This window comes from Aegilops tauschii, chromosome 6, assembly GCF_002575655.3.
Source record: "Aegilops tauschii subsp. strangulata cultivar AL8/78 chromosome 6, Aet v6.0, whole genome shotgun sequence".
In the NCBI taxonomy this organism is placed as follows: domain Eukaryota; kingdom Viridiplantae; phylum Streptophyta; class Magnoliopsida; order Poales; family Poaceae; genus Aegilops; species Aegilops tauschii.
Window position 1 is genome coordinate 70303466 of NC_053040.3, and position 72089 is coordinate 70375554.

Here is a 72089-nt window from a genome sequence, read left to right on the forward strand (position 1 = left end):
AAACCTTCAAATGAAATTCTGTTTCTGATGCTGAAACACAATCTGGTGATGAACATGAACCTAGTGATAATATTAATGATGATGTTCATGTTGATGCTCAACCTAGCAATGACAATGATGTAGAGATTGAACCTGCTGTTGATCTTGATAACCCACAAAATCCACGTTATGATAAGAGAGACTTTGTTGCTAGGAAGCATGGTAAAGAAAGAGAACCATGGGTTCAGAAACCCATGCCTTTTCCTCCTAAACCATCCAAGAAAAAGGATGATGAGGATTTTGAGCGCTTTGCTGAAATGATTAGACCTATCTTTTTGCGTATGCGTTTGACTGATATGCTTAAAATGAATCCTTATGCTAAATATATGAAAGAAATTGTCACAAATAAGAGAAAGATACCGGAAGCTGAAATTCCCACCATGCTTGCTAATTATACTTTTAAGGGTGGAATACCTAACAAACTAGGAGACCCAGGAGTACCAACTATACCATGCTCCATTAAAAGAAACTATGTTAGAACTGCTTTATGTGATCTTGGAGCCGGTGTTAGTGTTATGCCTCTCTCTTTATATCGTAGACTTGATTTGAATACGTTGACACCTACTGAAATATCTTTGCAAATGGCCGATAAATCAACTGCTATACCTGTCGGTACTTGTGAGGATGTGCCTGTTGTGGTTGCAAACGTTACTATTTTAACGGACTTTGTTATTCTTGATATTCCCGAGGACGATAGTATGTTGATTATCCTTGGTAGACCCTTTTTGAATACTGCAGGGGCTGTTATTGATTGCAACAAAGGCAATGTCACTTTTCATATTAATGGTAATGAGCATACGGTACACTTTCCAAGGAAACAACCTCAAGTCCACAGTATCAATTCTTTTGGAAAAATTCCATCTATTACTATTGGAGGTTTTGAATTTCCTCTTCCTACTGTCAAGAAGAGATATGATATTCTTATTGTTGGGGATGTGCATATCCCCGTTGAGGTAACCTAGTGGACGGTGATGGGTTGGATGAGATTTACCATGTAATCGAGTTAGTTTTGTTAGGGTTTGATCCCTATTATCCACTATGTTCTGAGATTGATGTTGCTATGACTTTGCTATGCTTAATGCTTGTCACTAGGGCCCGAGTGCCATGATTTCAGATCTGAACCTATTATGTTTCCATGAATATATGTGAGTTTTTGATCCTATCTTGCAAGTCTATAGTCACCTATTATGTGTTATGATACGTTAACCCCGAAGTGACAATAATCGGGACCATTACCGGTGATGACCATAGTTTGAGGAGTTCATGTATTCACTAAGTGCTAATGCTTTGGTCCGGTACTCTATTAAAAGGAGGCCTTAATATCCCTTAGTTTCCAATAGGACCCCGCTGCCACGGGAGGGTAGGACAAAAGATGTCATGCAAGTTCTTTTCCATAAGCACGTATGACTATATTCGGAATACATGCCTACATTACATTGATGAAAATGAGCTAGTTCTGTGTCACCCTATGTTATAACTATTGCATGAGCAATCGCATCCGGCATTATTCTCCATCACCCATCCAATGCCTACGAGCTTTTCACATATTGCTCTTTGCTTAGTTACTTTTCCGTTGCCACTGTTACAATCACTACAAAACTGCTACTGTTACTTTTATCACTGTTACCGTTTCTTCCATACTACTTTGCTACTAAATACCTTGCTGCAGATATTAAGTTATCCAGGTGTGGTTGAATTGACAACTCAACTGCTAATACTTGAGAATATTCGTTGGCTCCCCTTGTGTCGAATCAATAAATTTGGGTTGAATACTCTACCCTCGAAAACTGTTGCGATCCCCTATGCTTGTGGGTTATCAGATATCGTTTCGTCCCCAAAGGTGGGACGTTCCCTATCGAAACCATCATGCTTGTTGTGAGAAGCTCTGGTTTGTGAGAAGCTCTGGTTTGTGAGAAGCTTATACCCGAACCTGCCCCAAATGGGACAATTTTTTTACCACAGCATGTTGATGCCGCTCCATGATAGCATGCCAAGTTTCATGAATTTCTGACGAGTTTTGGATTTACTAGAATTTAAAAACTAGACATCTCAACATTTTGCCGGCAATCAACAGTGCCCCGATGTTTTAATTTCATTCCAATCTCTTGCATGGGACCTAGAAATTCACCCTAGGACACACATGTGATTTTTCAACCAACTTTGGTGCATTGGAGCATGTGCTTGTAGTTCAAATTTGAAATATGCACATAAAATGCCTACAAAACCCAGTTAATGTATAAAAAAGGCCAAACGAACCCTAAAAACTATCCAAGATTAAACACAACACTCGTGTTGTTCTATGTTGACACTAGAATTTTTTTGAAAGCAATAAGAGGCAACGAATATCGTCCCGTCCCCAAAGGTGGTACGTTCCCTATCGAAACCATCATGCTTGTTGTGAGAAGCTCTGGTTTGTGAGAAGCATATACCCAAACCTGCCCCAAATGGGACAATTTTTTTACCACGGCATGTTGATGCCGCTCCATGATAGCATGCCAAGTTTCATGAATTTCAAACGAGTTTTGGATTTACTAGAATTTAAAAATCAGGCATCTCAACGTTTTGTCGGCAATCAACAGTGCCCTGGTGTTTGAATTTCATTCCAATCTCTTGCATGTACCTAGAAATTCACCCTAGGACACACATGTGATTTTTCAACCAACTTTGGTGCATTGGAGCATGTGCTTGTAGTTCAAATTTGAAATATGCACATAAAATGTGTACAAAACCCAGTTAATGTATAAAAAAGGCCAAACGAACCCCGAAAAATTCCAAGATTAAACACAACACTCCTGTTGTTCTATGTTGACACTAGAAATTTTTTGAAAGCAATAAGAGGCAACAGATATCGTCCCGTCCCCAAAGGTTGTACGTTCCCTATCGAAACCATCATGCTTGTTGTGAGAAGCTCTGGTTTGTGAGAAGCTTATATCCAAACCTGTCCCAAATGGGACAAATTTTTTTACCACGACATGTTTATGCCGCTCCATGATAGCATGCCAAGTTCCATGAATTTCAGACGAGTTTTCGATTTACTAGAATTTAAAAACCAGGCATCTCAACGTTTTGCCGGCAATCAATAGTGCACTGGTGTTTGAATTTCATTCTCATCTCTTGCATGGGACCTAGAAATTCACCCAAGGACATAGATTTGATTTTTCAACCAACTTTAGTGCATTGGAGCATGTGCTTGTAGTTCAAATTTTAATTATGCACAGAAAATGCCTAGAAAATCCAATTAATGCATAAAAATGTCCAAACGAACCCCGAAAAATCACAAAAATTGACACAACACTCCTGTTGTTCTATGTTGACACTAGAAAATTTTGAAAGCAATAAGAGGCAATGGATATCATTTCGTCCCCAAAGGTGGGACGTTCCCTATCGAAACCATCATGCATGTTGTGAGAAGCTCTAGTTTGTGAGAAGCTTATACCCGAACCTGCCCCAAATGGGACAAATTTTTTACCACGACATGTTGATGTCGCTCCATGATAGCATGCCAAGTTTCATGAATTTCAGACGAGTTTTGGATTTACTAGAATTTCAAAACCTGGCATCTCAACGTTTTGCCGGCAGTCAACAGTGCCCTGGTGTTTGAATTTCATTCCAATCTCTTGCATGGGACCTAGAAATTCACCCAAGGACACACATGTGATTTTTCAACCAACTTTAGTGCATTGGAGCATGTGCTTGTAGTTCAAATTTGAATTATGCACATAAAATTCCTACAAAACGCAGTTAATGTATAAAAAAGGCCAAACGAACCCCGAAAAAATTCCAAGATTAAACACAACACTCCTGTTGCTCTATGTTGACACTAGAAATTTTTTGAAAGCAATAAGAGGCAACGGATATCGTCCCATCCCCAAAGGTGGTACCTTCCCTATCGAAACCATCATGCTTGTTGTGAGAAGCTCTGGTTTGTGAGAACCTTATACCCAAAGCTGCCCCAAATGGGACAAAATTTTCACCACGACATGTTGATGCCGCTTCATGATAGCATGCCAAGTTTCATGAATTTTAGACGAGTTTTGGATTTACTAGAATTTAAAACCAGGTATCTCAACATTTTGCCGGCAATCAACAGTGCCCTGGTGTTTGAAATTCATTCTCATCTCTTGCATGGGACCTAGAAATTCACCGAAGGACACACATGTGATTTTTCAACCAACTTTGGTGCATTGGAGCATGTGCTTATAGTTCAAATTTGAATTATGCACATAAATGCTTAGGAAACCCAGTTAATATATATAAAAGGCCATACGAACCCCGAAAAATTCATTCCCATTTCTTGCATGGGACCTAAGCATGCATTGAAGGACACATATTTGATTTTTCAACCAATTTGTATGCACCGGAGCATGTGCATGTAGTTTAATTTTGAATTGTGCACGTGAAATGGCTAGAAAACTAGTTTATTGTATAAAATGTCCAAAGGAACCCTGAATAATTCCAATTCTTTTATGACACACATATAGTTGCATGTTCACTGCAGATAAAAGGTCTAGCAATTCAAACAGCGTCCATTGCTGCTGTGACCCCATTTTGTAATTCAAATCAAGTAGACCCCACACAGTTTATTATCACCAACCGTGTGAGACGTAGTATAAAATATATTGGAGCACCGTCGGTGTATAGTACGCCTATGGCTTATGCGAGAAGGTGCGTCGGCTACAGTCCACAGCCGGCGTGTCAAGCACACTAGCTCACTCCCTAAAAACTCCCGCCTCTGCATCCCTCGCAATCTCGAAAATATCTACCGCATGGAATATTTTAATGTTTGATAGAACACGATTAGTATGTGCGGACCGTGTGCGATGTCTGTTACTCCCGCTCTGCTTCAGTCCCTTGATTCAAATTTTCAGTAGCCCCGACATTGTACTCCCGCCTCTGCATCCCTCACAATCTCAAAAATATCTGCTCGCCCTTGATCCAAATTTTCAGTAGCCCCGCCTTGTTACTCCCGCCTAGTAAAATTTTCAGTTGACGCAGTATTTCCTCAAACACAACCTTGCCCCTCCCCTCCACACACACCCCAAAACCTCCGCTCACACAGACACACACAACCCTCGAAACCATTGGTAGGTCGCCGCCATCGCCGGCGCCTCCATCCTCAACCTCTGCCCGTGTGCCGGGGAGGTCGAAGAGCCAATGGCCAAAAAGAGGTTTACCGCGGCCTTTTCGCCCGACGCCGGCGAGGTGGCCGCCGAGGTGTCCCCGTCGTCCTCCACGGGCCCGATCTGCCATCGCCGGTCCCCCCGATCCGCCCGCCGCCGCGCCCCTATGCTGGTTCAAGGACTTCCCCATCCTCCCTCGGACCCGGCAGCCGACGAAGTCCTACCTCGGGGTCCGGCAGCGGCGGTGGGGGACGTGGGCCGCCAAGATTACAAATCGGGAGACCCACACCCGCCGGTGGCTCGGTAGCTTTCAGACGGCCGAGCTCGCGGCCATGGAGTACGATCGCTGGCAGGTCCGCTACCACGGCGCAGCGGCTAGGCTCAATTTCCCCTTCGGTACACGCCTGGTCCACCTCGTTCCGCCGGAGCCAGGGGTGGTGAGCTCGGCTATGGCGCGGGAGGACCGCGAGGTGTGGGAGCGCCTCGAGGCCGAGGCCGCCGACGAGGCCTACATGCAAGAGCTCCGACGGCAGCACCCGGAGCTCGTGGAGGCGGAGCGGACGATCTTTGCCGGCACGGAGGGCGGCGAGGTTATCGCACTCTCCTCCGATGACGAGGTCGAAGGCGGCGAGGATGGCGGTGCGGAGGGCGGCGAGGCTATCGCGCTCTCCTCTGATGACGAGGTCGAAGTCGGCGGCGACGGCGGCGCGGAGGGCGTCGAGGTGGGCCCCGAGGACGAGGAGATCGACGTCGACGAGTGGAGGAGTGCCTTCCCCAACGACCCGACGATGGTACTGGTCTGGACCCGGGTCGTGGCACACCGTACATGACGAGGAAGGATTGGCTCGACCTCTACTTCGACCGAAAGTAGTTTAGCTTAGTTTAAATTTATGTTTTATGTTCGGTTATGCAAAACTATCTATGTTTATGTTTGAATGCATGCATGCTACTTTCGGTTGAACCTGCTTTGAACTTGATCAAATTGAAGTTTACAACCTTAAGTTTAGGGGATCGACTAGAAAAGGCCAAAAATTGCTGGAGTATATATATCCACTAAGGGTTTTAGTCCTTTAACTTCTTAAGGATCGCCTAGAGATGTCCTTATGACTTGTTTATTTAAGTTCTTCACAATGTGATGCTCTTTACGTGCAACTATTTGCCGTGCAGTTCAATTTCATCAATAACAGTTTCAACAATACCACTATGCATTACGATATTTGGTTGCTGTTAAGGATATTGCAATTAACATGCCTTTTCGTTTTTCAATTGTTGTTTAGCAACATGCATTATACTGAATGACTAAATATGCAATCCCAGGCTACATAGCAACAAGGAAGAGTGTTACCTTAATGTTATGATGATGTCTAGATATACATGTAATAAAATCTTATATAATGGGATGGATGGAGTGTTGTACTACATCATTTTTCAATTGTTGTTTAGCTTCTAATATCAACTTGGTGCTTTTAGGTACATATAACATTGCCAAGATCCACACTTCGACCCTTTCTGCGTATGGGGCAATGAGATATTCATGAACCAGCATCAAGTGAGGAAACTGATAAAGATTGTTATTAAAATGGGTCAAAAGATGTCAATCGAACTATTTGTTTACACTTTATGCAAGACAACACTGAATTGCGGGATGGTAAGTAAGAACCCTGTCGTGGAATTGTCACGGCAGATGTCCTCAAGCTAGGACTTAGTCGTGGAGCCATCGCAGCTAGGAAGCTTGAAGGGGTTATGCGGGACAAGGAACACGAGGGTTTATACTGGTTCGGCCCCTTACGGTGAAGGTAAAAGCCTACGTCCAGTTTGAGATGATATTGATTATGGTTACGATCGCCAGGGAGCTAAACAGCTATGCCCGGCTCTCTATGAGGTTGTTGTCGCCCTCGAACCGCTGCCGGGTCGTCCCTTTATATAGGGAGGCTGACGCCCAGCAGCTCTTAGAGTCCCGGCCGGTTCATAAGAACGTCCGGCTCGGACTCTAAACCATACTTGCCTTATACTACAAGTCTACTATAACAATGATTGTAACTACGGGCTTTAAGCCATATCCGGGTCTCAGCCCATCTCTGGCCATCATCTTGAAACTTAGCTCCGGGCTTCTAGCAATGACCCTTAGAGTAACCCGGCCCTCCTGGCGGGTGACTCCAAGGTCTATATCCTCAACATTAGGCCCCAGATTGACTTGAGCCGGCTCGTGTCAATCTTCAACTCTGCCGACAGAAAAAATCTCCGGCTTACCATTCATGTGAAGGCCATAACCCGGAGTGACGTCATCCTCTGGACTCCGGATAATCCGCCATGACGTCATCCTCCATTAAGTCCGTTTTTTACTCCGCCAGATCCGCAACGGATCTTTGCTTTTACTGTCATTCCGAAAATCGAGGCGCCGTGAGGGGGAGATAACCACGCCGTGGTCTCCTTGAATCTCGCGCCCACTTATGACTCTGCCTTATAAATAGGCCGGCCCAACGCTTTCTTCTCACGCTCTCCTTCTTCCTCCTCGCGCCGTCGCTCCTCTGCCCGAGCTCCGCCACTGCCGCCGCCGTCGCGCCCCTGGTCTTCATCAACCCGGCCACTGCATCACCCTGATTCGGACTAGATTCACAGCAGCGACCTCCGCTTTTCCCAACTCCGGTGAGTCTCCTTTGCCCTGTCAGATAGATCTACTGTAGGGTTCATCTTGTGTTCTTCGCGTTCATCACCATTGCCGCAAACCTCAGTAGTTCTTGTAGTCACCGCACTCGGTTGATCTTTAACCTCACATAGAGTTAGTGCGGTAGATGTTTGAGATCCATTTCACCTGCAAAAACCTTCTTTTCACTGCATAAGAACCATGTTCTACCTCAAGAACTTCTCCTGCCTCTGTTTTTAGGTCTAGAAAATTTTTGTTTCACCCGACCATTTTGATCCAAAAAAATTACTGCAATATGTGAAATCTGTTTTACCACACTTAGTAAAAACTGCAGCCCTTGAATCTTGGCGGCTTATATTTCCGACTTAAAGAAAACACGCGCCGTAGAACTTTCCGGTTTATAGAGAACCATGCTCTGTAGAATCCTCCGGCTTAACTGCGGTAAGCCGTAGACGACCAACTTATTCTGAATGCCCCTACGGCTTAGATAACCCACCGTGTCAGCTTATATATCATTAGTCCCCTTCATAAGCCGCCATTGTAGTTTGAATGATAATCTCCGGCTTACAATTAACCCGGACACTTTTCTCTTTAACATAGACCACCAACCTTCACCATGCCTCCCAAGGCTCCCATCACTTGCAACTGGATGAGATCCAACGGCACTGACGAGACCCTGGCCAACTTCGTTAAGTCCGGGTATCTGCCCAAGAAGGAAGTGATGTCCTACCGTGCCCCTGATCCGTCCGAAGAAAGACCACAGCCGAGGGACGGGGAGGTAGTGATCTTTGCAGACCATATGAGCCGGGGCTTCGCACCGCCCGGCTCAAAATTCTTCCGGGACGTGCTCAACTTCTTTGACCTTCGGCCTCAGGATATAGGACCCAACTCCATATCCAACATCTGCAACTTCCAAGTCTTTTGCGAAGTGTATCTTGGAGAAGAGCTGAGTCTGCTGCTCTTCAGAGAGCTGTTTTATTTAAACCGCCAAAATGAGTGTGCCAACGGGCCAAGTCTGGAATTAGGCGGCATCTCCATCCAGCGGCGCAGGGACTGTCTGTTCCCTTACGCAGAGCCGCTGAGCCACCCTAAGGACTGGAATATGACTTGGTTCTACTGCCAAGATACGTCCCCGGCTGATGAGAATCCACTGCCCGGCTTTCGCCCAACACGCCTAGAGCCGACTCATCCGCTATCCGACAAACTGACTGCCGCGGAACGCCAGCCTCTGCTTCCAACGATCAAGAAGATCAAGGCCCTGCTAGGCAACGGTCTGAACGGAATTGACCTGGTCCGGGTCTGGATCTCATGGCGGGTGATCCCATTGAGCCGCCGCCCCGGCTTAATGTGTGAGTACACCGGGCGAAAGGATGACCCGCAGAGGCACAGTCGCAATGATCTTCCAGAAGACGTTGCTGAAGAAGAGACCAAGGCTCTGTTAAATGAGAGCCTGGCAGACTGTGGAAGGACCGGGCTAGCCCCGTTCTGCAAGACCAATCCAGCCCCAGCGGTAAGCCGCTGACTTTAACCTTTCAACTTCTTTTACATGTCACCTTGCTCTGAACCATTTTAAGAGTTCATTACTGTATTTCTCAGGCTGATGATAAATTCTGGCGGGTCAAGTATGACCATGAGGCGGCCAAGAAGGCCAGGAAGGCGAAGAAAGCCGCCAAGAAAGCCGCCCCTCGCAAAAAGGGAAGCAGACCCACTGCTTCGGAGCTACTGCAACTAAGCGACAGCTCCGAGTCAGAGGTAACCCTTAAACCTTTAAACTCTTGCCATATTTGTTGTTTGCTGCTGTCCGCCTTATCAACATTTTGCTTATTGACAGGATGACACCGGCGCCAGTAACCCGGTGGTTGAAGAGGTAACATCACTTTCCTCCGACTCGGAGCCTTTGCCACAGCTGAAAGTCCGAAGAGTAACCCGGAAAGTAAGCTTTTCTCATCCATTAGCTCACCAAGACCCTCAATTTCTTTTGAAGCAGCAGGTTCACGAAAGCCGGCGTCACACCCGGGCCCGCAAGGACACCGACCTCTCCGCCGGGTTACCCGACGCAACAAGGAAGCGTCGCACTGAGGTTTTTTCTCACCTGTACCCTTTTCATCCGTTGGCGGGTGTCATCCGTCAGCCACTCAACTCTTCTGACTCCAATTATCAGGAGACCTCCCCCTCTTCGGGTGACTCCATGCAGTCAAGTATGCCGGCCTTCAAGACTGCACCCGGGTAATAACAATCTCCTTACATTATCTGTCTGTATTTACTCTTTGTATGCCTAACATTTCTGCCTTTTCAGTGCCCAGGCAAAGCTCACCAAAAGAGCAAAGAAGACCAGGTCAGCCGGAGTGCCGGACTTGCCTGAGCCGGAGGCGACGCCTCAAGAGCCGCCAGCTGCCTCCACCCCCGAAGTCACCATTCCCATGGACACGGCGCCTGAAGCCCCTGCCCCGACCACCAAGACAACGACCGAAGCGTCGGTTAACCCGGAGGACTCCGGCTCAGCCCCACCAGTTAACGACCCGGACGTGGTAATTACCGGGACGGAGTATGTTGAGCCGGGGAGACCGACCATGCTGGCCAAATGCTCCGCGAAGGGGGAGTTGCTGCAGCCCCACCGGGTGAATCTGGACCTCTCCAGCCACACCGACTTGAGCATTGGAGAGCTCGTCTCTGGCTACATCAGCCAAGTTCACAAGAGCCGGGACGCCGAGATCGCCATGGTCAACCAGATCCAACAAAAATCTGAGGTATCCTTCTGCTGTCTTCTTACTTTCTGCATAGTGACCCTTGTCATGCTAGCCCCCAAGTCGACAACTTATACTTGAATATGTTGTAGACTTAGGTCCCGGCTTACGCAACTAAGCCGGCAGTACGTAGACAGATACGTTCAATATGCATTAGCCCCCAAGTGCCAAGTGTCTTTGCTTGGAAAGCGCTTGGGACTTATAGAATGACTGTTAATAACCCGGAAATATATGCAGGCTGTTGACAAGAAATTAGAGTCGGACCTTGCAGATCTCAAGAGCCGGCTAAAGACACAAGAGATGGAGTCCCGGAAGGCAAACGCCAAGTTTGTCTCCAGCATCGCCGCTCAAGAGAAGCTGAAGACCGAATTTGATGCTGAGCGGAAGGCCTGGGCTGAGGAGAAAGCCGCACTGGTGACCCGGGCAGAACAGGCGGAAAAGGCCCTCACTGAGAAGACCGCTGAACTTTCTGGCCTAAAGCGCCAGGTTTCCCAAATGGTGGTTGCTATCTTCGGTAAGTCGCCTCGCCGGCTTTCATCAAGTCTGTATATGTTATGATGCATCCTTGTCACCTGCTTATCTGATCTTTATTAAACAGGTCCCAAGAGTGCCAACCTCAATCAGAGCGTGGTCACCAAGTTAAAGGCCGTGTACACCCTGGTGGAACAACTCTACACCGGGTCACAACGCGCCTTAGCTGTGGTGGCCCTATCCAACGAGGTGCCAACCCATCTGGCCGAAGTCCTGCGCCGGCTCGCTGTTCTGCCGCAGCGGATCCAGGAGCTACGCCGAGCCTCCGCAAGAGCCGGAGCAATCGCCGCGCTGAGCCGGGCCAAAGCATTCCTGCCGGAGCTAGACCCGGCAGACATCGCCCTGGGTTACCCAAGCCTGAAGGAAGACGGCTCAGCCTTCGACCAGAAGGACTTCGCGGCATGTGTGAAGGCTGTACGCCCGGTGGCCACCATCATCGGGAATGACACCGATTTAACCAAGTATCAGCCGGGGTACAACACGGAGAATCAGAGGATTCCAACCCCTCGCTATGAAGCTCTCAATCTGATTCCTCCGGCTCGTCAGCACACCTTCGCCCCGGAGATTGACCCGGCCGGGTTAATTGACGAAGAAGCCCAGTTCGAAGCTCTCAGCGGCATCAACTGGAAGTCGTCAACCTTCGAGGTCTTGGGATCAGCCAGAGCAGAAGACAGGAACGAGCCGGGGACTTCAACTCAACAGGCATCATAAAGCGGCTGGCGGTTCACTGAACAACGCTCCATCCTTGAGACTTGATGAATTTTGTAATAGAATAGGTGCAACAATTGATCTCTGCCGTGCCATCGTGCATGTAATGAATGCTGAAATCCCTTGAAGTTATCCTTTTGGTGTTCCTCCGGGTCATAATTATCCCTTTGTCCTTCTCAACCTTAAAAGGTGCCTTTAAGTATCTGCATAGAAAGGCAAATCACAAGTCTCAAGGCGGCTTACCACCCTGAGAAGCAGGTGTTTGAGATGGATAACCCGGAATATAAATCAAAAAGGACTGGTCCTTAGTTACACTCTGAACATAGCCGTGATAACACACTTAACGGCCTGTAAGCATACTTCCGGATTAAATAACCCGGGTAGCACGATTGGCATCTTAACTCTAATTGACTTGCCTTGATAACATCCATGATGTTCAATTTAACAAGATAAACCCAAAAGTAAGCCAGCAGGTGAAACCCGGCCATGCACACTTTGTCATAATCAGAGTAAACTTGTGATAAATCAGAACTTAGGGGCTTCCAGTTCGAATACGACCAGAGACCCGGCCCAAAAGGGGTTAAGCCAAGATTCCGATACGATCATATAGCCCCCAGTGGGTGTGGCGATGCCAATCAAAAGGGTACCGACAGCTATGTTCTCTTTGGTTCGAATACGACCCATGTTTGAACAGGAAGCCCCAAGTGATTCTTAAAATTGTTTAACGACGCTGATTCGAATACGATCTACGTCGGTTCTCAAAGGGGTCAAACTGTGATTCAAATATGATCAAAGTTAACTTCCCAACGAGCTCGGCACTGTGCCAATCAAGTGGGTATCGACAGCTATGTTCTCTTTGGTTCGAATACGACCCATGTTTGAACAGGAAGCCCCCAAGTGACCTTACTGCTTACGGCTAAACTCAAATACGATCATAAGCCGGATCCTCCTTTAAATCAGCATGTAAAGAATAACACACGCATAATTGGGGGAGAAAAAAGGACAGAGGCCCTGCTTTATTGCTTATCATAATATATACATGTCTGAGATAAATATGTACACCACGAGAGCCGGCAGCTCAAGTGTAGTAAGGCCGAAGCTGAGCTATATTCCACGGCCGACGGGTCTCCTCCTCAGATTTACGCGAATCTTTATGTTCCCGAATATCAATGAGGTAATATGACCCGTTATGCAAGTTCTTACTGACCACAAAGGGCCCTTCCCAAGGTGGGGATAACTTGTGTGCATCTGTTTGATCCTGGATGAGCCGGAGCACAAGGTCGCCTTCCTGGAAGACCCGGGATTTGACCCGGCGGCTATGATAACGGCGCAGGTCTTGTTGGTAAATCGCTGAACGGGCTGCTGCCACCTCACGCTGTTCGTCCAACAAGTCCAAAGCATCTTGGCGCGCCTGTTCATTATCCGTCTCAACATAAGCCGCCACACGAGGTGAATCGTGACGGATGTCGCTGGGGAGGACTGCTTCTGCTCCATAAACCATGAAGAAAGGCGTGAAGCCTGTAGATCTATTAGGAGTAGTGTTGATGCTCCATAAGACGGAGGGCAACTCCTCCACCCAACAACCCGGCGTCCGTTGCAAAGGGACCAAAAGCCGGGGCTTGATGCCCTTCAGAATCTCCTGGTTAGCTCTCTCAGCTTGACCATTGGATTGGGGATGAGCCACTGAGGAAACATCAAGTCGGATATGCTCTCGTTGACAAAATTCTTCCATAGCGCCCTTGGATAAATTGGTGCCATTGTCAGTTATGATGCTGTGCGGAAAGCCGAAGCGGAAAATCACCTTTTTCACAAATTGAACCGCCGTGGCTGCATCGCACTTGCTAACTGGCTCAGCCTCCACCCACTTCGTGAATTTGTCAATGGCCACCAAGAGGTGGGTCTTCTTATCCTTGGACTGTTTAAAAGGCCCAACCATATCAAGCCCCCAGACCGCAAAGGGCCAAGTGATCGGTATCATCCTCAACTCCTGAGCCGGCACATGAGCCCGTCGTGAGAACCTTTGGCAACCATCACACTTACTGACCAAGTCCTCTGCATCAGCGTGAGCCGTCAGCCAATAAAAACCATGACGGAAAGCCTTGGCCACAAGAGATTTTGAACCGGCATGATGGCCACAATCCCCTTCATGGATCTCGCGCAAGATCTCTTGACCTTCCTCAGGGGAGATACAACGCTGAAACGCCCCTGAAACACTGCGATGATGCAACTCGCCATCAATAACAATCATTGACTTAGCCCGCCGGGTTACTTGCCTGGCCAGAGTTTCATCCCCAGGCAACTCTCCCCGGGTTATATAAGCCAGATATGGCATTGTCCAGTCTGGTATGACATGAAGAGCCGCCACCAGTCGTGCCTCCGGGTCAGGGATAGCCAAGTCCTCTTCTGTAGGCAACTTAACCGAGGGGTTGTACAGGACATCCAGAAAAGTGTTAGGCGGCACTGGCTTTCGCTGAGAGCCTAGCCGGCTTAAAGCATCAGCCGCCTCGTTCTTCCTGTGGTCAATGTGCTCCACTTGGTATCCCTGAAAGTGCCCAGCAATGGCATCAACCTCGCGACGATAAGCCGCCATGAGAGGATCCTTAGAATCCCAGGTGCCTGATACTTGTGAGCCACCAAATCTGAGTCCCCAAAGCACCTTACCCGGCTTAAGCTCATCTCCTTAGCCACCCGAAGACCGTGGAGCAAAGCTTCGTATTCAGCCGCATTGTTAGTGCAAGGAAACATCAACCGTAGCACATAATGGAATTTGTCACCTTTAGGGGAAGCCAATACAACACCAGCCCCCGAGCCCTCCAACTGTCTGGACCCATCGAAGTGGATAGTCCAATAAGTGTTATCCGGCTTTTGCTCAGGCACTTGAGACTCCGTCCAATCATTGATGAAATCCACCAAAGCCTGAGATTTAACAGCAGTGCGTGGCACATATTTGAGGCCATGAGGTCCAAGTTCTATAGCCCACTTAGCAATTCTCCCTGTAGCCTCTCTGTTCTGGATAATATCACCAAGGGGGCAGAACTGACCACAGTGATGGGATGACCCTGAAAATAATGTTTGAGCTTCCGGCTCGCCATGAACACACCGTATACGAGCTTCTGCCAATGCGGGTACCGCTGCTTGGACTCAATGAGCACCTCGCTGACATAATAAACCGGCCGCTGAACCGGATGCTCCTTACCCGCCTCCTTGCGCTCCACTACAATAGCCACGCTGACGGCGCGTGCGTTTGCCGCTACATATAGTAGCAAGGGCTCCTTATCAACTGGAGCAGCAAGGACGGGGGGCTCTGCCAGTTGCTTTTTCAAATCCTCAAAAGCGGTATTAGCTGCATCATTCCAGATAAAGTTATCAGTTTTCTTCATCAACTGATATAGGGGCATAGCTTTCTCACCCAAACGGCTTATAAACCGGCTTAAAGCAGCGATGCGACCCGCCAAACGCTGAACGTCATTTATACATGCCGGCTTAGCTAGGGAGGTGATAGCCTTGATCTTCTCCGGGTTAGCCTCAATACCTCTGTCAAAAACCAAGAAGCCCAATAGTTTGCCTGCAGGAACACCAAAAACACACTTGGCCGGGTTAAGCATCATCTTGTAGACCCAGAGATTATCGAAGGTTTCCCTTAAGTCATCTATCAGGGTTTCCTCCTTGATGGATTTAACCACAATATCATCCACGTAAGCGTGAACATTGCGCCGGATCTGTTTATGAAGACAATTCTGTACACAACGCTGGTAAGTCGCCTGTGCACACTTGAGTCCAAAGGGCATAGACACATAGCAGAAGACTCCAAAGGGAGTGATGAACGCCGTCTTCTCTTGGTCCTTAACTGCCATCTTAATCTGATGATACCCGGAATAGGCATCCAAGAAACTTAAGCGTGCACAACCTGTCGTAGCATCAATGATTTGATCAATGGGGGAGAGCAAAAGGATCAGCCGGACACGCCTTGTTCAAGTCCGTGTAGTCCACACACATCCGCCAGGTGCCGTTCTTCTTGAGTACGAGCACCGGGTTAGCCAACCACTTCGGGTGAAAAACCTCAACAATGAACCCGGCCGCCAAGAGCCGGGCCACTTCTTCACCAATAGCTTTCCGCCTCTCTTCGTTAAACCGTCGAAGGAACTGTCTGACCGGCTTAAATTTTGGATCAACATTGAGAGTGTGCTCAGCGAGTTCTCTAGGTACACCTGGCATGTCAGAAGGTTTCCATGCGAAGATGTCCCTATTCTCACGGATGAACTCGATGAGCGCGCTTTCCTATTTCGGGTCCAGATTTGCACTGATGCTAAACTGCTGAGACGAGTCACCTGGAACAAAATCAACAAGTTCAGTCTCATCAGCTGATTTAAATTTCATCGCTGGTTCATTCTCCGTGGTTGGCTTTTTCAGAGAGGTCATATCTGTTGGGTCAACATTATCTTTATAAAATTTCAACTCCTCTGTGGCGCAAACAGACTCTGCATAAGCTGCATCACCTTCCTCACACTCCAGAGCCACTTTCCGGCTGCCGTGAACCGTGATGGTCCCATTGTGACCCGGCATCTTGAGCTGTAAGTACACATAACACGGCCGTGTCATGAACTTGGCGTAAGCCGGCCGTCCAAATATAGCATGGTATGGACTTCTTATCTTGACCACCTCAAAGGTCAACTTCTCCACCCTGTAGTTGTTCTCATCACCAAAAGCCACTTCCAGTTCGATCTTGCCGACTGGATAAGCCGACTTACCGGGTACCACACCATGGAAGATAGTGTTTGACTGGCTGAGGTTCTTATCGACTAGCCCCATACGACGGAAAGTCTCATAATAGAGGATATTGATGCTGCTGCCTCCATCCATGAGTACCTTTGTGAACTTATAGCCTCCCACCTGAGGAGCCACCACTAAGGCCAAGTGGCTCGGGTTATCCACCCGGGGAGGGTGATCCTCCCTACTCCACACTATAGGCTGCTCAGACCACCGCAAGTAGCGTGGAACCGCCGGCTCAACAGCATTAACAGCCCTCTTGTGAAGCTTCTCGTCTCGTTTGCACAAACTAGTGGTGAACACGTGATACTGTCCACCGCTAAGCTGCTTCGGGTTGGTCTGATAACCCCCCTGCTGCTGTTGATGACCCTGACCGGACTGTTGATTAAAGCCCCCTTGACCGTTCTGAGGACCGGAATTTGAGCCGCCGCCCGGGCCATGAAAGTCGCCGGCGCCTGAGCCGCCACCCGGACCATTGTAGTTTTTAAAGGCCTTCATGATAGCACAATCCTTCCACAGATGAGTCGCTGGCTTCTCTCTAGAGCCGTGTCTCGGACAAGGTTCATTCAACAGCTGCTCCAGAGAAGGTCCTGACCCGCCGCCTCGGGGAGGGGGCCTCCCCTTGCGTCGCTGGTTATTACCTTGAGAGTTGGTGTTGGCTACAAACTCTAGGCTGCCATCGGCCTTACGCTTGCCTCCCCCTTGGTTCCCCGGGTTAAACTGAGGACCCTTGCCGTTGCCATTCTTCTTTCCCTTCCCTGCCCTTTCATCGTCTGAAGGGGGATCCTTGGTACCATCGGAATCGGCGTACTTGACAAGAGCCGCCATTAGGGTACCCATATCGGTGCAGTCGCGCTTGAGCCGCCCAAGCTTCATCTTAAGGGGCACAAAGCGACAGTTCTGTTCCAACATTAAGACTGCAGAGCCGGCATCCATCTTATCTGATGAATGTATGATCTCCTTGACCCGGCGAACCCAGTGGGTCGTGGACTCACCCTCCTGCTGCTTACAGTTAGTCAAATCCACAATTGACATAGATTGCCTGCAGGTATCTTTGAAGTTTTGAATGAACCAGGCTTTCAGCTCAGCCCAAGACCCAATGGAGTTCGGCGGTAACCCTTTCAACCACGTGTGGGCAGTTCCATCTAACATCATGGTGAAATATTTGGCCATGGCCGCCTCACTGACCTCCAGCAATTCCATAGCCATCTCATAACTCTCAATCCAGGCTGCAGGCTGTAAGTCCGCTGTATAGTTAGGCACCTTCCTAGGGCCCTTGAAGTCCTTAGGTAGACGTTCATTACGGATGGCTGGTACCAAACAAGGGACTCCCCCGGTCCTGGTAGAAATTCCCACATCAACGTACGTCGTCGGATAAGCCGGGGAGGTCTGATAAGCCGTCAATTGAGGCGCCTGCTCCGCCTCTTGCCGTGCTTGGTCTGTTGCGTAGAAGGCTCCCTTATGAGCCGGGCCGTGGCCAGGGGCGGGTCATGGCGTCGCACATTACTTGAACCGGTTGTTGAGACCATGTGCCGGCTGTAACTCGGGCTCTGGCCTGGATGAGGGGTCGAGTGGATCCTGTCGCGGCTATAGGAGTACGCCTCTTGCTGCGCTAGTGCCTTCTGCAGGAGTTCCCTGACCCGGCGGGTTTTGATGGCCGCCGGAGAATCGCCGTCAACGGGGAGAGCTGCCAGCCGTGCTGCCGCAGCTACCATGTTCTCCAGCGGGTTATCATAATGACCCGGGGGTATTGGCACATACTGAGGCGGGGCAGGGGGCACCTGGGGAGGCCCCATCACTCGTGGCTGAATAAGGGGTCCAGACCCGGGCGCAATGACCCCTGGCGGGTTACTAGACCCTGCACCCGGCGTGTTGAAGAGATTGCGTGGATCGTAAACCGGCGGGAGTCGAGACTGGACCTTCTGATGCCTCCTTCTCATGACCTCGTTGGCCGCGTTCTGGTCCATCGTGAGTTGGAAGGACTGCGCCTGAATCAGCTGAGTCCGGGCGTCGAGAGCCGCCCGCTCCGCAGCCAGCCGGATTCCTTCTGCTGCCAGATCCTCTTTAGCTTTTATCAGATCCAATTTTAACTGTGCCACCTCCGCATCATGCTGAGCTTGATTCGCCGGGTCAACCGTGGCGGTTAACAGGGCCGTCATCTTGTCCGTGAGATCCATCAGCACCTGGGCCGGAGAAGGCACCGGGTTTCCCGATCCAGCAGCGGGGTTCTGAACAGGCTGTGCACCAGCCATGAAAACTCCAACCTGACTTGGCGGCTCAAAGAGGTCCGGAATACTGTCGCCGTCGGAACAACCCGTGAGCCTGCCGTCTTGAAGTTGGTACAGCGAGTTTGATTCATCGGTGGCCGACTCGCCGTCGGAGCCGGCGGCCGCCTCATCACCGGACCCAGATGGATTAGAGGGCCCTCCATGGATGCATCCCACAAAAACGCGCCTTAAGGCAGGCCGGGCCCGGGCGGGTCGTGCGCGCTGAGCCGTTTCGATGAGATCGGCGCGGAGATCCGGCTCGGGGCCCGGCTCACCAATCTTGCCGATGAAGACATGAATTCCGCCGAAGGGGACCCGGTACCCGTACTCAATTGAGCCGGCGTCGGGGCCCCAGTCCGCATCGTCGATGTAGAGCTTGCCGCAACGACTCTTGGTCATCCGGCCCACAGCGTATCCCTTGAGCCCTTCGAAGCTGCCCTTCAAGAACTCAAATCCACTGTGCGCCAGCCCCACGGTGGGCGCCAACTGTCGTGGAATTGTCACGGCAGATGTCCTCAAGCTAGGACTTAGTCGTGGAGCCATCGCAGCTAGGAAGCTTGAAGGGGTTATGCGGGACAAGGAACACGAGGGTTTATACTGGTTCGGCCCCTTACGGTGAAGGTAAAAGCCTACGTCCAGTTTGAGATGATATTGATTAGGGTTACGATCGCCAGGGAGCTAAACAGCTATGCCCGGCTCTCTATGAGGTTGTTGTCGCCCCCGAACCGCTGTCGGGTCGTCCCTTTATATAGGGAGGCTGACGCCCAGCAGCTCTTAGAGTCCCGGCCGGTTCATAAGAACGTCCGGCTCGGACTCTAAACCATACTTGCCTTATACTACAAGTCTACTATAACAATGATTGTAACTACGGGCTTTAAGCCATATCCGGGTCTCAGCCCATCTCTGGCCCATCATCTTGAAACTTAGCTCCGGGCTTCTAGCAATGACCCTTAGAGTAACCCGGCCCTCCTGGCGGGTGACTCCAAGGTCTATATCCTCAACAAACCCTGTAGCCTTCTTTTTACTGCCCGTAATGAGTTGTGTTAGATGACAATATCTGAATCTTTTTTCTTTTGCAGTGGATCCTGAAGCAGTTTACTCAAGATTACCTCTCAAACTACATGATTGGCGACCGGCCATTACAACGGGTTGGACTAGAGTCCTGCATGCCTTCTGCATCCAGGAGAGCACAATAGGGCCATTCCGCTTCACCTTGTTCAGCAACTGGAATGTCTGTCGCCTCTTTCTTTACCATCTATAATAGTACAAGTATAGAACCCGGGTACATCATTCTTTATTTGGTGCTTATGTAATTCTTAAACATATGTACCTATGAATCGAATAATGCATTGGTTGTTTGAACCTGATGGATATGAATAAAGCTATAGCCTACTTTCAAGTTTAAATTAGGTACAATTTTAAATAGCAGCAATTAAATTAGGGCGAAATTACGTTGTGCAGGTCATTACGGCACACACGGTTGGTAAAACACAAACGTTTGCGATATACACCATAATCCGAGACGGTTCACAGTGAGGAAACGTGTGCAAGCATGCACACAGTTGCCGTTTGCAAAGCGTGTGTGATGTCAGACACTATCACATACGGTGCGGGAAAACTAAATGTGTGTGATTGTCTACCCATCGTACACAGTTTATAATCATGAACTGTTTGTGATGTGCCAGGCATCGTAAAACTCCCGTGCCTAGAATCTTCCTGGAAAACTCCCGTGCCTGGAATCTGCCTGGTTTTAGGCAGAACCACAAAACTCCGACTGCGATGGCAATGCGAGCTCAAACGAGTAGCAAGGATGAAGCGTTTGGGATATTCGAGATATCAGAAATGGTTATATAGGGACAAATGTATGCATCAAGGCTCCCTATCCCCAACGGTTTCTGGGTCGTGTGGGAAGGACCCCCCTATCGCCCACACTCACTTGGCGACAGTTCCAAATGCCGTCGCGGAAAGGGGTTAAAACAGTTTTTTAGGACCGACGGGCACCAGTGAATTATTCTAGAGGGATACAATCTTGGTGGTGAACAAGAGTACCCCCTACAACCCCTCTAGTCAAGGCAAGCTTTGTAAACCTATGCTTACTATGCCATGAAAAGGAGCTTGGTAATATGCATGGTTTGAAGGACCAAAATGCTTATTACTTGTCTTGACCGATTCATAAGTGCGACTGAACCAAATGATAACCAGTGCAACCATGTGGTCTTCATGGGAGATCCTGATTAAGTCTTAGATCATGCTTTTTATTTACGTTACCCACACAACAAGTGCAATGATGTGTTGTTCGAAGGGGTCGACATCTTTGGCTTCTGAAGATACCTGGCCCTTTGAGTTGAACGCTCGATAGAGTCCCTGCAGTGGGGATATTTGACATCACGAGTAAAGGTGATGAGGTCCAACCCCTCACTCTCAAAGTAGGGTTAGACCTTGATAGTAAAGTGAAGTGTGTGTCTTAGGAAGAGTCTTGGCAATGTATTACCACAAAGGATACTTGCTCACATTGGTAGAGTGCACAAACCTCTACAGATCTAAAACTATTTGAATAGTCGTGCCTGCGACCATGGACAGAGTCGGGATAGGTCACACTTAGGATCTAAGACAAACTTGGAGGAACTCACAAAATAATAGTTCAAATAAGCTATACTGCAAATTGGTGGAACCACTAACTTGTTATTTTACGTTGATCCTGGCTTGGCGGTTAAGTTATGTTGATCATGATTCACTGGTCATATTTGCTGTAACTATGCCCTAAATTCGAGGCGTTGTAATGGCACCCATTTTGGTTGGCTACTTTCTTTAAATATGATGTTCCTAGCTTGCTGGTTAATTTGTTTATCGAATTATCGTATCATGCACCAAATTTGAGATGTTGTAACGATGCATGTTTCGATTGGCTACTTCATTTACCTAAGTTGATCCCAGTTCACCGGTTAAATACTTCATTGAGCTATGACCCAAATCCGAGACATTGTAATGACACCCATTTTCGTTGATGACACTCTTTTCTTTTCTTTGCAAACACTACCCACATTTTGTTGGATATATTGCTAACTCTCCGTTATTTCCTGGAATTCATTATGCATGTGCTTGCTTATATTTTTTTCTTTCTGTCTGCGAGTACCTCAACGTACTCATCTGACTCCTCACAAAAAAATGTACTCATCTGACTTCTCACACGGCCATATCTTGCAGATGATCCCTAAGCTAGTGGAGATGCTATTGAGTTTGTCTACTAGGTTGTGTCCCAGGAGTACCCTTGCGTGCTTGGAGTTCCTCTATTGTTATGCTTTCGCTTTCACTTAGTTCTATTATTTTGATCAAGGTCTGTTACATATAAATAATATACATAGGTGCTACACTATATGTGCAATTCACAACTGCATACCTCACTACGTTGTAATAATCATTTTGGGCTGGCGCACCTAAAAACAAATTAAGTGAATTGGTGTGTTATAAGGAGGCATCAGGTGGAGTGAAATATGTAGTGGAGGATGGGATCATGAGGTGGTGGCGCGGTGAAAAGGGGAGGAAAAGATAGGTAGAAGATAAGAGAACGGCCCTACATGTCGGGTAGGGAGGAGTTGTAGCTCTGGTAGCCCATGATAAACTATTGATCTCCAGACATGTATGACCTGAGCGAAGAGGATGGGAAGCGCACACAGAATTCTAAGGATACCCCTCCTCGAGATGCCAAACCACGGCTGCTCTCTCGCTCACACACCACACTAGAAAGATGACCCGAATGTCTCTCTGACTTTGTAGGTCTAGGAAAAAACAAAGAGGGACCACATACATCAAGAGATGGTAGAGAAAAACGCAAGTAAAACGAAGAAACAATGGGCAGCACCGAACAAGCACGATCGAAAGGAGGACCGGATCGATGGAAATGCAAATGCAAAGGGCCCAAGAAATCGCTCATAAGCGGTACCTGTTATGAAGATCGAGATACATGTACATTTCATTTAGAATTTTTTGTGTGTAAAATTAACTTATTTTCAAGAAAAAGAAGGCTACATGTAGCCCGTGTATTAGAGCCCTAAACTTAAATTCCTTATAATATAAACCCTCAAACGACCCTTATACCTTTACTTTTCAGTTTTGCTTTGCTAAAAGGAGCGGTTCCTAGCCGAACCCCTAAACTTAAACCCTCAAAAGAACTAGACCCCACATGGAAGCCTTTCTCCCTATTCTTCTTTCTTCTTCCTTTCAAGCAGCCAACTACGATTTTTCGGCACTAGATGATTTCAATGAGCTAGCTAGTGCCTACGATAGATGCTCCGCAAAAGTAATTTGATAGTCTCACTGCGCGCGACTTAAGTGTACGACGAAGTAGTTAAAATTTGTCCTCCATGGGCCATGGCTCGGGCGCTTCATCGTATAAATCAGTTCATCCTCTCCCCTTCTCCTAGTGGAGCGATGGCATTGTCCGCAACACAAGGATTCATCGAAAATTGCAATGGCGACCGACGAGCACTCTTCATGTATGTTTCGTCCTTTACATTGATTTTTTCCTCTCCGTAGGTGTCCTACGCGTGTGTGGCAGCTTTGCTAGTGGCCGGACAATTGGAGGAGCGCCGCTGGGCTAGGGATGACTAGGGGGAGCATCGTCGTGGCCGGAGACAGCGAAAAAGACAAAAAAACAAAGAAAAAAAGGTCGTTGATTCTCACGGAATTTGGAGTCGGATGACGACGGGGTTGCGGGGTGTCGACCGGCATGCGGGGTGGTTGCCCGAGGCAAGGAACACAATGTAGTGTGGCGCCGACGGGCAAACGGGGTAGAGGGTCAACGCAAGGGAAAGGTCAAAATTATCATGAGAAGTGGCCTCGAAGGAGTAAATATAAGCGGCATCCACTACGATGAGTATTTTTTTTTCTAGAAACCGACTAGATTCAGTTTAACCCCTCAAAATAAATCTTTTAACCAATTTCTAGGGATCGGCCAGAAATGCACATTGAATCGTTTTTCAGCGTCCAAGCCCAAAAAAACCTCAACAAAGCCCACGGAACGCGGCCGAACAGGACAGCCAGTCCGCCGCCCATGTTGCGCACGGCGATCCCCGCGGCGGCGCGGCGGCGCATCTCCTTTGCCCCGGCAAGATTCGCGCACGAGCTTGCGCAGGCGCAGGCGCAGGTCCAGTCGGCCGTCCCTGGACGGGACGGCCTTGAGCCGTCGTGGGTCCCGCTGTACAGGAGGATCTCGAAGCTGTCCCATGGCAGGCAGCCGGGAATGGCGGCGGCGGAGATGACCAAATATCTCCGCGAGAGGCGCCCGCTCTCGGAGTACCAGATCGTCGCCTACATCCGGAAGCTCCGCAAGTTCAAGCGTCACGCGTGCGCGCTCGAGGTGAACCACCCACCCACACCCACACACACCCACCACCCGCGCGAAATGGTGGCCTGATTTGGATCAGGGTGTGTTTGCGCCTTCATTTTGTTGTTCAATCTTGGTACATTTGACAGAAGTATTTGTGCTGAAAGTAGCGGGCTTGAAGTTTGGTTCGGGATAAGCGAGGAAATGGAATGGATTTACTAGGGTTGCTCTATTCTGCATTCTCTTTGTGGATAATTTTGATTTAAGGTCACACTATTGGAAATGCACGGTGCAAAACTGAATGTTTCTTTTAAGACTGAAGAATAGGACAGGGTCAACTGATTGTGTTGGCAATCACCACAATGGTAATTTGATGTCTGATGCTAACTGAAACTGGGTGCCATACTGCACATTGCTGCAGTTTCAGAGGTCCACATTATAGGTAGGAAGGGAGTTGTGTATCTTAAACTAACAGTAATTGCAAAAGCAATCGATATACCGTGGTGCTGCTTGTGCTGCCTGGGAACTTTGAAGAGATGCTGCAGCTTCCTTTTCTTTCTAAATATTTATAGATCCAATAGTTTTGACTTTGCATTGTGTGATAGCGTCATAGGGAATTGCTTGAAGATGATGATTGTGTATAAGATGTTTTTAGCCTCAGACTCAGTGTATTGAGGTAAATTTTACTGAATTTTCTTAACAAATAAACATTAAAAAAAGTTTGACTTAAATGACCGCAGTGAGTCAGTAACTTTAAGTTCCATTACTAACACATTAAATGCATTGGTTGAGATATGAGGTCATGCGCGTTGATGCCTATCTAGCTTCTAAGGTTGAACAGTTGAGGTAGTTCAATTAGAACAATGAATGGTGTGCTCAGGTTTATTGTTTCCAGCAGAGAATTACCTGAAACATTTTGATGGGTGATTGTTTCGAACAAACATCTCTTTCATTGTGCTGTACAAATAAGTAAATAACCACTGATCAAACATATAGTCTGAGATTTGAAAAATGAGGTCTACCATGAAAACTATTGATCGTTAAAACTGGTCTTAAACAGAGTTAATTTCCAATTTCCTGGAGTTAATCTGTCATTGGTAGCTTGTCCATAACACACACTACTGCTGAGCCGGGTATCTTGATTCTCACACATAAATAGGCAAAAACCAGGAGAAAATATGCTCTAGAGGGAAGGAAAGCAAGACTTCACAATAGAAAATGAAGGTTCAAGTTCTAACAGTAGAAGGTTCAAACTGTGATGCCATTAATGCATCTCTTCTAAGGACCTTTTTTATGTTCACCTATAATATTATGGTACCAAGAGTTCATGCTGTTCTGGTGCAACCTCTTTCTGAGCAAAGTATCTTTTTTATGTTCACTGTATAATATTTGGCTCTGTTGTTTTGTACCCAGTTGATGGATTGGATGGAAGCTCGTGGAGCAAAGTTGACGCCTGGGCATCAAGCGCTGCGGCTTGACCTTGTTTCAAAAGTTCACGGGATACAGGCAGCTGAAGAATATTTCTGGAGCCTTCCAGATATATTGAAGTCAAGGAAAGCTTATTCAAGTTTGCTTAACTGCTATGGTGAACACGGGATGGCATTTAAAGGTCTGAAATTCTATGAGAAGATGAAAGCCAAGAACATTGTTCCAAATACACTGGTGTACAACAGCCTGATGGTTTTGTACAAAAAGGCGGGCCAGCCAGAGAAAATCCCCTCCACATTTGAAGAAATGCGAGAAAGCGGTATAACTGCTAACAGTTTTACATACTTCTCATTGGTAGAAAGCTATGTTACAATGAATGACCTGGAGGCTGCGGAGAAAGTCCTGGAAGAATTGCAGAAGGTGGCTCCAGTTCACTGGTCCCTATATACTCTAATGGCAAACAGTTACATTAAACTAGAGCTGTGTGGAAAGGCAGAAGTTGCCCTAAAGAAAGCCGAGGAAGTTATGAACAAAGATGAATTATCCTCATGGTATTTCCTCCTCTCCATCTATGCCCGCTGTGGAAATGCAACCGAGGTTAAGAGGATCTGGGAGTCTTTGAAGTCCACATTCAAGAAATGTTTGAACAGAAGCTATCTTGTGATGCTTCAAGCTCTGAGTACTAATGATGACTTTGAGTCTTTACAGCAAATCTTTCAGGAGTGGGAATCGAGTCATGAACAATATGACATGAGGATAACAAATGTTATGATCAAAGCTTACCTTGATAAGGGTATGATAGACGAAGCTGAGGCTATCCGTCAGAGGGCCATGGCTAAGGGTCGTTGTGATGACAGGACGATTTACATATTTGCCGAATTCTATTTGGAAAAATCTAATGTTACCGGGGCACTGGAGATCTTGAGAGATGCAAAGAAGATGGTGACGGCACACAAATGGGTGCCATCCAAAAAGCTTACAAGCAGATTTCTGAAGCACTATGAAGAGTCAAAGGATGTTGACCGTGTGGAGTCTTTCTGTGAGTGCCTGAGGAAGCTCGAATGCCTTGATGCAGAAGCTTATGAGGGCATGATGCGGACCTATATAGCTGCAGGTAAAACCAACCCATCCATTGCTCAGCGCATCGAAGATGATGGGATTCACGTTGGACCTGAGACTACGAAATTGCTGGAGCGTGTCTCCGGCAATTGAAACTGAGAAGGAAAGAAACTTTGTAAGAACTCGAGGCCGCCGTAGAATTTTTCTTCATTATAGATCAGAATTATGACTTGTCGAAGATGTCGTTATCTCGTGAAAAGCTTGCTTTTACCGGATTTCTGTACATGAATCGCAAGGTCTTTTGGCATTTTGCATTTGATGCTCTGCTAGCCCCCCGACTAATGTGTAGCATCTACCTGAGCTGCTAATACGATGGAGATATTTCTAAAATACAATTATTTTCATGTTACTCATGTTGTCGACCAGTTGATTGCAGTACCCAGGTATTCTCTAATGTTTAATGTTGCCGACCATTCGTGAAGAGGCGCAAGGAAGCCGCGAGTGATTTCTGATATATTATTTGTTTGCACCAGGTAGTGTTCTTTTTACAGAAACTGGCTCACATTATTAATCAACCATTTGGGGTAGAATGCAATGTCAGGCGAATGTAAGAGCTAGACTTTGGCAGTTTTTCTGTATTTGAAAGCTTGCCAACAAGACTCAAAGGCCTAGATAATATAATCACGCGGTGGTTGTTTGTCGATCAGGAATAAGTATCAGCATCAGACTCGTATAAGCTGCAGTTGGAATTGTAATTTTTTTATCCCTAGTGACGGCGGTTCATGGATAAAGAGACTAAGAGATGTGCTCCCTGTTATGAGCCTACAACTGTAAATAATTTCCATGCAACTCTGCAAATTCAGAAATAAGTTTTGTACTTGATGCTTACAACTTGTATTTGAGAAAAAAATAACACTCCCTCCATCCCATAATATAAGAGCGTTTTTGCGCGTCGAGTTATGCATCCAAATCAATTTGTGATGCGATTTCCACATCGTGAACTAGATCGTTGATGTTATGTTATACTGGTGGCTATTGTGAAGAGAGAGATACATGTACATCTCCCTTAGAAATTTTTTGGGTGTGTAAACTTAATGTTTTCTGATTTTTTTTCAAGAAAAGACAGGGCATGAAATCGTTTTTTCTTTTCTTTTTTGCAGCCAAGCCCCCAATAAACCTCAACAAACCCCAAGGAACGCGGCCGAACAGGACAGCCGGTCAGCCACCCATGTTGCGCACGGCGATCGCCGCGGAGGCCCGGCGGCGCATCTCCCTTGCCCCGGCAAGATTCGCGCACGAGCTCGCGCAGGCGCAGGCGCAGGCCCAGGCCCAGACGGCCGTCCCTGAGCGGGGCGGGTTTGAGCCGTCGTGGATCCCGCTCTACAGGAGAATCTCGAGGCTGTACGGCAGGCCACCGGGGATGGTGGCGGCGGAGATGGACAAATATCTACGCAAGAGGCGCCCGCTCTCGGCGGACCAGATCGTCGCCTACGTCCGCAAGCTCCGCAAGTTCAAGAGCAACGCTTGCGCGCTCGAGGTGACCCCTTCCCCCACCCCCAATCTCCCCGCGATACGGTGGCCTGATTTGGATCGGGATGCGTTTGCGCCTTCATATATATTGCTGTTCGATGCCACATTTGACATAGTACTAGCGTATTCGTGCTGAAAGTAGTGGGTTCGGGATGAATCTCCGTTCTGCATTCTCTTTGTGGATAATTTCGATTTAAGGTCACTATTGGAATTTGGAAATGCGCTGTGCGAATTGTGCATTCCGCATTCTCGACTGAAGAATAGGACAAATACCACAATGGTAATTGTACATTTTGATTTAAGGTCAACTGATTGTGTTGCCAACCACCACAATGGTAATTTGATATCTGACGCTAACTGAAACTAGGTGCCATACTACACATTGCTCCGGCTTCAGAGGTCAGCATTATAGGCAGGAAGGGAGTTTTGTATCAGTAATACTAACAGTGATATATGTGGTGCTGCCTGTTCTTCCTGGGAACTTTGAAGAGATGCCGCAGCTTCCTTTTCTTTCTATATATTATAGCTCCTTAGTTTTCACTTTTCGTTGTCTGATAACGTCATAGGCAATAGTATGAAAAAGATGATTGTGTGTAAGATGATTTTAGCCTCAGACTTAGACACTTGGTGCATTGAGTTGAATTTTACTGAAGTGGCTTAATAAATAAACATTAAAAGATTGGACTTAAATGACCAGTGAGTCGGTGGCTTTAGGTTCCATTACGCGTGTTGATTTAGTGCATCCATCCAGGTGCTGACGTGTAGAGGTGAGAAGCAGATGGCTGTATTTGAGAGGGATCGACAGTCAGACTTGTTATTATTTTGTAAAACAGATAGGCTACAGTCGATGTATAAGCAGTTTTCTGTATGAAACCCTGGATTTTCTGTATTTACACAAAAACTAGCAACTAGTGGGTTTGCTAAATTATAGTGTTTTTTAATTCTTGAAACAAGCTTCACTTGCTTTTGGTTGGAACTGAACAGTTTATAGATTTTAGGAATTAGCCAGTTGTAGGTGGATACAAAGTCCTGACAAGTGAGCGGCCCTAGAGCCGGGAAGGGGCTCTGAAGGGCAATTAGAGAACTAAGGACATGATAGAAGTTGGATGTTCTCCACGAACTCAGAATCTCCCGTCAGACTACAACAGCCCTCCAGTTATTTATAGCAGGGGATGTCCTAGGGTTCCTTCACATTTTACCAATATGAACTGTACACGACGCACAGAAGTCATGTTCTCACGAATAACTGGTGGCACTATCGCCTATATGCACTTTCCATTTCTTGGAGTCTGGTTTCAGATGTAAGATTGGGGACCTTTTGTACACCATATCTTCACCCAACGAGGCCCCCTAACTCTTCCGTACGTCACGTTTCTTGTTGTCGTATCATGAGCCTCCTGCCCCTTCCCAGTGTGGCTTGGAAGTCTCTTGGCCCTGGTCCTCTGGGCGGTGGGGGGGGGGGGGGGGGGGGATGTTGGACCGGCCCCGGGAGATTTCTTTCGAAGCCAGGCCTTCTGGAGGCGTATGGGACATTCAAGTGGCCTTGGGTTCCGGCCGGGTACCGCCCCTTCCTCTCACAACACTGTTTCTCAGCCTTGGGTAGGATCTTGGGAGTCCCCTCCCCTCCCTCCTTCATCCATAAGTGTCCTTTCGGCTCTCACAATGCTGTCCCTTGGTCTTGGATCAGCCCGGGTAGGGATTGACTCGGGCACACACTGGCACAGGGATCGGGGACTGTAATCCATTTCCCAACACCAGTAATCTAGGAATATTTGTACAGGCATATGTTAAGGTTAGGACTGAATCCAAAATAATACATGTCGCTACAATAAAGAGATAGTATGGGAGCATTTTCCCTCACTGCCCCCAAAAAATGATTCTTCTACAACCAGTATTTCCAATCAATTAGAAACTCAGTTATGAACCTCATGACTGATAATTATGAATGCTGTCACCAGGGAGAATACATTGAGAGAGAAAATGCATTTGCCATGATCTAGTTCAGTAGAACAGTGAATTTGTGTTGTAGTTAACAAGGTGTATTGTTTCTAACAGACAATTGCTGGAAATATTTTGATGGGTAATTTTTTCAAACAAGCATCTCTTTCATGTGCTGTACAAATAACCGCTGATCAAACATATACAGTCTGAGATTTGAACAATGAGGTCTACCACAAAAACAATTCATGGTTAAGAATGGTCTTAAATAGAGTTAATTTCCAATTTTGGGGAATTAATCTGCCATTGGTAGCTTGCCCGTAACACACTCTACTGCTAAGTCAGGGATGTCGATTCTACACATAAATAGGCAAAAACCTGGAGAAAATACGTTCTAGAAGGAAAGAAAGTAAGACTTCACAATAGGAAATGAAGGTTCAAGTTCTAACAGTAGAGGTTTAAATTATGATGGCATTAATGCGTCTCTCCTAAGGATCTTTTTTATGTTCACTGTAGAGATTTCATATGCTGTTCTGGTGCAACCTCTTTCTGAGCAGAGTATCTTTTTTATGTTCACTGTATAATATCCAGCTGTGTTGTTTTGTACCCAGTTGATGGACTGGATGGAATCTCGTGGAGCAAAGTTGACACCTGGGCATCAAGCGCTGCGGCTTGGCCTGGTTTCAAAAGTGCATGGGATACAGGCAGCTGAAGAATATTTCTGGAGCCTTCCTGATAAGTCAAAGAAAACTTATTCATCTTTGCTTAACTGCTATGGTGAACACAGAATGGCAAGCAAAGGTCTGGAACTCTATGAGAAGATGAAAGTCATGGACATTGTTCCAAATACACTGTTGTACAACAACTTGATGACTTTGTACCAAAAGGCGGGCCAGCCAGAGAAAATCCCCTCCACATTTGAAGAAATGCGAGAAAGTGGTATAAGTGCTAACAATTTTACATACTTAATATTGATAGAAAGCTATGTTACAATGAATGACCTGGAGGCTGCAGAGAATGTCCTGGAAGAATTGCAGAAGGTGGCTCCAGTTCACTGGTCCTTGTACACTATGATGGCAAACAATTACATCAAACAAGAGCTGTTTGGAAAGGCAGAAGTGGCCCTCAAGAAAGCTGAGGAAGTCATGGATAAAGCTGAGTTATTGTCCTGGCATTTCCTCATCTCTTTGTATGCCCGTTCTGGCAATTCAACCGAGCTTAAGAGGATCTGGGAGTCTTTGAAGTCCACATTCAAGAAATGCTCGAACAAAAACTATCTTGTGATGCTTGAAGCTCTGAGTATGATTGATGACTTTGAGTCTTTGCAGCAAATCTTTCAGGAGTGGGAATCAAGTAATGAACATTATGACATGAGGATAACAAATGTTATGATCAAAGCTTACCTTGATAAGGGCATGATACACGAAGCTGAGGCTATCCGTCAGAGCACAATGTCTCAGGGTCATTGCAACGGGAGGACGGTTTATATGTTTGCCGAGTTCTATTTGGACAAATCTGATGTTACCGCGGCACTGGAGATCTTGAGAGATGCAAAGAAGATGCTTACGGCACACAAATGGGTGCCATCGGAAAAGCTTACGAGCAGATTTCTGAAGCACTATGAAGAGTCCAAGGATGTTGACGGTGTGGAGTCTTTCTGCGAGTGCCTTAGGAAGCTCGATTGCCTTGATGCAGAAGCTTATGAGGGCATGATGCGGACCTATATAGCTGCAGGTAGAACCAACCCATCCATTGCTCAGCGCATCAAAGATGATGGGATTCACGTTGGCCCTGAGACGACGAAATTGCTGGAGCATGTCTCCGGCAATTGAAACTGAGAAGGAAAGAAACTTTGTAAGAACTCGAGGCCGCCGTAGAATTTTTCTTCATTATAGAGCAGAATTATGACTTGTCAAAGATGTCGTTATCTCGTGAAAAGCTTGCTGTCACCGGATTTCTGTACATGAATTGCAAGGTCTTTTGGCATTTTACATTTGACCCCCCTGACTACTGTGTACCATCTATCTAAGCTGCTAATACGATGGAGGAGTTATTTTCAATTATTTTCATGTTGCTCAGGTAGTCAACCAGTCGATTGCAGTACCCAGGTATTCTCTAATGTTTAATGTTGCCGACCATTCGTGAAGAGGCGCAAGGAAGCGGTGAGTGATTTCTGATATATTATTTGTTTGCACCAGGTAGTGTTTTTTTTAGGGAAACTGGCTCACATAATTAATCAACCATTTGGGGTACAATGCAATGTCAGGCGAATGTAAGAGCTATATTTTGGCCAGTTTTTCTGTATTTGAAAGCTTACCAACAAGACTCAAAGGCTTAGATAATATAATCACGTGGTGGTTGTTTGTCGATCAGGAATAAGTATCAGCACCTCATGGGCCGAGCCCGTGGCTCGGTGCTGCCTGGTGGCCATGGCCGTGTTAGCGGTGTGGTAGCCGGGGTGTGGTGTTCGGTGGCGGTGAGTGTTGGCCGGGATGAAAACATGTTCTATCTTCGGACGGACTGGCGGCGGCGAAGCTCGTTCCCTTCTTGAAGGGGTCGTCGCTGCTCTCATTTCCCGTCGTGTTGCTATAAGGGAAACTTTGATCCTCGGATCGGGCGGTGGCGTCGCTCCGGTGTCGTAACCTTCCTAAAGGCACCGCCTTGGAGCTCACAGTTCGTCGTATGCGGCTTCATCTCTTCCCGGTGGCTTGTTCACGGCTTTGACTATCCGGTAACGGCATGGAAGGGCATTTTTATAAGGACACTTAACAACAGATGGACAAATTTGAGTATGCTTTGAAATTAGAGACAAATTTGAGTAGTGGGTTCGAGTTAGGGACACAAATGTAAAAGACCTTTCTGTATTTGAAAGCCTACCAACAAAAACTCAAAGGCCTAGATAATATAATCACGCGGTGGTTGTTTGCCTATCAGGAATAAGTGTCAGCACCAAACTTGTATAAGCTGCAGTTGGAATTGTAATTTTTTATCCCTAGTGACAGCGGTTAATTGATAAAGAGACAAAGAGATGTGCTTCCTGTTATGAGTCTACAACTGTAATAATTTCCATGCAACTCTGCAAATTCAGAAATAAGGTTTGTACTTGATTCTTACAACTTGTATTTGAGAAAAAAATAGTACCTGGGAGTTGTGTTGAAAGACAGGGTACATCATATCTGGCATATGTTCTCCTGATTCAGTTTGTAATGGAAAGTGTTCTGACAATATATGACGGAACTAACTGAAACCATTCTATTTTATTCTCGTGTTGTTGCAGCACAGGTCTGAGGGGCATTCAATATGGCATTTTGTATACTACCACTAGGGTTGCTGGTTTTCTTTTTTTTTTTGATCTTCGGATCTTCATCATGTTATGTTTCCGTTGCTTCCTACTAAATTTGAATCAAGCCAGCAATTTGCTGGATCTTTCAACAAAAAAAAATCTTGTGTTACAAAATTGTGAAATAACTCCCTCCGTCGCATAATATAAGATGTTTTGAAAAACAATCTTATATTGTGGGACGGATGAAGTAACTTTCTATGACATGGATGTTGATAATGCATTGTGGTACCGCCAGTTATTACTCCATCCGTTCCTAAATATTTGTATTTTTAGAGATTTTAAATGGACTACCACATACGAGGATGTATATAGACATATTTTAGAATATAGATTCACTCATTTTGCTCCGTATGTAATCACTTGTTGAAATCTCTAGAAAAACAAATATTTAGGAACGGAGGGAGTAGAAAGTAATTATTTGAAGATCTTTTGTGTCATTTTCTTGATGCTTCCCTATAAAATGTGTCGGTGCATGCATGAAACGGCTGAATTTTGTACGCCAGTTGCGCGTCGACTTATATACATCCAATCAATTTGTGATGCGCGATGCGATTTCCACACCCTGAACTAGATCGTTTTTTTTTTGCGGGATCCTGAACTAGATCGTTGATGTTATGTTATACTGGTGCAATTTTTTTTCTTGTTAAAAATGTGTCTACAAAATGGAAGGGAGCAGATGCATCCGGAATGTGGCATTTCGTATAATACGGATGCAGACACAAAGTGAACGACTTGCTCATATAGCTACGTCATAAATGGTCGCAATCGGTGCCTATTGTGAAGAGAGATACATGTGCATCTCTCTTAGAAATTTTTTGTGTAGCTAAAGAAGAATTTTTCTGGTGTGTATGTTTTCAGATTTTCCTTTTGAAAAAAGGACCCGGCATGAAATCATTTTTTTTTCAGCCAAGTCCCCAATAAACATCAACAAACCCCACGGAACGCGGCCGTACACGACAGTCAGAGCAACTCCAACCGGCCGACCCAAAATGTCTGCGTGTGTCCGTTTAGATCGAAACGGACCAAAGCGTCTGCCCAACTCACGGACCCAAACCTAAACCGCGTCTGCTCAGTGTTCGTCTGGACGCATTTCAGGCCCAAATTTGCGCCTAGTTTGCCTCCATACGGACACGAAACAAACACGACGCGGGTCCTCTCGGTGTCCGCTGCGTCCCAACTAGCCGGCTGCCCAACCACCGCCCACAGTTGTATTAAACGCGACCACCTACCTCGGGCTCACATGGCAGCGGGTGGAAGCTGCAAGCGTGCACGCGCGGGGGGGGGGGGGGGGGGGAGGCAATAATAAAGTTGTTATTTATATTTTCTTATATCATGATAAATGTTTATTATTCATGCTAGAATTGTATTAACCGAAAACTTAATACATGTGTGAATACATAGACAAAACAGAGTGTCCCTAGTATGCCTCTACTTGACTAGCTCGTTAATCAAAGATGGTTAAGTTTCCTGACCATAGACATGTGTTGTCATTTGATGAACGGGATCACATCATTAGAAGAATGATGTGATGGACAAGACCCATCCGTTAGCTTAGCATAATGATCGTTAAGTTTTATTGCTATTGTTTTCTTCATGACTTATACATATTCCTCTGACTATGAGATTATGCAACTCTCGAATACCGGAGGAACACCTTGTGTGCTATCAAACATTACAACGTAACTGGGTGATTATAAAGATGCTCTACAGGTGTCTCCGAAGGTGTTTGTTGGGTGGGCATAGATCAAGATTAGGATTTGTCACTCCGAGTATCGGAGAGGTATCTCTGGGCCCTCTCGGTAATGCACATCACTATAAGCCTTGCAAGCAATGTGACTAATGAGTTAGTTACGGGATGATGCATTATGGAACGAGTAAAGAGACTTGCCGGTAACGAGATTGAACTATGTATGAGGATACCGACGATCGAATCTCGGGCAAATAACATACCGATGACAAAGGGAATAACATATGTTGTTATTGCTGTTTGACCGATAAAGATCTTCGTAGAATATGTAGGAACCAATATGAGCATCCAAGTTCCGCTGTTGGTTATTGATCGGAGATGTGTCTCGGTCATGTCTACATAGTTCTCGAACCCGTAGGGTCCGCACACTTAACGTTCGATGGCAATTTGTATTATGAGTTATGTGTTTTGGTGACCGAAGATTGTTCGGAGTCCCGGATGAGATCACGGACATGACAAGGAGTCTCGAAATGGTCGAGAGGTAAAGATTGATATATTGGAAGATGGTATTCGGACACCGGAATGGTTTCGAGTGGTTCGGGTATTTTTTCGGAGTACCGGGAGGTTACCGGAACCCCCCGGGAGAGGTAATGGGCCTCATGGGCCATAGGGGAGAGAGGGGACAGCCCACAAGGGGTGGCCGCCCCCCCATGGGAGTCTGAATTGGTCTAGGGGAGGGGGCGGTGCCCCCTTCCCTCTCCTACTCCCTCTCCCTTTCCCCCTTTCCCACTCCGGAAAAGGAAGGGGGAATCCTACTAGGACTAGGAGTCCTAGTAGGACTCCCCCCATGGCGCGCCCCCTCTAGGACGGCCGCCTCCTCCCCTCCTCCTTTATATACGGGGGCAGGGGGCACCCCAAAAGTACAACAGTTGTTCTCTTAGCCGTGTGTGGTGGCCCCCTCCACAGTTTACTCCTTCGGTCATAGCGTCGTAGTGCTTAGGCGAAGCCCTGCGCGGATCACATCACCATCACCGTCACCACGCCGTCGTGCTGACGAAACTCTCCCTCGACGCTCTGCTAGATCAAGAGTTTGAGGGACGTCATCGAGCTGAACGTCTGCTGAACTCAGAGGTGCCGTACATTCGGTACTAGATCGGTTGGATCGTGAAGCCATTCGACTACATCAATCGCGTTAACCTAACGCTTCCGCTTTCGGTCTACGAGGGTACATGGACACACTCTCCCCGTCTCGTTGCTATGCATCTCCTAGATAGATCTTGCGTGATCGTAGGATTTTTTTTAAATTGCATGCTACGTTACCCAACAGTGGCATCCAAGCTAGGTCTATGCCTAGATGATATGCACGAGTAGAACACAAAGAGTTGGGAGCGATAATAGTCATACTGCTTACCACCAACGTCTTATTTTGATTCGGCGGTATTGTTGGATGAAGCGATCCGGACCAACATTACATGACCACGTTCATGAGACCGGTTCTACCGACGTGCTTTTGCACATAGGTGGCTGGCGGGTGTCTGTTTCTCCAACTTTAGTTGAATCGAATTTGACTACGACCGGTCCTTGTTGAAGGTTAAAACAACACACTTGACGAAAAATCGTTGTGGTTTTGATGCGTAGGTAAGAACGGTTCTTGCTAGAAGCCCATAACAGCCATGTAAAACTTGCAATAACAAAGTAGAGGACGTCTAACTTGTTTTTGCAGGGCATGTTGTGATGTGATATGGTCAAGATATGATGTGATATAAGTTTTCGTATGAGATGATCATGTTTTATAAAAGATATCGGCAACTGGTAGGAGCCTTATGGTTGTCGCTTTATTGTATGAAATGCAATCGCCATGTAATTGCTTTACTTTATCACTATGCAGTAGCGATAGTTGTAGAAGCAATAGTTGGCGAGATGACAACGACGCTGCGATGGAGATCAAAGTGTCAAGCCGGTGATGATGGAGATCATGACGGTGCTTTGGAGATGGAGATCAAAGGCACAAAATGATGATGGCCATATCATGTCACATATTTTGATTACATGTGATGTTTATCTTTTTATGCATCTTATTTTGCTTAGTACGGCGGTAGCATTATAAGATGATCCCTCACTAAATTTCAAGGTATAAGTGTTCTCCCTGAGTATGCACCGTTGCTACAGTTCGTCATGCCGAGACACCACGTGATGATCGGGTGTGATAAGCTCTACGTTCACATACAACGGGTGCAAGCCAGTTTTGCACGTGCAGAATACTCGGGTTAAACTTGACGAGCCTAGCATATGCAGATATGGCCTCGGAACACTGAGACCGAAAGGTCGAATATGAATCATATAGTAGATATGATCAACATAGAGATGTTCACCATTGAAAACTACTCCATCTCACGTGATGATCGGACATGGTTGAGTTGATATGGATCACGTGATCATTTAGATGACTAGAGGGATGTCTACCTAAGTGGGAGTTCTTTAGTAATATGATTAATTGAACTTAAATCATCATGAATTTAGTCCTGATAGTTTTTGTATATCTATGTTGTTGTAGATCAATGGCCCGTGCTACTGTTCCCTTGAATTTTAATGAGTTCCTAGAGAAAGCTAAGTTGAAAGATGATGGTAACAACTACACGGACTGGGTCCGTAACTTGAGGATTATCCTCATTGCTGCACAGAAGAATTACGTCCTGGAAGCACTGCTAGGTGCAAGGCCTGCTGCAGGAGCAGATGCTGATGTTATGAACGTCTGGCAAGCTAAAGCTGATGACTACTCGATAGTTCAGTGTGCCATGCTTTACGGCTTAGAATCGGGACTTCAAAGACGTTTTGAACGTCATGGGGAATATGAGATGTTCCAAGAGTTGAAGTTAATATTTCAAGCAAATGCCCGAGTTGATAGATATGAAGTCTCCAACAGGTTCTATAGCTGCAAAATGGAGGAGAACAGTTCTGTCAGTGAACACATACTCAGAATGTCTGGGTACCATAACCACTTGACTCAGTTGAGAGTTAATCTTCCTGATGATAGTGTTATTGACAGAGTTCTTCAATCACTGCCACCAAGCTATAAAGGCTTCGTGATGAACTATAATATGCAAGGGATGGAAAAGACAATTCCCGAGCTCTTCGCAATGCTTAAGGCCGCGGAGGTAGAAATCAAGAAGGAGCATCAAGTGTTGATGGTTTACGAGACCACTAGTTTCAAGAAAAAGGGCAAAGGGAAGAAGGGGAACTTCAAGAAGAATAGCAAGCAAGTTGCCTCTCCCGGGAAGAAGCCCAAGTATGGACCTAAGCCTGAAACTGAGTGCTTCTACTGCAAAGGGACTGGTCACTGGAAGCGGAACTGCCCCAAGTATTTGGCGGATAAGAAGGATGGCAAAGTGAAAGGTATATTTGATATACATGTTATTGATGTGTACCTTACTAATGCTTGTAGTAGCGCCTGGATATTTGATACTGGTTCTGTTGCTCATATTTGCAACTCAAAACAGGGGCTACGGATTAAACGAAGATTGGCTAAGGACGAGGTGACGATGCGCGTCGGAAATGGTTCCAAGGTCGATGTGATCGCCGTGGGCACTCTACCTCTACATCTACCTTCGGGATTAGTTTTAGACCTGAATAATTGTTATTTGGTGCCAGCGTTAAGCATGAACATTATATCTGGATCTTGTTTGATGCGAGACGGTTATTCATTTAAATGAGAGAATAATGCTTGTTCTATTTATATGAATAATATCTTTTATGGTCATGCACCCTTGATGAGTGGTCTATTTTTGTTGAATCTCGATTGTAGTGATACACCTATTCATAATATTAAAGCTAAAAGATGCAAAGTCAATAATGATAGTGCAACTTATTTGTGGCACTGCCGTTTAGGTCATATTGGTGTAAAGCGCATGAAGAAACTCCATGCTGATGGGCTTTTGGAATCACTTGATTATGAATCACTTGATGCTTGCGAACCATGCCTCATGGGCAAGATGACTAAGACTCCGTTCTCCGGAACAATGGAGCGAGCCACTGACTTATTGGAAATAATACATACTGATGTATGCGGTCCAATGAGTGTTGAGGCTCGCGGCGGGTATCGTTATTGTCTGACTTTCATAGATGATTTGAGCAGATATGGGTATATCTACTTAATGAAACATAAGTCTGAAACATTTGAAAAGTTCAAAGAATTTCAGAGTGAAGTGGAAAATCATCGTAACAAGAAAATAAAGTTTCTACAATCTGATCGCGGAGGCGAATATTTGAGTTATGAGTTTGGTCTTCATTTAAAACAATGTGGAATAGTTTCGCAACTCACGCCACCTGGAAGACCACAGCATAATGGTGTGTCCAAACGTCGTAACCATACTTTATTAGATATAGTGCGATCTATGATGTCTCTTACCGATTTACCACTATCGTTTTGGGGTTATGCTTTAGAGACGGCTGCACTCATGTTAAATAGGGCACCATCTAAATCCGTTGAGACGACACCATATGAACTGTGGTTTGGCAAGAAACCTAAGTTGTTGTTCATTAAAGTTTGGGGCTGCAATGCTTATGTGAAAAAGCTTCAACCTGATAAGCTCGAACCCAAATCGGAGAAGTGCATCTTCATAGGATACCCAAAAGAAACTGTTGGGTACACCTTCTATCACAGATCCGAAGACAAGAAATTTGTTGCTAAGAATGGATCCTTTCTACAGAAGGAGTTTCTCTCGAAAGAAGTGAGTGGGAGGAAAGTAGAACTTGATGAGGTAGTTGTACCTTCTCTCAAATTGGAAAATGGTTCATCACAGAAATCAGTTCCAATGATGCCTACACCAATTAGTGGGGAAGCTAATGATGATGATCATGAAACTTCAGATCAAGTTACTACCGAACCTCGTAGGTCAACCAGAGTACGTTCCGCACCAGAGTGGTAGGGTAATCCTGTTCTGGAAGTCATGTTACTAGACCATGATGAACCTACGAACTATGAGGAAGCAATGATGAGCCCAGATTCCGCAAAATGGCTTGAGGCCATGAAATCTGAGATGGGATCCATGTATGAGAACAAAGTGTGGACTTTGGTTGACTTGCCCGATGATCGGCAAGCCATAGAGAATAAATGGATCTTCAAGAAGAAGACTGACGCTGACGGTAATGTTACTGTCTACAAAGCTCGACTTGTTGCGAAAGGGTTTCGACAAGTTCAAGGAGTTGACTACGATGAGACCTTCTCACCCATAGCGATGCTTAAGTCTGTCCGAATCATGTTAGCAATTGCCGCATTTTATGTTTATGAAATTTGGCAAATGGATGTCAAAACTGCATTCCTTAATGGATTTCTTAAAGAAGAGTTGTATATGATGCAACCAGAAGGTTTTGTCGATCCTAAAGGTGCTAACAAAGTGTGCAAGCTCCAGCGATCCATTTATGGACTGGTGCAAGCCTCTCGGAGTTGGAATATATGCTTTGATAGTGTGATCAAAGCATATGGATTTATACAGACTTTTGGAGAAGCCTGTATTTACAAGAAAGTGAGTGGGAGCTCTATAACATTTCTAATATTATATGTGGATGACTGATACGTCTCCAACGTATCTACTTTTCCAAACACTTTTGCCCTTGTTTTGGACTCTAACTTGCATTATTTGAATGGAACTAACCCGGACTGACGTTGTTTTTAGTAGAATTGCCATGGTGTTATTTTTGTGCAGAAATAAAAGTTCTCGGAATGACCTGAAAATCCACGGAGACACGTTTTGGAATTAATAAAAAATACTGGCGAAAGAATCAGCATCAGGGGGCCCACACCCTGTCCACGAGGGTGCAGGGCGCCCCCTGCCTCGTGGGCCCCCTGGAACTCCACCGACCTCAACCCCAACTCCATATATGCACATTCGGGGAGAAAAAATTAGAGAGAAGGATTCATCGCGTTTATGATACAGAGCCGCCTCCAAGCCCTAATCTCTCTCGGGAGGGCTGATCTGGAGTCCGTACGGGGCTCCGGAGAGGGGAATCCGTCGCCGTTGTCATCATCAACCATCCTCCATCACCAATTTCATGATGCTCACCGCCATGCGTGAGTAATCTCATCGTAGGCTTGCTGGACAGTGATGGGTTGGATGAGATTTGCCATGTAATCGAGTTAGTTTTGTTAGGGTTTGATCCCTAGTATCCATTATGTTCTAAGATTGACGTTTCTATGACTTTGCTATGCTTAATGCTTGTCACTAGGGCCCGAGTACCATGATTTATGATCTGAACCTATTATGTTTTCATGAATATATGTGAGTTCTTGGTCCTATCTTGCAATTCAATAGTCACCTACTATGTGTTATGATCCGGCAACCCCGAAGTGACAATAATCGGGACCACTCCCGGTGATGACCGTAGTTTGAGGAGTTCATGTATTCACTAAGTGTTAATGCTTTTGTCCGGTACTCTATTAAAACGAGGCCTTAATATCCCTTAGTTTCCAATAGGACCCCGCTGCCACGGGAGGGTAGGACAAAATATGTCATGCAAGTTCTTTTCCATAAGCACGTATGACTATATTCGGAATACATGCCTACATGACATTGATGAACTGGAGCTAGTTCTGCGTCACCCTATGTTATAACTGTTGCATGAGGAATCACATCCGACATAATTATCCATCATTGATCCATTGCCTACGAGCTTTTCACATATTGATCTTTGCTTAGTTACTTTTCCGTTGCCACTGTTATGATTGCTACAAAAACTGCTACTGTTACTTTTGCCACCGTTACTGTTACTTCCATACTACTTTGCTACTAAATACTTCACTGCAGATACTAAGTCTTTCAGGTGTGGTTGAATTGACAAATCAACTGCTAATACTTGCGAATATTCTTTGGCTCCCCTTGTGTCGAATCAATAAATTTGGGTTGAATACTCTACGCTCGAAAACTGTTGCGATCCCCTATACTTGTGGGTTACCAAGACTATTTTCTGCCATCGTTGCCGGGGAGCATAGCTCTATTCTTTGAGTCACTTGGGATTTATATCTGCCGATCACTATGAGGAACTTGAAAGATGAAAGAACCAACATTTATCCCTCAACTACGAGGGGAGGTAAGGAACTTCCATCTAGCTCTGCACTTGATTCACCTTTTGTTTTGAGTAAACTTGCGAGACCTACTCCTGCTATTGATTCTGATATGTCGCATGTTATTGATGATGCCACTTCTGCTATGCATGATGCTTATGTTGAAACTACTTCTATGCTTGATAAGACTGTGCCATTAGGTGAATTTCTTGATGAACAACTTGCTAGGGTTAGAGAATGAAATTATTGTAACTGATAATATTGATGAAAGTGATGATGAAGATTCCCCCTAGATATGAATTGCGTGATGTGCGTGAGGGTTATGTTATGGATGAAGAAACTGCTAGAGACCTTTTTGCTTGCAAGGATAGATATGATCTTAAGAAACTGTTAGCTAAGCTGAAAGAAAAGTCTTTGAATGCTAGAATGAAATATGACCCTGCTTTTGCTACTTCACCTATCTGTATTTCTGATAAGGATTATGATTTCTCTGTCGATCCCGAGTTAATTACTTTAGTTGAATCTGATCCCTTTTATGGCTATGAATCTGAAACTATTGTGGCACATCTTACTAAATTGAATGATATAGCCACCCTATTCACTCATGAGGAAAAAATTCGTTACTACTATATCCTTAAGTTATTTCCGTTCTCATTAAAGGGTGATGCTAAAACATGGTTTAATTCTCTTGCTCCTGGTTGTGTGCGTAGTCCCCAGGATATGATTTATTACTTCTCTGCTAAATACTTCCCCGCTATAAGAAAAAAGCTGCCTTAAGGGAAATATATAATTTTGTGCAAATTGAAGAAGAGAGTCTCCCACAAGCTTGGGGGAGGCTTCTCCGATTGCTTAATGCTTTGCCTGATCATCCTCTCAAGAAAAATGAAATACTTGATATCTTTTATAATGGACTAACCGATGCTTCCAGAGACCACTTGGATAGTTGTGCTGGTTGTGTTTTCAGGGAAAGAACTATTGAGCAAGCTTAATTGCTATTGAATAATACATTGAGTAATGATAATGATTGCACTTCCTGAACGAACTCCTAAGCTAACTCCGAAGAAAAAGGGTATTCTATTTCTCAGTCCTGAAGATATGCAAGAGGCAAAGAAATCTATGAAAGAAAAGGGTATTAAAGGTGAAGATGTTAAGAATTTACCACCTATTTAAGAAATACATGGTCTTAATAACCCGACACAGGTAGTAAAGGTAAATTCTCTCTATAGATTTGATGAAGGTGATATTCCTCGTAATAAGTCCGCTAGCCAATGCTTGGATGAGTTTGATAATTTTATTGTTAAGCAAGAAAAATTCAATGCTTATGTTGGTAGACAATTGAAACGTAATGCTTATATGGTTGAACACTTGAGTGATTATATGTCTAGAGTTAAAGGTGACCTTAAACTTATTTGTAAACATGTTTCTATGGTTACCACTCAGGTAGAACAAGTGTTTAAAGCTCAAGATGATTTGCTCAATGAATTAAATAATAAGAAAGATGATAATGCTGTTAGAGTTGTGACTAGAGGGGGTAGAATGACTCAGGAACCTTTGTATCCTGAGGGCCACCCTAAGAGAGTTGAGAAAGATTCTCAGAGAACTAATGTTGATGCACCTAGTCCTTCTAAGAAGAAGAAAAAGAAAAATGATAGGACTTTGCATGCTTCTAGTGAATCTGTTGCTGACACACCTGAGAATCCCAATGATATTTCTATTTTTGATGTTGAAACACGATCTGGTAATGAACATGAACCTAGTGATAATGTTCATGATGATGTTCATGTTGATGCTCAACCTAGCAATAACAATGACTTAGAGATTGAACCTGCTGTTGGTCTTGATAACCCACAATCAAAGAATCAACGTTATGATAAGAGAGACTTTGTTGCTAGGAAGCATGGTAAAGAAAGAGAACCATGGGTTCAGAAACCCATGCCTTTTCCCCCTAAACCATCCAAGAAAAATGATGATGAGGATTTTGAGCGCTTTGCTGAAATGATTAGACCTATCTTTTTGCGTATGCGTTTGACTGATATGCTTAAAATGAATCCTTATGCTAAGTATATGAAAGATATTGTTACAAATAAAAGAAATATACCGGAAGCTGAAATTTCCACCATGCTTGCCAATTATACTTTTAAAGGTGGAATACCTAAGAAACTAGGAGATCCAGGAGTACCAACTATACCATGCTCCATTAAAAGAAACTATGTTAAAACTGCTTTATGTGATCTTGGAGCCGGTGTTAGTGTTATGCCTCTCTCTTTATATCTAGACTTGATTTGAATAAGTTGAAACCTACTGAAATATCTTTGCAAATGGCCGATAAATCAACTGCTATACCTATCGGTATTTGTGAGGATGTGCCTGTTGTGGTTGCAAACGTTACTATTTTAACGGACTTTGTTATTCTCGATATTCCTGAGGACGATAGTATGTCTATTATCCTTGGTAGACCCTTTTTGAATAATGCAGGGGCTGTTATTGATTGCAACAAAGGCAATGTCACTTTTCATGTTAATCGTAAACAGCATACGGTACATTTTCCGAGGAAACAACCTCAACTCCACAATATCAATTCTACTGGAAAAACTTCAATGATTATTATTGGAGGTTTTGAATTTCCTCTTCCTTCTGTCAAGAAGAAATATGATATTCTTATTGTTGGGGACATGCATATCCCCGTTGAGGTAACTTAGTGTTATTCGAAAATTCACCGGTTTCATGTCATTCGGAAAGAGTTTGTTAACAAGACTTGATCAACCTTGTTAGTGGATTCCTTTTTGATGAGCATGAGATGGATGAAGTTAGAAAGCACAACTCTCTGTACCCTCCTTTTACTTTCTGTTATTTAGATTAAATAAAGCAAAAATAGTATTTTCTATCTGTTTACTGAATTATCCTTGCAATAAAAAATACCCCAAAAATAAAAGTTCTCCAAACGTCCTGAAAATGAAATATGATTTTTTGTAGAATAGTTAAGAATTTCTGGCACTGAGAACACACCAGGGGGCCCACCATTTGGCCACGAGGGCACATGGCGCGCCCACCCCCTGGGGCGCGCCCCCTGCCTCATGGGCTCCACGTGGACCCCCATCACTTATTCCTGCACCCACTCACTTAGTCTTCCTCCAGAAAAAATCCTCCCATAGCTCAAACCCGTGTTCTAGCTCATCTTGCTGCCATTTTCGATCTCTTTGCTCAAAGCTCCATTCACAAAATTGTTTGGGGAGATTGTTCTTCAGTATGTGACTCCTCCAATGATCCAATTAGTTTTTGTTCTAGTGCTTTATTTATTGCAAATCTTTGCTGCTAAGGTGACCCTGTTCTTGTGCTTGCATGCCAAATTTATATGGTCCAAAGTAGTTTTAATGCATGATATAGCCTCTAGGCACTTGTGGGAGTAGTTGCTACCAATCTTGTTGAGTTTGGTTCACTCTTTATTTTGAGTCACTACAAATTTCAGAAATTTTTCAGAGAAAGAAAATGATGAAGAGATTGTTGAGGGGCTCTTCGAGCCGAAGTTCGAAGGATAAGCAGAACGAGGAGAATAAAAAGCCCAAATACAATCTTCCTCGCACTGCGGAGGTTCGGCCATGCGAATGGCCTTGTGATGCGTTCTTGAGAGCCGCTGGAATTTATGATGATTTTTATTACTTGGCTAAGAATGCAGGCCTCACCGACTTCCTCCACGACCAGCGCGAACAGCATCTCCTACTCACTAATATTTTCATGCAAATTTTTTATTTCCATGCTAAGAAATCATTACCTTCAGTGGAGTTTCACATACATTATGAGGTTAAGGAGATGTCACTCCATGATTTTTGTCGGGTCTGCAAGATACCCTTTGTGGGCAGCATCGAGGAACCACATCGTAGTGATGTGGATGGATTTATTGATAGAATTGCTGTAGGGGAAACGAGAAAAGTTTCCGATGCAAGAATTACTAGTATACATTTCCCTGTTCTACGCTACTTCGCGATATTTGCTAGTAGATGCTTAATTGATCGCGGGAACAGTGGAAATCTTAGTGCTCCTGATCTTGTCATTTTGCGCCATGCTTTGTTTCGAGATACAACTTTTAGCTTAGGCGCTATTGTCACTACTGGAATTTGCTTATTTGCCGTCTGCCGACTCTTTGCCGTCAGCCAGCGGACGGCAAAGGAAGGCTTTGCCATCAGCCACCAGAAAGCGGACGGCAAAGAGGCAGTGGACGGCAAAGACAGGGTTTGCCATCAGCCGTATCTTTGCCGTCTGCTAGCGGACGGCAAAGAAGTTTTGCAGTCTGCTAGCTGACGGCAAAGAGGGTGGGTGGCGGGCTTACAAGGACAACCTAATGGCCAGTTTCTTTGCCGTCTGCTGGTGGGCGGCAAAAATTCTTTGCCGTCCGCCAGCGGACGGCAAAGAGAAAGCACACCACGCAGATCGATCACACGGATCGATGACCTGGCATGATCTGCTCCACACATGCATCTCCACAACGCAAAACTGATGTGGCCCATCCCACGCCCCCACCACCCACTCTCTCTCCCTTATCCTCTTGAGAGCCACCCCCACCATGATCTGTCTCCCTTCTCTCTCGTACGCCTCTGCTCCCCGCCTCTCGTCGCCCCAGCCGGCCGCCGTCCCCGGCTCCCATCGCCCCCTTCCGGCCACCACCTTGCCCGCCGGCACGGCCCCTTCTCTCTTCTCCCCCGACGCCGCCGTGCCCGACCCCATCCCCGTTTGCCCCCGCCGGCCCCGGCCCCCATCGCCCCCTTCCGGCCACCACCTCACCCGCCGGCGCAGGCCCCTTCTCTCTTCGCCCCCGACGCCGCCGTGCCCGGCCCCGTCCCCTTTTGCCCCCGCCGGCCCCGGCCCCATTGCCCCTTCCGGCCACCACCTCGCCCGCCGGCGCCGGCCCCTTCTCTCTTCGCCCTCGACGCCGCCGTGCCTGGCCCGGTCCCCGTTTGCCCCTGCCGGCCCGATACCTCGACGCCGCACCACCTCCCACCTCGAGCAGCGGCGGCCTGCGGCAGCTCTGCCCGCAACCAAGGGTGCTGGGTGCTGGCCCTCATCGAAGGGAGGGGTCGCAACCGGATCCAGCACCCGGATGAGCATGGTGAGCTCCGGCGCAGCCGCGGGCGGATTGGAGCTCCTCGTTAAATCAAATCTCTTCTAATTTGTTCGTGTATACTGTAGTGTTTGTGGGTAATGTATTGTGAAATTCATTCGTCGATTCTTGGAGCAAGTGTTGATGGTACTGTAGTGTTTATCGTCGTCCGTTCATTCCTCTCGTCGGTTTGTATTGTTGGAGTACTACTCGCCGGGCACCGGACACGCCAAACGCAGGACGCCGGACAGGCTGCTCACCGAACGTTTTTTTTAATATTTACTAAGTTCTTTGCCATCCATGATTTTACGAGGCTGACGGCAAAGATTGCGTTTGGCAGACAGCAAAGGGAGGGCATCTTTGCCGTCAGCCGCTGATAGCAAAGGCCCCTTTGCCGTCCGCTTCAAAAAGCAGACGGCAAAGAAGCTCTTTACCGTAGCCTACTTTGCCGGAGCCTTTTGCCGTCCGCGGCAGACGGCAAAGGCCTTTGCCGTCTGCCATCCTTGCCTTTGCCGTCTGCCGTGGCAGACGGCAAAGTAGCTGATTCCTGTAGTGTGTTGCTAAACGATTAAGTCTGAACCGTACAAAGGGCCCCATCTTCGGAGGCATCTTTGCTTCATGCCTTGCTGCACGCTTTGAGATACCTATTAGGCATTATGAGAAAGAGGAAAAGTTGCTGCCCCCTGTTTTTCTGGATTATAGGAGTATGGTAGCACATGACTTTATTATTAAAAATAAGAAGAAGATGCTTAAGTATAATTTGATATTTGATAAAACTCACTGTGAGACTACTACCTTGCCTGCACCCTCTTTGTTTAACTTACTTTCAGGCACACACCTCATCTTGCCCGAGGCCATTTATGCATACTGGAGGCTGACACAAGTTCCAGAGCCAGAGCCTGAGCCACCACTCGACACTTATCGACAGTCTGTTTATCAGTGGGATCCGGAGGAGATCGCCAACCAGTGGCACCCTGAGGACCCTCCTCAGTACACCGGAGAGAGTAGCTTTGATCCGTGGGCATAGACCAACTTAGGCCAAAAGCCTAAGCTTGGGGGAGTACGTATCTCTCACCAACATTACATTCATGTTCACACACTCATGCCAGTTGTCGGTGCTCATACTTTTTCATTGTACTATCCTTGCTAGTTTATTTTCTTTTCTAAGCCTTCTTCTTGTGTGTTTGAAAAACCTTAAGAAAAACAACCAAAAAAAGTTGTAGCTTTTAGCTAGTTTACTTTCCATGCCTGTAGTAGTAGTAATTAAAAGAAAACACAAAAAAAATTTCGTTCTTGTTTTGCTTGTTGGGAGCTTTCCCGTGTAAATAGTTTTATTTCTTTTCTTTTCTTTGGGGGTCGAGAGGAGAAGACCATGATGAAAATGTTGAGTGGCTCTCATATGCATTATTGTTGATTTAACCAAGAGCCCATATGACCTTGTGTTAAATGCTTGCAGATTCCAGCTTAGTCCAACGCACGTGCACTATTCTTATTATCCACACCGTTCGGTCGTGCAAGTGAAAGGCAATAATGACGATGTATGATGGACTGATTGAGATGAGAGAAGCTGGTATGAACTCGACCTATCTTGTTTTTGTAAATATGATTAGTTCATCGTTCCTGATTCAGCCTATTATGAATGAAACATGTTTGCAATGACAATTAGAGATTATAGTTGCACATGCCATGCTTAATTTGCTAGGGGTTTATAATGGTTTACCTTTCGTGCCAACATGCTATTAACATGCTATCACTACAAAAAAATACACTCCCGTGATGATACGTGTTTGTCATAGTACGTCACGTTTTCTGTCATGCATGTACATCCATGACAAATTTGTGACAAAATCAAGATAGTCATACCTGTGCTGTCGTAGAAGTGTTCCATGACATTACCAAAATTATCATCACGGAAGTGTCCACTTCCATGACGATAAATCGTGCGTCATAGAAGTGCTTTCGTCAAGGGTGACCGACACGTGGCATCCACCGTAACAGAACGCCGTTAAGCTATCGGGTACGGTTTTGGATCTGATAACCCGTTAACAGCCCCGACCAATGGGGATTTTCCACGTGTAAAATCATCATTGGCTGGAGGGAACACGTGTCGGCTCGCCGTTGGGACAGATGTCATCCACTCATTGGACCCAAAGCGCCTATGATACGTTGACATGTGGCATGACCCAACAGAGGCTCATTCCTGTGAAAAGGCCGGCCCGTTTGACTTGGTCAAAAGGTGGCGGGCCGGCCCACGGCAAGCCTGTTAAGGGCTTATTCGCATATAGCCCATTTACAGCCCGCTAACCCAGGGCCCGTTTACAGCCTATCCGAATTAGGCCGAGTAGCGTCATCTGGGCCGTCCAATATAATTCCAGCCCGTTTTAACTTCCGGCCCATGCATGGCCCATGACGTCTTTCGGCCATATGAGGCCCTTAGTAACCCTCGGCCCATTAACGGCCCGCGGTAAAACTGGCCTGTAATGAACAGTGTATCACTTTATACCCATTAACGGCCCATGATACCGTTGGGCCGTTTCCAGCCCATGTTATCTTTTGACCTTCTCAGGGCCCATTTATTCTTGGGCTCATTTCCAGCATTCGTTTACTTACGGCCCGTTACAGGCCTTTTATGCTTGTGGGCCAAATTCAGCCCGTGGATACAGTCGACCCGTTTGTGGCCCATTAATCTGTTGGGCCATTTTCATAGCATCATCAAATATGGCCGATTAATGACCCGTTATGGCCAGCCCATAAAACGTACGATTTCCACTCGAGCCCGTTTATGGCCCCTTATACGGCCCGTACAAGGCCCATAGATGAGACAGCCCGTAGAAGGCCCATTGACCCGACGGCCCACAGAAGGCCCATTGATCCGACGGCCCATAGAAGGCCCATGGATCCACTGGCCCATGGAAGGCCCATGGATCCGACAGCCGATAGAAGGCCCACGGATCCGACAGCCCATAGAAGGCCCACGAATCCGACGGCCACAGAAGGCAAGGGATCGTCCGTCCCGTAGATGGCCCATGGAACGTACGGCCTGTGGAGGGCCATGGTCACTACAACCTTTGGGCGAGTTGGCCCCCGTTTGAACGATATAGCATATTCAAAGAATTATCCTACTCTATACTATCACCTCTAAAAAACATACACTATACAATAAAGAGACTAAGGCATAAAAACGTAGAATAATCCTACAGTATACAATAAAGAAATTACAGCCGATTATACCCACTGGGCATTATGGTTCGGCACCAGTGATAATAAAGCATACACAAACAACAAATTACATACACTGGGCAAATACAGCTCATACATCATGGACGCGCATCAACATAACTTACCATTTGAACTATAATCTCTTCAGAAAATAGGATTGGCCGGATTTAGATAGCACAAATTTCAATCTGCAAAATCTCCAATTCCTTCGTTGTTACCCTAGTGTCTTGTTTCATTTTTTGACTCCTGCATCTAATACCTGCATGTCCAGTCTCAACTTGTTGATTGTACGTTCAAAATCATGTATATGTTGTCTTGCCACCTCTAGTTGATGCTCGAGAACATCAGCACATTCCAATTCCAATCCATAATCATTCGGTAACGGCCATGCCGCACTGCTCGTAGATCTTTGTGTTGATGTCACTTCATCCTGAAATGTTTCTGTAAGTACACATGACTAGGGCAAAAATATAGTTACAATAGTGAAGCGAGCAAGACAGACTATTTGTACATGGCAAAACAGGACTAACAATAATGTTACACGTCATGAAGCATAAGCAGGTGATATTTTAAAAATTATAAAAAAGGTAGTCTGTGCAGCCTGCATACATAAATCTCTCTTAGCTCACCAGAGGAGCATGATGTTGGGGCCCAATCCAAAACACAGACAAGTTACAAATTTAAACAGCACGTTGCGTAGAAGTAAGCAAGCAGTTGGCCATTCTGTAGCTCAATTAAAGTCTTAGGGAGCATAATGAACAACAGAGGATTTCATATAAACATACTACAACAAGCAAAACTATGCAATCATTAGCCTAGTATAAACTAGATTGTGAGCCTCATTGAATAAAAGTTGGTTAATAGACTTCAAAGCTTCAGGCACACTTCGGCAGAGTAATTAAATGGTAAGGCCTTTAATTATGTCAACTAATAGTTATACAAGTACCCAACATCAGGCATCATTCTTTGGGCATCTTATTAACTGAGGACAAATAAAGCAATTGAAAAGAGCAAATTAACTATGCCTGAAACAAACAAGGAATTGAACTGTTGAGTTGGATACAGTGACTTACCTTAACAGGTTGAAGAGGCTCAGCGCAGCTCCTACTTCTCTTGCAAGGCTCCTTCCTAACATCTTGTACTTGGAAATCCTCAATCTTATCTTCATTGCACCCCCTCTGCAAGGTGACACAAACTAGTTACTCATCTCCTTGGAAGATAAATATGCATACTTTCCAGTCTGTGAACACAAAAGGATGAGATTATAACAAACCAACACCACATAATGAAACATGCCGCATCTCTTGCACTTGCACACAATGAAATGAGCATTTACTATGTCTGCACTATGTAAAAACTAGGCATACCTTCAAACTGGATCTGCAGGTACTCTTGGAGAGCCTACTTTAGTGTACAACCAAACCTTTATGTCACCTATGAGTTAGAAAAGGCCCCACTACAGCAGCCCTTAGTGTTTAAATCGTTGAAAAGCTCTGTTAGAGTGTTAGGTCAAGAACAACAAGTAATCAAAGCAAACAGTCCTAGTATGGCTGGCTGATGCAAACAAGCAATTGAACAGATGTGTGAGGAAATCATACATATCAAGAAAAGAAGCAAAGAAGGAGGCTTAAAGACCATCACTTGACTGACCAGATTTAAGGGGCATTTAAACATCATGTGCAACATATGAACTAACATAAGCATTGCATATTCCAGATTCTACAATGGAATGCACATGTATTAGGTTATGCCATGTATGATGATGCCTAAATGTACACTATAGCAGGCAGGAGTGATTCATCATTGCACACACAATTGAATTGCAGGTTAAGGGCCAGTTCTATTCTGCCTTTTCAGGGCTTATTGTCAAAATAAGCCACAAAAGATGTAAAGAAGTCATTTTTGAGTTATGGGCTCGGGCTTAACTAATTTCGCTTTGGAGGGGGGTGTTTCGGGTAGAACCTCGCTAAAAATTGAAGGGAAGGGGAATAGTGAAATGACTCTGTTGTCTGCCTATATTACACTCAAAATGCAACTAGTGACGCCTGCGTCACACCTCACCCTCAAGTAAAAACAAACACGCAAGTGTTCATTGGCCTGCCCGCTTGCATCTCCTCTCCCCTTTCCCTCTACCTCGATCCCCTGCCTGCACACTAGGGTTCCTCCAGCAAGCCGTCGCCACTGGTCCCATCTGGCCTGGTCCTCGACGATGCTCTATCCAGCTAGGCTACATGGCCGGCGGGTAGGGCAAAATCTCCCTGGCTGCTCCTCCCTCTGGTGCCGCCCCTCATTCTCATGGTCTCTAGCAGCTGCTCCACTGTGGTTCGTCCAACACACTACTCCGGCAGGCGCTGCACAACTACGGCTGATGCCACACTACGGCAGAAGGCACCTTATTCCCTCTCCCCACCTCCCAGGCCGTGGCCTTGAGGTGCTGTTGAAGGATGAGCTCATCCAACAAGGTGAGGATCTCCTCTGATTTTTTGCCAAATTTTCATTCTGATCCACTATACGATGAATTGCTACGAGCTGCTTCTGCTGCTGCTATATGATGCATTGCTATGAGCTGCTCCTGCTGCTACTATATGATGAATTGCTATGAGCTGCAGCTGCTATATGATGAATTGCTATGAGCTGCTGCTGCTGCTGCTATATGATGAATTGATATGAGCTGCTGCTGCTATATGATGAGTTGCTATAAGCTCCTCCTCCTGCTGCTGTATGATGAATTGCTATGAGCTGCTCCTGCTGATGCTATATGATGAATTGCTATGAGTTGCTCCTGCTGCTGCTATATGATGAATTGCTATGAGCTGCTCCTGCTGCTGCTATATGATGAATTGCTATGAGCTGCTCCTACTGCTGCTATATGATGAATTGCTATGAGCTACTGCTGGTATATGATCAATTGCACACTGCTGCTGCTGTATGATGAGTTGCTATGAGCTGCTGCTGCTGCTATATGATGCTTTCAGGTGGTGCTGCTATATGATAATAACCAACCACTTGGACCATCAAATTTCAATAAATAATTGTTCTTCATTTAAATGTGGGTCATGCGTTTTTCATTTAAATTAGGCAATGGGATCTCTATGGAAAACATTGACCAAAGTAGATTGTACCAAGTAGATGGTATCTTTGTATTTGCATTTTGAGCAAATAGTGATGGTCTGTTTTCCTATCATATTAATTACTGCACTGGGTTCAATTTGTGATGTTTGCAAGTCAAATTAATTTTCATATGGGCAGCAAAATGAAAAAATATAATGCAATCTAGACTTTTCACTTATCATACCAAAGATAAGCTGAAAACGCAATGAAAAGAACTGGTTGGCTTATTACATGGAGCATATATTCACAGGTACTTATTTTCATAGGATAACTCGTAATAACTGTCCCTAAGAAACTTGGCCAATAGAACTGACATACAAATAACATATCATGATGATTGCAATGGAGGAGTGACGTACCATAGCACACTATATAGGCTCACTGCTGGCTCTCCTTTTTTTCCGATGTTCCATGGAATTGCCACATACATCTTGTACTTTTTCATTGTGTAACCCAATCTGCAAGTTGGCACGGCTAATTTCAGACATCTCTACATGATAATACATTGCATATCCCTTGCACATATTTAAACCACCAATTAATAATTGTGTGCGTAGCATAAACTAGCCATGACTCTGTGTGCTGGACTAGCAGGCACTCTAAGGGAGCCTAATGTAGTGTACTGGAATTCCTACATGCCACCTACGATTTTGTGTAATGTACTGCCTCTGTTCCTAAATATATGTCTATGTAGAGATTCCAGTATGGACCACATACAGATGTATATAGATGCATTTTCAAGTGTAGATTCACTCATTTTGCTCCGTATGTAGCCTATAGTGGAATCTCTAGAAAGACTTATATTTAGGAACGGAGGTACGCGGTAGTATCATGTATGACATCTACATATCTAATTTAGCAGCCAGTAGTAGAAATCATTGTCTGCACAAAGGGATTACTGGTCGAAAATCCTAGCAAAGCACGCTGGCAGGCATAGAACAATACAAGAGAGAGAGACACGCTTACAAGATCATAGCAATGCCTCGGTCCAGGATCTTGGTTGGCCAAGCTGTTAGATCCATAAGAAACATCGTCCTTGTAGTTTTTGCCAGCTGCATAACAGGTAACAGCGACCTGTTAGTATATTTGAAGTACATCGGGCAGGTGATGCTGGACGGGTTTAAAGGTGACAAGTACCTAGGCCGTGGCAGGTGCTTGGCATCTTGCCAGACGGTGGGAATCAGGTTAGAAATGTCAAGGGTGATGACGCTGCGCTGGCTGTCGGGGTCCGGTAAGGAGATCTAGAACCGTCGAGTAGGGTGTTTGTGGAGCGGCTCCGGTAGGGTGGACTACGGTGTGGGTGAAGCGGATCTATGGCCGTGGACGAGGGCATAGGTGAAGCTGCTCCGGTGGTTGGGTTAAGGATGGTGTCGACGATGCGGATCTGCGGCCGTGGGCGGGGCGTCAGAAGCTGCTCCGGTAGGTTGGATGAGGGTGCCAGGAAGCGGATCTGAGGCCGTGGACTTGTGAGTTGGCAAAGCAGTCCCGGTAGGGTTGAAAATGGTATAGGCGAAGCTACTCCGGTGGAGTTGACGATGTTGTCGGCGAAGCGGCTCCGGTAGGGTTGAGGAAGGTGTCGGCGAAGAGGATCAGAGGCAGTCGACGGGAGCGTCGGTGGGGCGGCTCGGGGGGGGGGGGGTGTGGACGAAGCGTCTCCGGTGGGGAGTACGAATGAGCCGCTGCAGATGCGCTGCGGTTGACGAGAGTACCGGCGAAGCAGATCCGGCGCCGTGGACAAGGCCGGCAGTGAATGGGCTCTGGTATGCCGGTGGATGAGCAGTCTAGGGTTTCGAGAGGGGAGGGGAGAAAGGCCGATGAAGTACGGACGGCGTGATGTGAGATGCTCTGGTGCTGTGGAGTTAGTCGTTTTTGCGGGAGGGGGAGAGGAAATGGGGGTGCCGTGTAGTGGGGGAACCTGAAGTTACCAAAGCAGCCCCGACCTGTTATGTAGATGAGGGCGGTATTGTAATTGTTGGTCTCCGTGCACCAAGGACAAAAGGGGAATTTCGCATGCTAAAGACTAAGGTGGCGGAAATTTTAGAAGGAGGCGGGAGATTTTGCCGCCCGCGTGATCGTTCGTATCCAGTTTCAACTAATTTTGGACCGTGCTAGCGGGAAGGTCATGCGAGACTGTGTACACGGGGCACGCGTCAGCAGTTTTTAACTGGTGTGTCCACCCCAGAAAAATAACTCGGGATGATGCGCCGATAACTTGGACGTTGACACGGGCGCGGCCAATCGTACGGGTGTAGTGGCGCGTTCACAAAAAAGGGATCAAACGCTCATGTATTTCTCGTGTAAATAGATAATTTAGTGCAATTGGTTATTTACTTTAAACATAATGCATTGACGTGTTAGTGTAGAGGCGCACAAAAAGAAATGGATATTGTAGTCCGCTACTTAAAAGTGTTACCTCATGTGATTACATAGCCTCCATTTCATAAATTGCGTACCCGTTGAATTCATATATGAATATTACATATATTACTTCATAATAGAACCTTAAATCATCCAAGACTAATGATTTTGAATGCAAGAGTAACAATGGTGCATGTACATGATAGCTACATTGGTTGTTTGAAGAAACATCACTGTAACTTTGGCATGCACAACTGAAAAGGTTTATTTAAATAGAAAAAAATGTGATATGTGAGTGTCCAATCCTTATAGCTTTGAATCGATATTGTACCTTTGGCCATGATACAAAGTAGATATTGATTTATGTTCAAGCGATGCACGTCCACGATCGCTAGATAGTGATACGTGAATGAATTGTGGAATCTCTCTCACACGCATACATATCTCATTTCCCCGTGGTCATCGGAATCACACACGCGCACTTCGTGTATTTCTCTCCCTCCGTCAAGGTTAGAATTCGTCTTTCTGCCCCGTCCTACAAGTCTCTCACATAGAAACACACACGCTCTCTCTGTCGAACACGCCCACCCCTTTAATTCCGCCCACCCACAGTCACTAACGTCTCAAAGTATAATAATGTCTCTCACACATATGCCTAAGGTTAAATCGAGTTCCGGAACCATATGAATACATACAATGGGATTCCAACAGAGCACCTTTTGTTTTGAGATTTCGCTCTCTCTCTCTCTCTCTCTCCCACACATTGTTTCTCGCTTCATTTTTTCCGGCACTTGCATGCACACAATTTTGTTTATCTTCGTGATTCTTTAAGTTGCCTTGCACAAATGCTATCTACCTATCCCTTAATATAGCTAGATATGTGTCACACAAACTCCTTCTCCCTACTAGCAAGATGCCCATGCGTTGCACCAAACATCAAGATGCATTTGTATGAGTAGTTTATCTTGTGGGAGAAAAGGATGAACGAGGGAATGCCTTATTTGCAAATGCGAAGAGGGGTGTGGGTATCTTTTTGCAAAATTGCCACAGTTTCCTTCCTATCCGTCGGGTATAATCGGATGGCCTATATTGCAGGATGGCAGGAACACCATCATCACCAACTCTGTTTTTATAAGAGTAGGGATATGTAAGTGTCACTGCCCCCCGCCCCCCGACATACACACCCACACCCACACAACCACACACACACACACTTCCCAACACCGAAGGAGTAGGGTGACACCTCGATCTTGATACTAATCTATCGACTGGCTTCTCTCTCAAACACACACACACGCACACACACTACCCGACACCGAAGGAGTAGGGCGGCACCTCGATCTTGATAGTAATCTATCTACTCCTCTTTCAAACACACACACACTCGCTAGTTGTGCCTCTGTGCCTACCGCGCACACTCTCGATACGTCTTTCTCTCCCTCCCCCTCCCTCCACCCCAACAATGACAGCAGAAGGGTGACAACTCAATCTGATTGTAATCTGTCAATTGGTTTCTCTCTCGAACATTGTGTCTCTGTGCCTCGCTCAGTAGCCCCCTCGATATGTAGACTTCTCGCGCGCGCACAGCTATAGTGACGATGACGCTGAACCTAGTGTGCCTCGTTTTTACCGGCCTCATGTGATAGTTTTCACCCTGTTTTCTGTTAATTAACAAGGCAACCTTTTCTTTGTTACTACTAGTGAATCCGAAATCATTCAGGGCAGACATAAAATATATCACTTCAACCCAATTATCGCAGTAACTATTTTAAAAGAAACTAGCTAGATGCCCGTGCGTTGCACGGAACATCAAGATGCATTTGTATGAGTAGTTTATCTTATGAGAGAAAAGGATGAACGAGGGAAGGCCGTATTTGTGAACGTGGAGAGGGGTGTGGGTATATTTTTGCAAAATTGCCATAGTTTTCTTCCTATTCGTTAGATATAAATCCGACGGCCTGTATTGCAGGATGGCACGCACACCATCATCACCAACTCTGTTTTCTACTCCCTCCGTTCCTAAATATTTGTCTTTTTAGAGATTTCAACAAGTGACTACATATGGAGCAAAATGAGTGAATCTACACTCTAAAATATGTCTACATACACATTCGTATGTGGTAGTCCATTTGAAATCTGAAAAAGACAAATATTTAGGAACGGATGGAGTATAAGAGTAGACATAGAGATATATCAGCAGCATGGTCTACAACAAAAATGTGCTGGACTGCTTAGTGCCGGATGCTCGCAACGCGATGACATGAGTTCGAATTATGTCTTTAACTTTAGATTTTTATATTATATATTACTTATTTAATATATAATTTTTTCGCTACTATACTGACAGTGGAACCCATAGAGTACTTAGAATACAAGATTAAGGATGGACTTGTTTCTTTTTAACTTTCTGTACGAAGCTGTAGCCACCCTGCAAGTCACGTGTACACTGTACATGCAATTAACTTTTTATAGAGGGACAATCATACACGCAATTAATTCAAATGGATTGGATGTCACTCTATTATTTCCAGCATAAGAGCATCTCCAACGGCAGCCGGCAAATTTCCTCCCGTTTCCTTCCGCGAAGGACGACATCAAACGCCAGCGGCATACATTTTCACAACTCTAACCAACCAGATGAAGTTCGTGCAAACACGGACTGATTTCATACAAGCATGAAGGATTTCGTATAAAAAAGCCGGATCTTCATATAGACATGATGGATTTCATTACATTTACATGAACTAAGCGGTGCCAATCCGGCTATCTTGGTATAATTAATACTCCCTCCGTCCGGAAATACTTGTTCTGGAAATGGATGTATCTAGACTTATTTTAGTTATAGATACATACAATTTATCCATTCTTAGAACAAAAATTTCCTGCCAGCTGGAGAGGGAGTACATAATCTAAATGGCCACCCGCGGATCCCTTTGTCTTCCTCATGTCCCGCAGACACTTTGCGGGGTCGACGAAGGTCCTCGGAAGGGACGAAGAAGCAAAGAAACCACCTGAATGCGCAATCGTCGCCTCGGCGGTGGCCTTCATGGGACCCAAGTGGCGGCAGCCTCCCGTGTTCTACTTCTCCTCGATGATGGCGGCGGACACGAAGAAGCTGGCCACCAAATCGTCGCTGTCCACGTACCCGGCTTCTGTCTCTGCCTGCATGGCGCTGTCGCATGCACGGGAGGCGCGCCCACAGACACGGGAGGCGCGGTACGACGCGGCAGCCACTTCTCATCGAGCTGAACTAGAGCGGCGAGTTGTTGAACCACGCGCCTGCTTGGGGCGGCAACTGGCTCCGTCGGGCCAAGCGAGGTTGGTGAAGCACCGAGCGGCCTCGCCCCTATCCGGAGGGCTCGGCGGGCCACCCAGCTGGGTAATATGCCGGAGAACGGCTCCTCGGAAGCCATCGGAAGAGTGGAGAAAATGGTGAAGGCGGAGATGGGGGAGCGGCAGAGGGGTGCGATTCTTGCCCGCTGTCCGTCTGGCCTCGTGTAAATAGAGGGCGGACGGTAGGAGCTTGGCCGGCGTCTGGCCTCGTTTAAACTGAGGGCGGATGGGAGGAGCTCGGCCGGTGTTGCCTTTAATTCCGGCCCGCTCATGAACGGACGTGTGGCCGGAGTAGGTTTCTCGGTTTGCATGCGGGTTTAACGGAGGGGTTTGATGTAGGCGAGGAGGCGTGTTCAGCCGGGCGTGCAGCGGGCGACGCAGTACTATTCGATTTGATAGCGGGCGGCGCAGTTCCCGATACGGCTTTAATGCAGACGAGCGAGGGAGTAGCGGTTCCCGAAATGTTGAACGGCCAATGCATCCTCCTTCAATTAATGCATGAGGGAAGTAATGGGAGGAGGACCGGGAAAAGAGGCTGCACGATGTGAATGCAACGCAGTTTGCCCTCATATAAAGGCGCCCCTCCATTCCAATGCATCTCCACATCATACGCATCTAAGCATTTGCCTAAGCACCTACACTAAGCGCAAAAGAGCTCACTCCAGACCCATGGCCGCGATGCGCGCGAGCGGCCAGCGGCTGTGCCAGATGGTCCACGACGTCGGCCTGCGGCATGGCACCGAGGATCGTCTCCAGACGGTGTTGGAGACCGGCTGGTGGATGGCCGCCGTCGACGCCAACTACGACTCTCAGTTGGACCAGATGATCGTTGCCACAACCAACAAGTTCACCGTCGTCAAGAAGCTCGCGGACGACATCGCCGGACTCCTCCAGCCCGCGCGCCCGGGCTCCTCATTGTCTGCCACCCTAATCGGCCTCCATGGCCGGAACCTCTTTCAAGCACTGGTGGCCCTGCGACTGCCCGCCGACGCCATGAAGAATGTCCACCTGGAGGTCGCGCTCGCCGCGAGGCACCTTGCCCTGCAAGAATTCGTCGACCTACACATCCACATGTACGAGCAAATCGTGTACATAGGTATCTACAAGGCCAGTGAGGACGCTACGACGTTGGCCTTCCTCAACCGGCTGGATGCCTTGGATGCCTTTGTTGAGAAGCACCTCGACCTCGCCACAAAAGCCGCCGCTCCTTAGCCGCCGGTCGGTGGCCCGGCGCACTAAGTTGAGGAGGAGGAGGTCGTACGTTGATGGATGCATCTTTCTTCTTGCCTTCTGTAACCACCACTGCGATCGCATTATCATCGTGGCCTTAATTCTTATTGTGGTGTTGCATTCTCGTTCCAGTCAATACCGACATGTGTGATCCCTTTGCTTAATTATATGCATCACTGTAACTAGTACTCCATCCGTCAATTTATAAGTTGTGCTTACCTTTTTCATCAACTTCGTGCAACGCGCGGGCATCTTGCTAGAAACACTAGAACATGTCGGACCGCGTGTGACCAAACCGACGATGCGCCAACCAAGCTACTACGTACCCTGCTTATCTGGCGGAAATAGCCCCGCCCTAGCGTTTCCAATCGTTATTTCTATCTATCGATCGTGCCAAGGAGCATAACCAAAATGTTACAATTTATACATGTTTCTCTACTCCTACTCCTATAAAAGACTCATTTGGTGATGGTGGTGTGTTTGCCATCCATCGTTTCTGACCATTAGATCTGCATCTAACGGCTGTGAGGTAAGTTGTGGCATTTTTGCAACAATAGCCCACTTCTCTGCTCCAATTTGCAGAAAACCCCTTATTATCTTGAAAGCAACCACATCCCTCCCTCACCTCATCAAAACAGCCTGAGAAATATGTACTCCTATAAAAGACTCAGTTGGTGATGGTGGTGTGTCTGCCATCCGTCGTTTCTGACCATTAGATCTGCATCTAACGGCTGTGAGGTAAGTTATGGCATTTTTGCAACAATAGCCCACTTCTCTACTCCAATTTGCAGAAAACCCCTTATTAACTTGAAAGCAACCACATCCCTCCCTCACCTCATCAAAACAGCCTGAGAAATATATTTTGAGTGAAAAGTACTCCCTCCATTCCTAAATATTTGTCTTTCTAGAGATTTCAATAAGTGACTACAAACGGTGCAAAATGAGTGAATCTACACTTCAAAATATGTCTATATAATCCGTATGTGATAGCCCATTTGAAATCTCTAGAAAGTCAAATATTTAGGAACGGAGGGAGTAATATATTAGGAGTATATCAAAACAAGAGTGATTTCTTTCAAGTTTGTGAACAAGTACTACTATTGTACTACTTTGGATCCGTCGCAATGCACGGGCACATTGCTAGTAAAAGGAAAAGGCATGCCGTGTTCGCGTCGCACTCCCCCCCCACACGCCCGGGAATCGGGAGTACTCCACGGCCCGTCTGGCACGACACATAGCTTAGGGAAGGCGTGTTGCCTACCATTTTCACTTTCATGTGGGACCGCTGTTGAGCAAACCGACTATTGGCAAACCGCACCCCGCCCGCCGCCGGGTTGGAAAACATAAACGAGGGGAAGATCTAGCTGTAGCACGGAAGCTAAGAAATTTGGTGTCAGATGGGGCTCGTTGATAGAGTAGGAGCATTCCGTACTACTCTGCTCCTACTAGTACCAAGTTTTTACTATACAACTAGTACTACCACTATACAACTAGTAGGTACGTGCACGTCACAGCATCGTAGGAACAAAAACCGGGAAGATCTTGTTTTGGGTGATTTATCTTTTCTGTCAACGTAGTATGAATAATATGATGTGGGGGGAACCCATGAAGCTTATGTGGCTTGGTTGCATGGCTACGAAAGGTTAGAGAAAAATAAATAGATAATGTGTTTAGAGTGCACTCCACTAAACAGATATACTTTGGATCCCAACGGGCCGACACATCTATATCTATACCCCCTATATAGTGTGTGAATAACTTTGAAAGTTGGTCATTGGATGAAGCCAATCCGACGATACAAAGATGGCAAATCCGAGCACTACTGGCCGTTGGATATCATCTACATTCCACCAGATTCTGCCACATGTAGAATCTAGAAGACTCCATGGTTGAACTTCATTCATGACTAACTTTGCCACAACTAAGCTTAGGCAAAGTGTGTCTGAAACAAAAATGTGGCTAACAAAATGGCCACCACAAGTGTGGCAAGATTTGGCAAGAAGTTGAGTCTATGACATGTGGACCATGTAGCTAGAAAAGTGTGGCAAGCCACAAGTGTAGCAATGAACCGAACACATGCCTGGTGTGTTTGGTAGGGTGTATGAAGGGTGCATGATCCCAAGAGTTCCCTTCTCGACCCATTTTTGGGTGTTTGGTAGAGTGTATGGAGGGTGCATGAGTCCACACTAGATTAGCACAAATACACTAGAAGCATGCATGAAAAGAGCATACATGAAGAGGGGTGTTGAGTTGAGCATGCATGAAGAGGGAACAACTATGCTGAGATGAGAACGCAACCAAACACACTTGTGGCACGCCTAAGCTTAGGCGTGGCAACCGTAGGCTGCAAACCAAACCATAACTTTGAAAGTTGGTCGTTGGATGAAGCCAATCCGACGGTACAAAGATGGCAAATCCGAGCACTACTGGCCATTGGATATCATCTACATTCCACCAGATTCTGCCACTTGTAGAATCTAGAAGACTCCAGGTTGAACTTCATTCATGACTAACTTTACCACAACTAAGCTTAGGAAAAGTGTGTCTGCCACAAAAAATGTGGCTAACAAAATGGCCACCACAAGTGTGGCAAGATTTGGCAAGAAGTTGAGTCTATGACATGTGAACCATGTAGCTAGAAAAGTGTGGCAAGCCACAAGTGTAGCAATGAACCAAACACATGCCGGCACGCCTAAGCTTAGGCGTGGCAACCTTAGGCTACAAACCAAACCATAACTTTGAAAGTTGGTCGTTGGATGAAGCCAATCCGACGGTACAAAGATGGCAAATCCGAGCACTATTGGCCATTGGATATCATCTACATTCCACCAGATTTTGCCACATGTAGAATCTAGAAGACTCCACATGTAGAAGCATAATGCACAAACCACCAGAATATCATGCGTGCAATGCACGTGTACCTTACTAGTAGTTGGTAGTAGTAAGAAACAAATTCCGGGTTTGGCACGAGCTCGTACTGCGGGAGCACCACAAGGCCTGCCGCAGGAGTTACATTTCCCTCTCGGGGCCCACGGGACCGAACTTCAGTGGCTTAGTGCCCGGCCTATGAGTCAATGACATGCGGACCTTAAATGCGGCTGGCCCACATGTCATTCTCATGGTGGTGGTGTGGTTCGCCACTCACTCGTTCGAGATGAACCAGCCGGTGGTGGCGTGGCTGTGGCGAGGGTGCCACAGCAAGGCGTCGGGGCGTTACGAGGCATAGATGGCCACACCGGCGGGTACTACCTGTAGTACAGAAGTACTCCAGCTGAGGATTGATGCCCGGGATGAAATGTGTCACAGCCGCTGGATGAAAATTCGATGGTGCGGGACGTGTGGTGTCATGGGTTCGTGCGACGTCGTGGGAATCGCCTGTGGCTGTGGTAGAAACTTGATGCTCACCGCATTTAAGGTGACCCACATGTCATGCACACAAAGGCAGAGGGGCAGTGCGGCCGAGAGGGGTGAGGCGCACGTCGGGGGACGTGGTGCCGTGGGTTGGAGCGGCGTCGTGGGAATCGCGAGTGGCAGTGGATGAAACATGATGGTCGCCGTAGTTGAACTTCCATGGACAAGCTGTCATGTCTACAGACACATGCATTGCATACTGATCACTTGAAGGAGTAGCAGAGAAAGCTAGGCAGATAAATAGTTCCTTATAGTCAAGCGGACCCACGCTACTACTTGTTCCAAAGACATGCACACCATCGAAATAGTCCATCTATATCAATATACATAGAGAGGGAATATTTTTTTACAAGAGAGGAAATAGTTCATCCATCCATCCATACTTCTTCTTCTTCTTCTTCTTCTTCTTATTCTTCTTCTTCTTCTTCTTCTTCTTCTTCTTCTTCTTCTTCTTCTTCTTCTTCTTCTTCTTCTTCTTCTTCTTCTTCTTCTTCTTCTTCTCATTTTCTGTGGGAGACGGCTTCGCAACAAGCTCTCTGGACCTTGTAGCTCTGTGGCACGCTCAGTGTACTCTGCGTCGAGACCGATGACATTCATCTCCACCTTTTGGAGGGAGTTGGATACATTGTTGATCCACTTCCGAACAACCCTTGGGTGGTCGGTGACTGTGGCAACTATGCTCAATGAGCCTTCGACGAGGACATGTTGGACGCTAAAAACCTACATCTCGATCTCTTTCGCCATTTGGAACCGCTGGACCGGAGGGCTATGGTTTGGAGAATTAGGATTAGATGGCTAATCTAACTGAAGAAGATGATTATTTATAGGGGCTTTGGAATTACTCCAGGAGGATGTGAAGAGGTTAAAACAATGTGAATGCAGTGTGGTTTGGATGCAAATGAAGATCAAGCAGTAGTGAAAAAGCCGAGGAAAATCAGTTCCCGATGGAGAAGTAAATGGGAGAAGTTATGCGCATGCATGAGGAGAGGTGTGGTGGTTTGACTGCTGCATGCAATGGATTGGACGGGCTCTTCGGTTGCCTTTTCTCTCTCCCACGCGCACAGAGTGGCCCACTTGCATGCCGCAGTTTATTGGCTGGAGTCAGGCTGCAGCTGCTCATGCGTACACTAATTAATGCTGTGAATGCGGGGCATGGAGGGAATGGGCGCATGCAAAAGGGTATATACGCAGACTAATTATAGAAATACTGAAAAAAGTTATGCGCAGACAAAAGAGGGCCAGAGGGAGTACTACTCATGTTCCTACTACGGTTAAGGAATATGCGGTTATCCTCAAAAAAGAAAAGTCCTTCTTCGCGCTTCCTCATGCACGAGAATTTGGTTCTGCTCGCAATATGGATGATAGCTGGAGGATGAAGTGAACCCAGAGGCATGCTAGCACGGGAGTGTACTCATGTTCCTACTACTCCTAGTAGTAGTAGTAGTACAACTGTGGTAACTTGATGGTCAAAATACTATTATTCATCCGGTCCTCACAGTGAAGTGACAAGATCCTGCGCCCGAGGTGACAGCAGTCCAGGCGGCGTGTCCGGGTTACCAAAGTCAGCCTCACGTTGTGCACTATGCAGTCACTGTCACCGCCGTTGTATAGCATGCCTCGCCTCGTCTCCCTCTCCCCTAGCACCTCTCCATATCCATCTCCGTCTCGCCAGAGATCCTGAGGTCACTCTTCATTATCTCACTGTGCCCCCGCATACCCTCGCCCCGCTTGCCTCCCCCAGTACCATTATTCCCTCGCTAGCCGCTCCAGCACCGACAGCCATCTCCCCCGTAAATCAAGCCCCCCAAAACCCCACCTTCCAAACTCCACCATGGCCGAACGCGAACCGCACAGGATCCATATGAGCCGCGATTGGAGCTATCTCCCCAGTGACGTCCTCGACCTCTGTTGTTCGTGTATGGATATGTTGAGCGCCCTGCAGCTGGCTGCATGCTCGAGGGGCATGCACACGGCCATCGTTGAAGCGAGGCCTAAGCTTTTCAATACACCCTGTTTGGTGCTATCTGGTCTTGCAAGATTGGCTCACCATGATACGTGGGCGTACATGATGCCCCTCGACTTCAATCCAATCTCCATTAGCCGAAACTTCTTTGCAGGTATGTAGTGGGTCGCCGTACATCATTTCCCTCAACATCGATCCGATCACCATCGCCCGAAACTTCTTGGCAGGTATGTACTGGGTCGGCATGAACTCCCACTGGATGTCTGCCGTCAGAGAAGATGGTAAAAAGTTGGTGCTCGTGAACTTACAGACCTCCCATGAGATTATCCTTCCTCCGTTGGATTATATAGAGTATTACCATCGCGGTCCTAGTCATCTAGATTACCGCGTCAGTTGGACGGACCTTGTTTTGCAGAAGATTGTAATCTGCCAAGTGCCCACACGACATGCGGATGACGCAGACTTCAAGCTAATTGCCTTGTTCGACAACGGACTCGCCTATCTTTACGCCGGTGCCTTCTTTAGATGGAGACAACTCAGCTCGCAGTGGATCGTCGTCAAAGCTGATACACACTTCTGTGATGCTATTGAACACAATGGCATCATCTACGCGATCGACAAAGCAGATGGCACCACGTATTGCTGGGACGACGCGTGTAAGTTGTTTCTGTCTCATGTTAATGATGAGGCCATGACATTGTTTGAACTTTTTGTGATGATTGGCTTATCCCTGTTTGAGCAGAATTTGAGTAGAACTATGGCAATGTATTAGAGACGCCGTAAATCAGCTATATTTGGAATGAGTTAATTCATGCGATTGTGATCATGTCATTACAGCCAATTTGTACCCCTGAATAATCAAATGGTTAGGAATATATGGATATTCTCCTTATTTTACAGTAATCTATATACCACTACTAAATATGAGTGTGTATCAATGGCCATGTTTGTTTCCTCATTTTCATGATGTAGAAACATGCACCACACTGTTGGTTTCATCTAACCATACATTAGGGAAGTAAATGTGCATATGAAGAACTCTATATTTGGAAGTAGTGAAATCCTATAATGCTTACCATGTGTACACACCTATATTCGCCCTTCAGCAATCAATGGCTAGAATAATATCCTCACAAAAATTTTGCCCACAGAACACGAGTATATAACAATGCATGGTCTGTTAGTTACCTTGAAGAATTTGTTTGTGAGGACAGAACATGATTCCATAACATGCATGACATGGTAGTTTCCTGTGAAGAATCGATTGCGAGATAACATGAGTATAACCATGCATGGCACTTCTATATTTTTGAACCCAATATACATTTCCCTATATTTTCCTCCCAGTTCCAACAGGGACATATCATGCTGTTTCTTGCATTATCCTACTCATACTCTGAACAATGCTGATCTTACATTAACAATGCATGTCCTTTTTGATATGATGCAGTGTCCCTACAGTTACTACCCTTTGTAATCACACCACCTTTGCCAAAAACAGGGAAGCACAACTAGTTCCTCGCTCGATCAGACGATGGCAAAAGACTGATGATCATTCGGACACATGATCCGGAAAAGTTATATTGCAAAAACCCCACTGTATACAAGCACCGTGAAATACATGAGTATCCGGACAGTGGCTGTTACGTCTATGAGAAGGATACCGGCTTGTTGGGGCCTTCAGGATTTTTTAGTTGGAGGCGGGTAAACAGCCTTGGTTCACACTCTCTGTTTCTCGGACTCAATTATCCGATTAACCAGGAGATCACCGTTGGCAAGGACCTTGATGGCAGAGAGGCTCTGTTTGCTATGGAAAATTGTGTCTACACGGCGAGCCCTAGGAGTTCGGGAGCAAACTCCCCTGATTGTCAACGATACAGCTTGCAGCCAAAAGAAGGTGAGAATGACAAAGGCATCCGGATTAACTTTGGTCCTTGGATGTCTCAATTACGACAGGCAGTTATGTGGTTCAAGCCTTCAGGTTGATAGGTAATTGGGCTGTTGCGTCGAAATGGTGGAGTACTGGTCTCTCCGGATCATTGGTCGCTGAAGCGGGGCTGAAATTATGATGGTGTTGGATCATCTCTTAGAATGACTTTGTTGTCTTTGCTGCTTGTTCTGGATGGGTAGTTCTTTCTTTTGTTATGCATATTCCTTATCATTTGGTCATCCTCGTCTATGTCACTCTTACTATGTAATAGTTGGCTCTGTTTAGAATGTCATTCTCGTCTGGATCACGAGAGTTTGAGCGCTGCAGATGGGTGCGTTTTGGTGGTGTAGCAAGACTTCTTATGAACTATCATGTCTTGCTGTTTATGTCAGTAGTAGTCACTAGTCAGTGTTTGGATGTTGTATATATCGTTGTTTTGAACTGTTTTGTCTCGAACTACTAGTGGGCTAAATGAGGGCATCACCATTCTCCAGTGTTTAGAGTGTATCTCCTTTTTTCAAGTTATATAATTTGAGCTCAGTGTCTTTTCGATGATGTACACTTTTTTGGGCCAGTGAGGTGTCGTTGAATATGGGCCGAGTAGTAACGCAATGCCAAACAGGTTAATTATGACTCTCAGGCCGGGCTCTCAAAAGATCCTAAAAAAAGGCCGGGCTCTCCAAAAAAGAAAGAATAAGGACTCTTAGGCCGACATGTGGGCGCCACCGGTGTTTTCATGCGCTTGCGCGCCGAGAGCATATTGGCGCGTGTTCGAAATTCAAGCTACCTTTTCATCCCCAATCTCCTGCCCCTCCCCCACCTCTGGAATCTCGATTCCTACTCCAGTTTCCCCAAATCCCCCTCCTGTACTCCCTGTACTCAAGCTCACTATCATGTCGCCAGTCAGCGCGGATCTCCGAGCTAGAGATCCCGAGGTCCGTCCTGCCTTCGGTCGCTGCGTGCTTTCACTCAACACTGGCATGGCAACGCTTGACGATCAGTTTGCCGGCAAAGTGCTGATGGTAACCATCAACGGCGACCGGCCTCCTGTCTCGCCGGACGACCTTTTCAAAGCTCTTGGCATTGCACACGACATCCAAATAAGTGATTTGCTCGTCAAAGTCTGTCCGCCACCGGCTGATTTCTTCGTCAGGTTCCGGACAACTTTCGACTGCAGTCATGTGTTTGAATCTTCCCGGCGTTCATTCCGCGATGGCGTGCTGGTGAGCTTTGATCGGTGGCACCCAGGATGGGGCTCGGTGCCCTCTGAGCTTGAGTTTTTAACAAAGCTTACCTTCCACGGCATGCCTCGACGTGCTTGGAATAGCGAGTCCATGAATGAGCTTATCAACGACCTTGGAGGTGAGCTCGTAAGTATGTTTGTTCCTCCAGACAGCTGGGCTCTGACGGTTATGGCATGGATGAAGAAGCCGTCCACCATACCGAAGGTGATTGGTGTTGAGATACCGGTGTAGGAAGCAGGGTTGTACTATTTGTCGCCACCAAGGCTGCCGCGGACCACATTAGGGATGTACCTGTATCGAGTGTTCGTGCATGTCGAAGAAGTGGTCAATCCATCAATCAAAGTGCTGCCGTCGCCGCTGGTGCCAGGGCCCATCGACGATGTCCATTACAGGAGTCAACGTCAAACTTTCCCCGTGTTGCTCGGAACGATGGATGGCACAGGGCCTACTCCATCGCGGCGGAGGCCACTGCTTCTTTGGGAGAAGAGGCAGGGCTGGCTGCCTGGATGTGCTCTAATTTGAGGTAACAACTGAATCTTGTCAGATACTAGTTAAATCCGAGCTATGGGTGTGAAGCACTGATGTGCCAGTACATTTGATTGTGGCCTGTTCTAATTTTGTACCTGAACTTTTTTTAGAAAGGGCTGTACGTCAACTTAATATGCTAGCAAAACTTATTGTGTTGTCTGTCTGTTTTCTTTGCACAACATTCAAGATATTTCCCTGTCATTGATAAAGAAGATGAACTGTTATGAACGAGTTCGTTGGTTTCAACATAGCCCTACCCGTAGCGATCCACTGCTTCCATCCTGATTGTGCCGCCTGCGTGAAATTTTTGTATGCAAGTTAAGTGTGCTATGATGTTCTATATGATTGTGTCAACTATATAAGTTTTTACTGAGCATCAACAATGCATATGGCTGAAAGATGTATTTACGAGCATCGACCGATGGGTCTCTCTCTCTCACACACACACACATGCACACACGCACACATGCACAAGTGGGACCCATTGAATTATTTCTTTGCTCATGACAACTTTTAATTAGGTTCCACTGTAATCTAACTTTTTTCTTAAGTTATTAAGAGCTCAGTGACTTCAAAAAGTTGTACAAATGCCTTGTTTGGGCCTTTCCGGCGTCGCTGAATGTGGGCTGAGTAGCCATGTTAGGTTGTACTATACTACATAGGCCTTTTTTTTCAACATCAGCAATGCAACTGGGCCGACAGTTGTACACAATATCCGGTTCAACTTGTTATTCTCCGCCCCGCTGGGCTGCAAACTTTCCTAGGAGGTATGCATTAGGCTTAACAAGAAAATGGACTTTAAGAAATAATAAATGGGATGTAATTATAATAACTGGGCAGTAACTATAAAAAAATGCACCAAACGCGTAATTAGTTTAAAAATATATTATTTTCGGAATTTGAAAATTTTAATTTCATTACATGTTGCGCGCGCAATATTTCGTTGGATTTTAACGTAATACTAATTTATTTTGAAATTATATTTAATCTGACTAGAAATTTCGGATAAAAATATTTCGGATCCCATAAAAATGTGGGAATTTTTTTTAATTCTGTTTTGAGCGGTTGGTTGAAATTATTAATCGTTGTCCTAGCTAGAAAATGGGCTGCACTTTTAACAAACTGTCAATGCGCTGTAGTAAATTCCATTAGAAGTAAAAAATGGGCTGTACATTCTTACAAATCGCAAATGGGCTATATGTTCTCTGCCACACACTTGTGGGCCTTCTAAGTTAACGCGTCCCCTAAAAAAACTAAGTTGACGCGTATGCAAGGCTTTGTCAACAAGACATGGTTCTGGCAGCTGTGGCCGTTGGATGTCCATCCAACAGATGTCGTGCTTCTTCTTCAATCTCGGATATTCTTGCTTCAGCCGCCCAAAAAATGATTCCTCCCCCTGACATCTAGGGCGCACCGTTTCGGAGGCTGACCTGTGGGCCTACTAAGTTGACGCGTACCAAGGGCTTTGTCAACTTAGTCAATATAAACGATTCTAGCTGCAGTGACCGTACGATGTCCATCCAACGGCCGTAGTGCTTCTTCAACCTCTGGTCTTCTTGCTCCAGCCGCCCAAAGTAGCGCCGGTCGTGCCGCGTGCTCCTGCCTCCCGTGGCCGGCTGTGATGCCGCGGAGGCCTCACCACCCCCTGCTACTCCCACCGCTGGCCAGGCCATCCCTCTACTCACCCACACCCCCTGTTATTCCGCGGCGACGACAGCCTCACACCGCAGCCGAACCAGTGAACCCTCGTACTCCTCTCCGCGCGGGCTTCCACTGCCGCGTCTTCCCCGGCTCCGCGTCGTCCCCTTCCTAGGCCTCGCCGTCATCCACCGCCCTGGTGCTCTCGGCGCGGCGTGGTCAACATGGTCAAGGAACGGCTTCCATCGGACATGGACTGTACGTGGAGAGGCTGACAGCTGGGTCCACGACGGCAGCAAGGAAGTGCCTCCTTATTTCGCGGAAAATAATGATTCCTCCACCTGACAGCAGGGACCCACCGGATGGGCCACCGTATTTTGCTAAAAAAACATTTCCCCCTGACTGCTGGGACCCACCGAACGGGCCATCGTATTGCGTGAAAAAAACGTTCCCCCTGCTGTCAGCTCGGACCCACCGGAAGTGCCTCCTTATTACGCACAAAAAAAGAATACTCCCCCTGCTAGTTGGGACCCACCTTGGTGGGAGGCTGACTTGTGGGCCTACTAAGTTGACGGGGACGAAGTGCTTTGTCAACTTAGTCAATATGAACGATTCTAGCTCCAGTGACCGTACGATGTCCATCCAACGGTCGTAGTGCTTCTTCAACCTCTGGTCTTGTTGCTCCAGCCGCCCAAAGCAGCGCCGGTCCTGCAGCATGCTCCTGCCTCCCGTGGCCGGTTGTGCTGCCGCGGAGGCCTCACCGCCCCCTACTATTCCCACCGCTGGCCAGGCCCTGCGGCGATGGCAGCCTCACACCACAGCCGAACCAGTGAATCCTCGTACTCCT

The 72089-nt window shown here is 46.3% G+C and overlaps 2 protein-coding genes across 2 annotated transcripts; both read left to right on the plus strand.

Moving 5' to 3' along the window:
• The first annotated feature begins 23786 nt into the window (after positions 1–23786).
• LOC109784420 (pentatricopeptide repeat-containing protein At4g01990, mitochondrial) lies at positions 23787–27039 on the plus strand. Its single transcript, XM_020343014.4, has 2 exons — positions 23787–24176; positions 25557–27039. The coding sequence occupies exons 1-2, from the start codon at positions 23871–23873 to the stop codon at positions 26781–26783; spliced, it is 1533 nt and encodes a 510-aa protein (XP_020198603.1). The 5' UTR covers positions 23787–23870; the 3' UTR covers positions 26784–27039.
• Positions 26904–32161, plus strand: LOC109784421 (pentatricopeptide repeat-containing protein At4g01990, mitochondrial). Its single transcript, XM_020343015.2, has 3 exons — positions 26904–27163; positions 27791–28167; positions 30710–32161. Exons 2-3 carry the CDS (start codon positions 27859–27861, stop codon positions 31928–31930), a joined length of 1530 nt encoding a protein of 509 aa, XP_020198604.1. The 5' UTR covers positions 26904–27163; positions 27791–27858; the 3' UTR covers positions 31931–32161.
• The last annotated feature ends 39928 nt before the right edge of the window (positions 32162–72089 follow it).

Bases quoted from the DNA above. Each gene is read 5' to 3' on its own strand.
- LOC109784421 (XM_020343015.2), top strand. From the start codon at position 27,859: ATGTTGCGCACGGCGATCGCCGCGGAGGCCCGGCGGCGCATCTCCCTT. The intron at 28,168-30,709 runs GTGACCCCTTCC...TTTTGTACCCAG, and splicing joins GCAACGCTTGCGCGCTCGAG to TTGATGGACTGGATGGAATC.
- LOC109784420 (XM_020343014.4), top strand. From the start codon at position 23,871: ATGTTGCGCACGGCGATCCCCGCGGCGGCGCGGCGGCGCATCTCCTTT. The intron at 24,177-25,556 runs GTGAACCACCCA...TTTTGTACCCAG, and splicing joins GTCACGCGTGCGCGCTCGAG to TTGATGGATTGGATGGAAGC.